Here is a 64029-nt window from a genome sequence, read left to right as displayed (position 1 = left end):
ATCGCATCTTCAGATGCATCGGCTGATAACCCTGTCTCCAAGGACCAGGGTATCTCTACTGTGGTGGCTGCAGAGTGCTCATCTTCAAGAGGGCCGCAGATTCGGCATACAGGACTGGGTCCTGGTAACCACGGATGCCAGCCTTCGAGGCTGGGGGGCAGTCACACAGGGAAGAAATTTCCAAGGACTTTGGTCAAGTCAGGAGTCGTCCCTACACATAAATATTCTGGAACTGAGGGCCATTTACAATGCCCTAAGTCTGGCAAGGCCTCTGCTTCAAACCAGCCGGTACTGATCCAATCAGACAACATCACGGCAGTCGCCCATGTAAACTGACAGGGCGGCACAAGAAGCAGGATGGCGATGGCAGAAGCCACAAGGATTCTCCGATGGGCGGAAAATCACGTCTTAACACTGTCAGCAGTGTTCATTCCGGGAGTGGACAACTGGGAAGCAGACTTCCTCAGCAGACACGACCGACACCCGGGAGAGTGGGGACTTCATCCAGAAGTCTTCCAACTGTTGGTAAACCGTTGGGAAAGGCCACAAGTGGACATGATGGCGTCCCACCTAAACAAAAAACTAGATATTGCGCCAGGTCAAGGGACCATCAGGCAATAGCTGTGGACGCTCTAGTGACACCGTGGGTGTACCAGTCGGTTTATGTATTCCCTCCTCTGCCTCTCATACCAAAGGTACTGAGAATAATAAGAAAACGAGGAGTAAGAACGATACTCGTGGTTCCGGATGGGCCAAGAAGAGCTTGGTACCCAGAACCTCAAGAAATAATATCAGAGGACCCATGGCCTCTACCGCTCAGACAGGATCTGCTACAGCAGGGGCCCTGTCTGTTCCAAGACTTACCGCGGCTGCGTTGGACGGCATGGCGGTTGAATTCCGGATCCTAAAGCAAAAGGGCATTTCGGAGGAAGTCATTCCTACGCTGATAAAAGCCAGGAAAGAAGTAACCGCAAACCATTATCACCGTATTTGGCGAAAATATGTTGCGTGGTGTGAGGCCAGGAAGGCCCCAACAGAGGAATTTCAGCTGGGTCGTTTTCTGCACTTCCTACAGTCAGGAGTGACTATGGGCCTAAATTTGGGTTCCATTAAGGTCCAGATTTCGGCTCTGTCGATTTTCTTCCAGAAAGAACTGGCTTCACTGCCTGGAGTTCAGACATTTGTAAAGGGAGTGCTACATATTCAGCCCCTTTTTTGTGCCTTCTGTGGCACCTTGGGATCTCAACGTGGTGTTGAGTTTCCTAAAATCACATTGGTTTGAGCCACTTAAAACTGTGGATTTGAAATATCTCACGTGGAAAGTGGTTCATGTTGGCCTTGGCTTCGGCCAGGCGTGTGTCAGAATTGGCGGCTTTGTCATGTAAAAGCCCTTATCTGATTTTCCATATGGATAGGGCAGAATTGAGGACTCGTCCCCAGTTTCTCCCTAAGGTGGTATCAGCTTTTCACTTGAACCAACCTATTGTAGTGCCTGCGGCTACTAGGGACTTGGAAGATTCCAAGTTACTGGACGTAGTCAGGGCCTTAAAAATTTATATTTCCAGGACGGCTGGAGTCAGGAAAACTGACTCGTTTTTTATCCTGTAGGCACCCAACAAAATAGGTGCTCCTGCTTCTAAGCAGACTATTGCTCGCTGAATTTGTAGCACAATTCAGCTGGAGCATTCTGCGGCTGGATTGCCGCATCCTAAATCAGTAACAGCCCATTCCACGAGGAAAGTGGGCTCATCTTGGGCGGCTGCCCGAGGGGTCTCGGCTTTACAACTTTGCCGAGCTGCAACTTGGTCAGGGGCAAACACGTTTGCTAAATTCTACAAATTTGATACCCTGGCTGAGGAGGACCTTGAGTTCTCTCATTCGGTGCTGCAGAGTCATCCGCACTCTCCCGCCCGTTTGGGAGCTTTGGTATAATCCCCATGGTCCTTACGGAGTTCCCAGCATCCACTAGGACGTCAGAGAAAATAAGATTTTACTCACCGGTAAATCTATTTCTCGTAGTCCGTAGTGGATGCTGGGCGCCCATCCCAAGTGCGGATTGTCTGCAATACTTGTATATAGTTATTGCCTAACTAAAGGGTTATTGTTGAGCCATCTGTTGAGAGGCTCAGTTATATTTCATACTGTTAACTGGGTATTGTATCACGAGTTATACGGTGTGATTGGTGTGGCTGGTATGAGTCTTACCCGGGATTCAAAATCCTTCCTTATTGTGTCAGCTCTTCCGGGCACAGTATCCTAACTGAGGTCTGGAGGAGGGGCATAGAGGGAGGAGCCAGTGCACACCAGATAGTACCTAATCTTTCTTTTAGAGTGCCCAGTCTCCTGCGGAGCCCGTCTATTCCCCATGGTCCTTACGGCGTTCCCAGCATCCACTACGGACTACGAGAAATAGATTTACCGGTGAGTAAAATCTTATTTTCACTTTGTTATGAAAGTTTTTACGAGTTTTGTATGGCTTGTAATGCTTCATATTCTATAAAGATCTATAGTTAAAAAAAAGATTTTAAACCTACCGGTAAATCTATTTCTCCTAGTCCGTAGAGGATGCTAGGGACTCCGTAAGGACCATGGGGTATAGACGGGCTCTGCAGGAGACATGGGCACCTAAAAGAACTTTTCCTATGGGTGTGCACTGGCTCCTCCCTCTATGCCCCTCCTCCAGACCTCAGTTAGAGAACTGTGCCCAGAGGAGATGGACAATATGAGGGCAGGATTTTATAAATCCAAGGGCAAGATTCCTACCAGCCCACACCAATCATACCATGTAACCCGGAACATACATAACCAGTTAACAGTATGAACAAACAACAGTAGCGGTCCAAGACCGATTCCAACTGTAACATAACCCTTATGTAAACAACAACTATATACAAGTCTTGCAGAGTTTACGCACTGGGACAGGCGCCCAGCATCCTCTACGGACTAGGAGAAATAGATTTACCGGTAGGTTTAAAATCTTATTTTCTCTTACGTCCTAGAGGATGCTGGGGACTCCGTAAGGACCATGGGGTTTATACCAAAGCTTCCAATCGGGTGGGAGAGTGCGTATGACTCTGCAGCACCGACTGAGCAAATGCTAGGTCCTCATCAGCCAGGGTATCAAACTTGTAGAATTTAGCAAAAGTGTTTGACCCCGACCAAGTTGCTGCTCGGCAAAGCTGTAATGCCGAGACGCCCCGGGCAGCCGCCCAAGAAGAGCCAACCTTCCTAGTGGAATGGGCCTTAACCGAATGCGGTAACGGCAATCCAGCCGTAGAATTAGCCTACTGAATCGTGTTACAGATCCAGCGAGCAATAGTCTGCTTCGAAGCAGGCGCGCCAATCTTGTTGGCAGCATACAGGACAAACAGAGCCTCCGTTTTCCTAATTCTAGCCATCCTGGCTACATAAATCCTCAAGGCCCTAACTACATCCAGGGACCTGGAATCCTCCAAGTCACTCGTAGCCACAGGCACCACAATGGGTTGGTTCAAATGGAATGAAGAAACCACCTTAGGCAAAAATTGAGGGCGTGTCCTCAATTCCGCTCTATCAACATGAAAAATCAAGTAGGGGCTCTTGTGAGACAAGGCCGCCAATTCTGACACTCGCCTTGCAGATGCTAAGGCCAACAACATGTCCACCTTCCAGGTAAGAAATTTCAACTCAACCTTGTTAAGTGGTTCAAACCAGTGTGATTTTAGGAACTGCAACACCACGTTCAGGTCCCATGGTGCCACTGGAGACACAAAAGGAGGCTGGATGTGTAGCACTCCCTTTACAAAAGTCTGGACTTCTGGAAGAGAAGCCAATTCCTTCTGAAAGAATATCGAGAGGGCCTAAATCTGTACCTTAACAGAGCCTAATTTCAGGCCCATATCCACTCCTGTCTGTAGGAAGTGGAGAAAACGACCCAAATGAAAATCTTCCTTAGGGACGTTCTTGGTTTCACACCAAGACACATTTTCGCCAGATACGGTGATAATGTTTTACCGTCACCTCCTTTCTAACCTTTATTAGAGTAGGGATGACCTCCTCCGGAATCCCCTTCTCAGCTAGGATCCGGCGTTCAACCGCCATGCCATCAAACGTAACCGGGGTAAGTCTTGGAACACGCAAGGACCCTGCTGCAACAGGTCCTCCCTTAGAGGAAGAGGCCAGGGATCTCCTGTGAGCATCTCCTGAAGATCTGAGTACCAAGCCCTTCGAGGCCAGTCTGGAACAATGAGTATTGTCTGTACTCTTTTTCGCCTTATGATCCTCAACACATTTGTGATGAGAGGAAGAGGAGGAAACACGTAGACCGATTGGAACACCCATGGCGTTACCAGTGCGTCTACTGCTACTGCCTGAGGGTCCCGGGACCTGGCACAATACCTCCGAAGATTCTTGTTGAGGCGTGACACCATCATGTCTATTTGAGGAACTCCCCAAAGACCCGTTATCACTGCAAAGACTTCTTGATAAAGTCCCCACTCTCCTGGATGGAGATCGTGTCTGCTGAGGAAGTCTGCTTCCCAGTTGTCCACTCCCGGAATGAAGACAGCTGACAGAGCGCTTATGTGATTTTCCACCCAGCGAAGAATCCTGGTTGCTTCCGCCATCACGGCTCTGCTTCTTGTCCCGCCTTGGCGGTTCACATGAGCCACTGCTGTGACATTGTCTGATTGAATCAGAACCGGTAGGCTGCGAAGAAGACTCTCCGCTTGTCGAAGGCCGTTGTATATGGCTCTTAGCTCCAACACGTTGATGTGTAGACAGGACTCCTGGTCTGACCACAGTCCCTGAAAATGTCTTCCTTGGGTGACTGCTCCCCATCCTCGGAGGCTCGCGTCCGTGGTTACCAGGATCCAGTCCTGAATTCCGAACCTGCGACCCTCCAGAAGGTGAGCACTTTGCGGCCACCATAGAAGAGACACCCTGGTCCCGGGGCACAGTGTTATTTTCCGATGTAGATGGGACCCGGACCATTTGTCCAGAAGGTCCCATTGAAACGTCCTTTCATGGAACCTGCCGAAGGGGATGGCCTCGTAGGCTGCCACCATTTTCCCCAGAACACGAGTGCATTGATGAACTGACACTCTTTTTGGCTTTAGCAGGTCTCTGACCATGTTCTGGATGTCCTGGGCTTTTTCCAACGGGAGAAAAGCCTTCTTTTGTTCCGTATCCAGTATCATACCTAGGAACGTTAGTCGAGTTGTCGGAATCAACTGTGACTTCGGTAGATTTAGAATCCAACCGTGTTGCTGGAGCACTCTCAAAGAGAGTGTCACGTTGCTCAGCAATTGCTCTCTTGATCACGCCTTTATCAGGAGATCGTCCAAGTATGGGATAATTGTGACTCTATGCTTGCGCAGGACCACCATCATTTCCGCCATTATCTTGGTGAAAATCCTTGGGGCCGTGGAAAGCCCAAACGGCAACATCTGAAATTGGTAATGACAATCCTGTACAGCGAATCTCAGGTACTCCTGATGGGAAGGATATATGGGGACATGAAGGTAAGCATCCTTTATGTCCAGTGACACCATAAACTCCCCCTCCTCCATGCTGGCTATTATCGCCCTGAGCGATTCCATCTTGAATTTGAATCTTTTCATGTACAGGTTTAGGGATTTTAGATTCAAAATAGGTCTGACCGAACCATCCAGTTTCGGGACCAGAAAGAGGGTTGAATAGTACCCTCTTCCCTGTTGGTTCAAGGGAACCCTGATAATTACTTGCTGTTGACACAGCGTTTCAATTGCAGCTAACACTACATCCCTGTCTGGGGTAGAAGCTGGTAAGGCAGACTTGAAAAATCGGCGTGGGGGCACCTCTTCGAATTCCAGTTTGTAGCCTTGGGAAACTATTTCCAACGCCAAAGGATTCAGGTCTGAGCTGACCCAGACCTGGCTGAAGAGTCGAAGACGAGCCCCCACCAGTGCGGACTCCCGCAGGGGAGCCCCAGCGTCATGCAGTGGGTTTTGTAGAAGCCGGGGAGGACTTCTGTTCCTGGGCACCAGCCGAAGCAGGTGTTCTTTTCCCTCTACCCTTACCTCTGGCAAGAAAGGAGGATCCCCGACCTCTTCTGGACTTTTGTGACCGAAAGGACTGCATCTGATATGTTGGAGTTTTCTTCTGCTGTTGGGGAATAAAAGGTAAAAAGTTAGATTTACCTGCGGTAGCTGTGGAAACCAGGTCCGCCAGCCCATCCCCAAACAACACGTCTCCCCTATAGGGTAGAACCTCCATATGCTTTTTCGAATCCGCATCACCCGTCCACTGGCGGGTCCATAAGGATCTTCTCGCTGAAATAGCCATGGCATTGGCTCTGGAAGCCAGTAATCCAATGTCCCTTTGAGCGTCTTTCATATACAAGACTGCGTCTTTGATATGGGCTAGAATTAACAAAACAGTATCTCTATCCATGGTATCAAGGTCAGCCGACAGGTTATCTGTCCAGGCTGAAATTGCGCTACATACCCATGCCGACGCAATTGTCGGTCTTAGCAAAGCTCCAGTATGTGAATAAATAGACTTCAAAGTAGTCTCTTGCCTGCGATCCGCAGGATCCTTGAGGGCCGCTGTGTCTGGAGACGGTAGCGCCACTTTCTTTGACAGGCGCGTTAAAGCCTTGTCCACAGTGGGAGAGGATTCCCAACGTACCCTGTCCTGTGTAGGGAAGGGGTATGCCATATTAATTCTTTTGGGAATCTGCGGTCTCTTATCCGGAGTCTCCCAAGCTTTTTCAATAAACTCATTAAGTTCATGAGATGGGAGAAAGTTTATTATCTGTTTCTTTCCCTTAAACATGTGTACCCTCGTGTCAGGAACAGAGGGTTCATCAGCAATATGCAACACATCTCTTATTGCTATAATCATACACTGAATGCTCTTTGTCACCTTAGGGTGCAATTTAGCTTCATCATAGTCGACACTGGAATCAGAGTCCGTGTCAGTAGTTGTGTCCACAATTTTTGCCAAGGGACGCTTTTGAGACCCCGACGGGCCCTGTGAGTCTGTCCAATCCGAGGATTGACCCCCTGACGCCTCCCCGAATTCAGCCTTATCTAGCCTCTTATGTAAAGATGTCACACTTGCATTCAACATATGCCACATGTCCATCCATTCCTGAGTCGGCACTACCGACGGGGACACACCACTCATCTGCTCTACCTCCTCCTTGGAGAAGCCTTCCGCTTCAGACATGTCGACACGCACCTACCGACCCTCCACACACACAGGAATATACCTATAAGGGGACAAAACCCCAACCAGGCCCTTAGGAGAGACAGAGAGAGAGTTGCCAGCACACGCCCAGCGCCCTAATGACACTGGAAAAACCAGATAGCGCTTTTACATTATATATATATATATATATATATATATATATATATATGTATACATACAGTCCCAGAGATGCGGCACTCTGGTTCACTTAACAAGCAACAGGCGGGTGTGGACTCCCAGTATGTGTCAACGTTTCAATATTTATTTATATTGTCATCAGGATACAAATAGAGAAAAAACAAACATACCTTTATGCAAGCCCATCACCACGTGAATGCCGGCGTCGGGAGCGGGACTGCACACCCGCCCCTTTGCCGCGCTGAAAATGGACGTCATAGACCTGCGTCTAATTAGTCCCAGTGTCGTCACCATAGCAACCAAAACAAGCCTAGAGACATAAAGCGCACTATAAATACAAACGTATTAATACCATTCTAAACAATGTTCATCCCTAATCTCATAAGGGACATATGGACAAACAGAAAATTGAACATTGTTTAGAATGGTATTAATACGTTTGTATTTATAGTTGCTTGTTAAGTGAACCAGAGTGCCGCATCTCCGGGACTGTATCTTTATTTCTATGAGGGCACCGGTGCAGGTGATGTTTTTCGTTGAAGGGAGTGCCAGACTGACATGAGTTTTATATATATATTTCTCTATCGTCCTAGTGGATGCTGGGGTTCCTGAAAGGACCATGGGGAATAGCGGCTCCGCAGGAGACAGGGCACAAAAAGTAAAGCTTTTCCAGATCAGGTGGTGTGCACTGGCTCCTCCCCCTATGACCCTCCTCCAGACTCCAGTTAGATTTTTGTGCCCGGCCGAGAAGGGTGCAATCTAGGTGGCTCTCCTAAAGAGCTGCTTAGAAAAAGTTTAGCTAGGTTTTTTATTTTACAGTGATTCCTGCTGGCAACAGGATCACTGCAGCGAGGGACTGAGGGGAGAAGGAGTCAACTCACCTGCGTGCAGGATGGATTGGCTTCTTGGCTACTGGACATCAAGCTCCAGAGGGACGATCACAGGTACAGCCTGGATGGTCACCGGAGCCGCGCCGCCGGCCCCCTTGCAGATGCTGAAGTCAGAAGAGGTCCAGAATCGGCGGCTGAAGACTCCTGCAGTCTTCTAAAGGTAGCGCACAGCACTGCAGCTGTGCGCCATTTTCCTCTCAGCACACTTCACACGCGGTCACTGAGGGTGCAGGGCGCTGGGGGGGGGGGCGCCCTGGGAGGCAAATGTAACCTATATAAAGGCTAAAAATACCTCACATATAGCCCCTAGAGGCTATATGGAGATATTTAACCCCTGCCTGATTTCTCTAAATAGCGGGAGACGAGCCCGCCAGAAAAGGGGCGGGGCCTATCTCCTCAGCACACGGCGCCATTTCCTCTCACAGCTCCGCTGGTCAGGACGGCTCCCAAGTCTCTCCCCTGCACTGCACTACAGAAACAGGGTAAAACAGAGAGGGGGGGGCAAATTTATGGCGATATTTTGATATAACAAAGCAGCTATAAGGGAGCACTTATTATAAGGCTATCCCTGATATATATATAGCGCTTTTGGTGTGTGCTGGCAAACTCTCCCTCTGTCTCCCCAAAGGGCTAGTGGGTCCTGTCTTCGTTAGGAGCATTCCCTGTGTGTCTGCTGTGTGTCGGTACGTGTGTGTCGACATGTATGAGGACGATATTGGTGTGGAGGCGGAGCAATTGCCAAATATGAGGATGTCACCCCCTAGGGAGTCGACACCAGAATGGATGCCTTTATTTATGGAACTACGGGATAGTGTCAACACGCTAAAGCAGTCGTTTGACGACATGAGGCGGCCGGACAATCAATTAGTGCCTGTCCAGGCGACTCAAACACCGTCAGGGGCTGTGAAACGCCCTTTGCCTCAGTCGGTCGACACAGACCCAGACGCAGGCACTGACTCCAGTGGTGACGGTGACGAATCAACCGTATTTTCCAGTAGGGCCACACGTTATATGATTTTGGCAATGAAGGAGGCGTTACATTTAGCTGATACTACAGGTACCACTAAACAGGGTATTATGTGGGGTGTGAAAAAACTACCTATAGTTTTTCCTGAATCAGAAGAATTAAATGACGTGTGTAATGAAGCGTGGGTTGCCCCTGATAAAAAGCTGATAATTTCAAAGAAATTATTGGCATTATACCCTTTCCCGCCAGAGGTTAGGGAGCGCTGGGAAACACCTCCTAGGGTGGACAAGGCGCTAACACGCTTATCTAAACAAGTGGCGTTACCCTCTCCTGAGACGGCCGCACTTAAAGATCCATCAGATAGGAGGATGGAAAATATCCAAAAAAGTATATACACACATGCAGGTGTTATACTACGACCAGCTGTAGCGACTGCCTGGATGGGCAGTGCTGGGGTAGTTTGGTCAGAGTCCCTGATTGAAAATATTGATACCCTGGACAGGGACAATATTTTACTGTCGTTAGAACAAATAAAGGATGCATTTCTTTATATGCGTGATGCACAGAGGGATATCTGCACACTGGCATCACGGGTAAGTGCTATGTCCATTTCGGCCAGAAGAGCTTTATGGACGCGACAGTGGACAGGCGATGCGGATTCAAAACGGCATATGGAAGTTTTGCCGTATAAAGGGGAGGAGTTATTTGGAGTCGGTCTATCAGATTTGGTGGCCACGGCTACAGCCGGGAAATCCACCTTTCTACCTCAAGTCACTCCCCAACAGAAAAAGGCACCGACTTTTCAACCGCAGCCCTTTCGTTCCTTTAAAAATAAGAGAGCAAAGGGCTATTCATATCTGCCACGAGGCAGAGGTCGAGGGAAGAGACAGCAACACGCAGCTCCTTCCCAGGAACAGAAGCCCTCCCCGGCTTCTACAAAAGCCTCAGCATGACGCTGGGGCTTCTCAAGCGGACTCGGGGACGGTGGGCGGTCGTCTCAAAAATTACAGCGCGCAGTGGGCTCACTCGCAGGTAGATCCCTGGATCCTGCAGATAATATCTCAAGGGTACAGGTTGGAATTAGAGACAGATCCACCTCGCCGTTTCCTGAAGTCTGCTTTACCAACGTCCCCCTCCGAAAGGGAGACGGTTTTGGAAGCCATTCACAAGCTGTACTCTCAGCAGGTGATAGTCAAGGTACCTCTTCTACAACAAGGGAAGGGGTATTATTCCACTCTTTTTGTGGTACCGAAGCCGGATGGCTCGGTAAGGCCTATTCTAAATCTGAAGTCCTTGAACCTGTACATAAAGAAGTTCAAGTTCAAGATGGAGTCACTCAGAGCAGTGATAGCGAACCTGGAAGAGGGGGACTTTATGGTATCCTTGGACATCAAGGATGCGTATCTCCACGTTCCAATTTACCCCTCACACCAGGGGTACCTCAGGTTCGTTGTACAAAACTGTCACTATCAGTTTCAGACGCTGCCGTTCGGATTGTCCACGGCACCTCGGATCTTTACAAAGGTAATGGCCGAGATGATGATTCTTCTTCGAAGAAAAGGCATATTAATTATCCCATACTTGGACGATCTCCTAATAAGGGCAAGGTCCAGAGAACAGCTAGAGATGGGATTAGCACTGTCTCAAGAAGTGCTAAAACAGCACGGGTGGATTCTGAATATTCCAAAATCCCAGTTAATGCCGACAACTCGTCTGCTGTTCCTAGGGATGATTCTGGACACGGTTCAGAAAAAGGTTTTTCTCCCGGAGGAAAAAGCCAAGGAGTTATCCGAGCTTGTCAGGAACCTCCTAAAACCAGGAAAGGTGTCTGTACATCAATGCACAAGAGTCCTGGGAAAAATGGTGGCTTCTTACGAAGCAATTCCATTCGGCAGATTCCACGCAAGAATTTTCCAAAGGGATCTGTTGGACAAATGGTCAGGGTCGCATCTTCAGATGCACCTACGGATAACCCTGTCTCCAAGGACAAGGGTGTCTCTTCTGTGGTGGTTGCAGAGTCCTCATCTATTGGAGGGCCGCAGATTCGGCATACAGGATTGGATCCTGGTGACCACGGACGCCAGCCTGAGAGGCTGGGGAGCAGTCACACAAGGAAGAAACTTCCAGGGAGTATGGACGAGTCTGGAAACGTCTCTTCACATAAACATTCTGGAACTAAGAGCAATATACAATGCTCTAAGCCAGGCAGAACCTCTGCTTCAGGGAAAACCGGTGTTGATCCAGTCGGACAACATCACGGCAGTCGCCCATGTGAACAGACAGGGCGGCACAAGAAGCAGGAGTGCAATGGCAGAAGCTGCAAGGATTCTTCGCTGGGCAGAGAATCATGTGATAGCACTGTCAGCAGTGTTCATCCCGGGAGTGGACAACTGGGAAGCAGACTTCCTCAGCAGACACGATCTTCACCCGGGAGAGTGGGGACTTCATCCAGAAGTCTTCCACATGCTGGTAACCCGTTGGGAAAGACCAATGGTGGACATGATGGCGTCTCGCCTCAACAAAAAACTGGACAGGTATTGCGCCAGGTCAAGAGATCCGCAGGCAATAGCTGTGGACGCGCTGGTAACGCCTTGGGTGTACCGGTCGGTGTATGTGTTTCCTCCTCTGCCTCTCATACCAAAAGTATTGAGAATTATACGGCAAAGAGGCGTAAGAACGATACTAGTGGTTCCGGATTGGCCAAGAAGGACTTGGTACCCGGAACTTCAAGAGATGATCACGGAAGATCCGTGGCCTCTACCTCTAAGGAGGGACTTGCTTCAGCAGGGTCCCTGTCTGTTTCAAGACTTACCGCGGCTGCGTTTGACGGCATGGCGGTTGAACGCCGGATCCTAAAGGAAAAAGGCATGCCGGAAGAAGTCATTCCTACTTTGATTAAAGCAAGGAAGGAAGTAACCGTGCAACACTATCACCGAATTTGGCGAAAATATGTTGCGTGGTGCGAAGATCGGAGTGCTCCGACGGAGGAATTTCAACTGGGTCGATTCCTACATTTCCTGCAATCAGGATTGTCTATGGGTCTCAAATTGGGATCTATTAAGGTTCAAATTTCGGCCCTGTCGATTTTCTTTCAAAAAGAATTGGCTTCAGTCCCTGAAGTCCAGACCTTTGTTAAGGGAGTGCTGCATATACAGCCTCCTGTGGTGCCTCCAGTGGCACCGTGGGATCTCAATGTGGTTTTGGACTTTCTAAAATCTCATTGGTTTGAACCACTAAATAAGGTGGATTTGAAATATCTCACTTGGAAAGTGACCATGCTTCTAGCCCTGGCTTCTGCCAGGAGAGTATCAGAATTGGCAGCTTTATCTTACAAAAGCCCATATCTGATTTTCCATTCGGACAGGGCAGAACTGCGGACTCGTCCGCATTTTCTCCCTAAGGTGGTGTCAGCATTTCATCTGAACCAGCCTATTGTAGTGCCTGCGGCTACAAGTGACTTGGAGGACTCCAAGTTACTGGACGTTGTCAGAGCATTAAAAATATATATTGCAAGGACAGCTGGAGTCAGAAAATCTGACTCGTTGTTTATATTGTATGCACCCAACAAGATGGGTGCTCCTGCGTCTAAGCAGACGATTGCTCGTTGGATCTGTAGCACAATCCAACTTGCACATTCTGTGGCAGGCCTGCCACAGCCTAAATCTGTAAAGGCCCACTCCACAAGGAAGGTGGGCTCATCTTGGGCGGCTGCCCGAGGGGTCTCGGCATTACAACTTTGCCGAGCAGCTACGTGGTCAGGGGAGAACACGTTTGTAAAATTTTACAAATTTGATACTCTGGCTAAGGAGGACCTGGAGTTCTCTCATTCGGTGCTGCAGAGTCATCCGCACTCTCCCGCCCGTTTGGGAGCTTTGGTATAATCCCCATGGTCCTTTCAGGAACCCCAGCATCCACTAGGACGATAGAGAAAATAAGATTTTACTTACCGATAAATCTATTTCTCGGAGTCCGTAGTGGATGCTGGGCGCCCATCCCAAGTGCGGATTATCTGCATAAATTGTACATAGTTATTGTTAACTAATTCGGGTTATTGTTGAAGGAAGCCATCTTTCAGAGGCTCCGCTGTTATCATACTGTTAACTGGGTTTAGATCACAGGTTGTACGGTGTGATTGGTGTGGCTGGTATGAGTCTTACCCGGGATTCAAAATCCTCCCTTATTGTGTACGCTCGTCCGGGCACAGTACCTAACTGGAGTCTGGAGGAGGGTCATAGGGGGAGGAGCCAGTGCACACCACCTGATCTGGAAAAGCTTTACTTTTTGTGCCCTGTCTCCTGCGGAGCCGCTATTCCCCATGGTCCTTTCAGGAACCCCAGCATCCACTACGGACTCCGAGAAATAGATTTATCGGTAAGTAAAATCTTATTATATATATATATATATATATATATATATATATATATATATATATACATACACATATACACACACAATTTCCCACTCACTGCGCGCCAATGTGCCCCCCCTTTCTTTTTTCCAACCTCTGAAGCGTTCAGCAGGGGAGAGTCCGGGGAGTCAGCGTTTCTCATGCAGCTCTGTGGGGAAAATGGCGCTGGTTAGTGCTGAGGGATCCAGCTCCGCCCCCCCATATTTCACAAAAATGGCGGGGGATCATCTATTTGCTGCCTCCGCAGCCTAATAGCACTTTATTGCCCAAAAACAAGGTTTATTGCTGCCCAGGGCGCCCCCCCTGTGCCCTGCACCCATCAGTGCTGTCTGTGTGTTGTGTATGGGAGCAATGGCGCGCAGCCTTACCTCATGAAGATCTGAAGTCTTCTGCCGCCTGAGATGTCTGCTTGTTTCTCATACTCACCCGGCTTCTATCTTCCGGCATCTGTGAGGAGGACGGCGGCGCGGCAGCGGGACGAACCCCAGGGTGAGACCTGTGTTCCGACTCCCTCTGGAGCTAATGGTGTCCAGTAGCCTAAGAAGTAGAGCCTATCAGTTAAGTAGGTCTACTTCTCTCCCCTCAGTCCCATGATGCAGGGAGCCTGTTGCCAGCAGGAATCCCTGAAAATAAAAAACCTAACAAAATTATTTTTCCACAGAAAACTCAGGAGAGCTCTCTGCGGTGTACCCTTCTCCTCTGGGCACAGAATCTAACTGAGGTCTGGAGGAGGAGCATAGAGGGAGGAGCCAGTGCACACCCATAGGAAAAGTTCTTTTAGGTGCCCATGTCTCCTGCGGAGCCCGTCTATACCCCATGGTCCTTACGGAGTCCCCAGCATCCTCTAGGACGTAAGAGAAAAATAAATACAGTAATACTTTTTTTAGACCTGTAGTACAAGTATACTTTTTGTTCAATAACTGGAGAGACTTTTTAATGCCTTTGAAAGTGGAGGCGAAAGACTAATTTTCAAGGAATCATTCACAAAGAAATTGGTTACTAGCGATAAATAAAAATACAAATTCCCTCCAAATATTAAAATGAATTAGAAGCTCAAGGAGGGGCTTCGACAACCCCACCTGCAATATGATGAAAGCCTACCTAAGCCGGATTTATTTTATGATATGGACCATTATCACTGCAGAGGTCAGGGCAGGCAAGTGACACTTCCTTTTCTAATGTATCTCACCTTATTATATCCAAAACTACATTATCACTTTTGGGTTGAATTACTCTATTCTCAGTTATGGGGTCTATTCAATTCAAGTCGGATTTCCCGACTTGTCGGATAAACGGCAGTTTCCGATAATTTAAGGTTGAATCCAGATTCGATTCAATCAAACTGCCATTTATCCGACAAGTCATAAAATCCAACTTGTCAGAAGACACGTCTATCGGCGGATTAGCCGCAGATCCACGCGTTTCGTTGGATTCGCGGCCAAATCCCACAGGTTTTAGTCCCGTTTCCGACAATGTCAATCCAACTTTAAAAAAAGTCGGACTGGCATTGTCGGGAACGGACAAAACCTGTCAGATTTGGCCGCTAATTGAATACTGAAATGTCGGATCCTTTCCGTCGGTAAGGATCCGACATCAATTGAATACACCCCTATGTATGATTAATAATATAAATACACAATATTCATGGCACACTTTTCTGACAATGCCTGAAAAACACTGCACACCTTTTGGAGAAACAAAACATGTATATTACATTTTTTTAACAGCAAATGGAAAAGGAAAACACATTACATTACTGCCATTAATCAATAAATTAATTGAATGTATTTTACTATACAGCAAAAGGTAAATACCTTTATCAAATGCATGCTCAGATTTGCTTAATATTTAATGCTAAGAATATTCTTTATTTTGTTTTAAAACCATATTGTCTCTATATAGGTCTATATTTTTTTTACAGTACTTTACACTGGAAGAACAATTGGTAACCACATCTGATCAGTCCTACACTTATTTAATAAGGCCAACCATGACTTCACTTATATCCCAGAGTTTCCTAGCAACCAAGTCGTCCATAGCTTTCGGCAAGAGGTCTTCCTCTTTGCAGTCACCAAAATATTTTCCAGATACCCCCTCCACTTCTGGAGAGGATGCCAAGTAGACAGAGGTCCGAGCGCCTTCCTCAGGGGTTTTAAAGAAAGCCCAGGACACAACATTAAACAGCGGTTTGATCAAGACAGGGATATTAATATGCCTTCCTAAATTGGTTCGGACTATTCCAGGATGAAGGACATTGACCGTCACCCCGGTGCCTTCCAGGCGCCTCGCCAGCTCTCTAGTGAACAAGACGTTCGCCAATTTGCTGCGGCTGTAACCAAAGCTTCGACTGTAGCTCTTCTCACTGTTTAAATCATCAAAATTGATTTCACCGTATTTATAGAGTTTAGAGGAAACGACCACGATCCTGCTGGGGGCGGAGCTTTTCAGGAGGCCAATGAGGAGGTGAGTGAGGAGGAAGTGACCTAGGTGGTTCACGCCAAACTGCATTTCGAACCCGTCTTCCGTCTTCATGTAGGGGCACTGAAAAACCCCGGCGTTGTTGATGAGCACATCAAGGCGAGTTTCTTCCTGGAAGAGAAATTGTCGGAGATGAAAAAAAAACAAAAAAAACAACCGTTTCCTTCTAGAATTTTCTGAGTAATTATAATATAGCTAAACGATCTGGAGAAGACTTTTTGTTGTGTAATTTGGACCAATATGCAGTGAAGAAGAACCACTGTCGTCTGCCTCTCTGTCCCTAGTGCTCCACTCGTTAAATGTTTACCGGCGCTCTTCCAGTGACCGTAGGAGGAAGCACCGGCAATCACTGATGCATCTGTGACATTTGGACCAAGCAGCAATGCAGCCTATTCTATTTCTGATGTGTGGAACATTCAGAAAAGCATTTGTGTGTATTTTTCCATTTGTCAAAAGAAGTGTTAACTGTACACTAAATGCCACAAATAATTTATGTGCAGTGCCACAGGGCACCCAGAACGGCAGCCTAAGAAGAATGCGGTGTTCCTAAATCACCCCACAACCGTGGACTTAGAAAAAAAGTTATAAATGTTTAAGGAGCTTACACACGGAGCATTTTACTTCATTTCTAAGCAATCTGACTAGATTGCTTAGAAATTAAGCACACATCGCTCCATGTCCCCGTGCGTCGCTATCGCCAGCTTAGGATTTGGCATGCATGCCAAATTTAGTCAGGTCGCTCATTTCACCGCAACTACAGTAGCTGCTTCTTCAGGCAATGGAAAGTGAATAAGACAAGTTCAAAAAGGGAACAGGTTGTATAATGAAGCGCAATATGCCTGTTTTCCTGTGAGTGCTAGGATGTACTATGCTGTCCCCATTTCCCTGGCAGCCCCAGGGTGCGCTGAGCTGTCCCTATTTCCCTGGCAGTCCCAGGGTGCGCTGAGCTGTCCCCATTTCCCTGGCAGTCCCAGGGTGCGCTGAGCTGTCCCCATTTCCCTGGCAGTCCCAGGGTGCGCTGAGCTGTCCCCATTTCCCAGGACGTCTCTGGGTGCGCTGAGCTATCCCTACTTTCCAGTAGTAACCCGGCTCCCTACCTTCACCACCTCCTGGCAGAAGCGCCGGACTGAATGCAGGGAGCTCAGGTCCAGCTCCCTGACACTGATCTCCCCGCTGTCCCCGGCCTCTAGCCTCAGCTCTCGGGCCGCCTCCTCCGCCCGGTCCCGGTCCCTGCACGCCAGGATGACGCGAGCCTGCTGCCTGAGCAGCTCGGCGGCCGTGGCCCGGCCGATCCCGCAGTTGGCCCCGGTGATGATCACCGTCTTGCCCCGCATCAGGGCAGAGGCCGCGGCCCGGACGTTGCTGCTCATCAGTCGGCGAGCCACTAGGATCAGCCCGCCGCCTAGGGCCACGGCCGCCGCCGCCACCATCAGCGCTGAGGAGCCGCCGGCAGCCATATTGGATGTGGGCAGGACCCTGACAGCCAGGCAATCAATAGTATTGTTCCCAGAAGCAAATTGTTATACAGCACAGCAGACGGTGCTCAGGGTGTAACTACAGGAATGTATTCTGTACCTGGTCATTGGGCGTCAGATCTACTCATCCATTACATTGTATTAGTATGCATACTACTACACATGGGTGCCATTGCTCTCTTTCCTACTGTGTATCTTCAGCTTTATATATATATATATATATATATATATATATTTAAATAACAATAAATGTTTTTTTTTTTAAATTCGTATGCACATACGGAACAACACCATATTATGCCCCTTGCACCATCCTAAGTCCCCACAGTAATGCCCTTGACACCAGGGACGTGCAGTAAGGGGAGGCAGTGCCTCCCCTGATTGCACGTCACTGGAACCGCTGTCAATCACTGTGTGGGCGCGGTGGAAGGGGTGGGTGGTGGCGGGACGCGGCAGAGGTGAGAGTATTAGCAGAGTTTGGCAGCGGAGCGGTACCAATTTCAAAAATTGCTCCGCGTAATTTTTTAAATTCAAGAAGGCCGCCGCGAGCCAATCACGGCTTGCTGCGTCATTGCCCCGCCCCCTCTGTCTGACTTATATAACTCAGCGCGAGGCAGCGGCGCGTCAGTCCGACGGCGGAGGAGTAGCAGTGAAGAGCTCCTGAAGATAGAAGAAGCCGGAAGTCCTGGATGGGCGGCGGCTATGTAAAAGAGCTTAATAGCCACCGCCCACCAGGTGAAGACGCTGGAAGCCCTGGGGAAGGCGGCGGCCATGCAAAAGAGCGTAAAGGCTGCCGCCTCCCAGTTGAAGACGCCGGAGGAAGACGCTGGAAGCCCTGAGGAGGCGGCGCCCCCCCCTGGGAAGACGCCGGAAGCCCTGGGGAGGCGGCGGCCATACAAAAGAGCTTAAAGGCCCCCAGATGAAGACCCAGACAAATAAACTAATTTTTTAAAGATAGTGTGGTGTTTTTATTTTAATATTTTCTTTACAGGTGCCAGCGGGCCCATTATGTCCGGGCATGCTGGCACTTGTGGTTCTCCAAGTGCCAGCATGCTGGGGCAGGCTTGCTGGGACCTGTAGGTCACCTGTAAAGAACAATATTACTATTCTTTACAGGTGGACTACTGGTGCCAGTGGGCCCATTATGTCCGGGCATGCTGGCACATGTGGTTCTCCAAGTGCCAGCATGCTGGGGCAGGCTTGCTGGGACCTGTAGGCCACCTGTAAAGAACAATATTAACAATGAACCCCGCACCCACTGCCACCAGGGGTGCGGGGCATAGCACTGGGCTATCAGCCCAGTGCTGGTTATTGCTCGGGAGGGGGGACCCCATTTGTATTTTTTGGGGTCCCCACTTCCGAGGAATTCCAGCCCTGGGCTGACTGGCTTGGGGGGTGATTAATGTTATGGCAGGGGGACCCCACACTGAGTGTCTCCCCTGCTATGGCATTACCCCCCCTGGCTGGTACTGCCTGGTGCTGGTTTTAGCAATGTATGGGGGGGGAGATGGTTAGCTGCCAGTGCCTCCCCAGCCACTGACCTCACCGCACGCCACTGCTTGACACCATATTATCCCCCCCAGTTATGCCCCGTTATTATATCATGCCCCCCCAGAGCCGGCCCTAACCAATATGATGCCCTAGGCAAGATTTTGGTTGGTGCCCCCTAGCACCGCCGCTAGTTCTGCAGGAGATGCCTGGCATGAGTCAGCTGGCAGCTCTGCTAATGTTGGGCGCCTTTTGTTTATGAAAATGCATCTTATTTGCATTAGTGTGTGGCTAGGATGCACAAGCAGCTTCCGCTGACTAAAATGATATGCAGCATGCCTATATTCTGTGTGTGACTGTGGCTGTATCTGCATACGAAATGCTACATTACAGTGATTTCCAGGAATACACTGCAATGTAGCATTTCGTATGCAGATACAGCTGCAGTCACACACAGAATATAGGCATGCCGCATATCATTTTAATCAGCAGAAGCTGCTGGTGCCCCTAAGCATACCAAATGCCCTAGGCATTTGCCTAGTTTGCCTATGCCTAAGGCCGGCTCTGTGCCCCCCCCCAGTAATGCCCCTGACAACTTATTATGCCCCTACATTAATGCCCTTGTCACCATATTATGCCCACACAGTAATACCCCTTTTACACTCGCAGAAAAATATCGGGATATTGCACGTGAACGCGCATCATCCCGGGATTTTTGTGAGTGTGAATGGGTACAGGGACAATTTCCCAGGACGAGCATCCCGGGATTTCAACCCAGGTCTCGACCTGGGTTGAATCCGTAACCGTCCCGGGAAGCTGTGCAGTGTGAACGGGTATACCGGGTCAAGGCGACCCGGCACCCGTTCTCTGCATAGGAGGAGGCGGTGCTTGGAGAAGGTTATCTCCAAGCACCGCCTCCAGTAGCATCAGCGGTGACGTCACCGACCCGGCAATATGCCGGGTCGGGCTGCAAATGTAAAAGGGTCATTCCCGGGAATGTGTCCCGGCAAATATACCGGGACACATTCCCGGGAATGACCCGAAGCTGCGAATGTAAAAGGGGTATAATTATGCTAGTACCTGCTCGCTGTCATGGGTTCTGCTCGTTGTCGGGATTCCCTCAGCGGTCTGCCGTCCCGGCGGGGGGCCACTGTTCATGCCTGCCTGCTTCAAACTATTTCAAAATGTCCCTCCCAAAATGGCCACTGCCTCAGAGGAGACTACTCTAGTATCTTTAATGACTGTCTCCTCTGAGGCAGCGGACATTTTGGGAGGGACATTTTCAATAGAGTGCTGCTGGCAGACGGCAGCATGAGGGGCACGGGCCCTCCCCTCTCTGTCAGAGAGGCCGGCCCGGGACAGCTGTGCTTCAAGTATCCCCCTGATGGTGGCCCTGGTTCAAACAATCGCTGGGCAACACACGGCGGTGGGAGCGAATCAAAGAAGGAGAGCAGGGATTTTTTTAAACTTAATACTATATTAAAATACAATAATAGTATATAATGAGAAACTTTAGAAACTGGCAACACTTGAATAGGGTGTAGTTGGTTTCCCTCATATTGGGGATGCTGTTGTAGTGCACACAGACACCTTTGCAGGGTGGAAGTCGGTAAAGGACGCAGGACAGTAAAAGAATAACATGTTACATTTCCTCCTTATGTCCGCTGTCCATCTTTCTTCCATTCACCTGCCAAGAATGTACGGGGCACAGAATCAAGCACAGGCACTGATTTATATCCGTGGTGCTCAGCTGTTCAATAGCAGACATTCCAAGGTTCTCTGAGGTGTACACTAATAGCACAGCCGCTGCGTCTTTGTGTGAAAGATGCAGGAGGCGTCTTAAGTAAAAGGCCGCCCACTGACTTCTGTGGTCCGCTGCTGCGCCCAAAGAGCTGTGTTGCATTAAACAACAGAGATTTACGTGAATTTTGGACTTGCGTAAATATCTGACTCAGGCCCCATGTGCCAATGCTCCGAGACCTCATGTGCCATGTATTTATTTTACAGAGAAAAAGGATTCTGGCCATGTACTAAGACGCCCCATCGTTACACCATCGGACGCCCACCGAAATTGCATGTCACTTCATGCAATTTCAATTTGCGTATACAGAGCAGACTGTAGACATCGTCCGCTTGCGTCCAGCATCGGCACTGCACCCACCTCTAAATTGTGCGTTGTAAAAAGGGTAATGCTTAATGGAACTGATACATTGTAATTCACTTATGTGCCAAAAAACAAAATCTTGCAGTTATAAGTGAAGGTAACATCGGTGGTGGTATATAGAGAACAGCACGGTATATGTAGGGTTGGCAATCGTGGCTGGCAACAAAACAATATATTTAATGACCGTAAAAGAAAAATGGTGTACAAACCAAAGTAGTGTTCCTTCTGACCCTATAATAATGCACAGAGAAATGAACCCCTCTGACCCGGGAGTCGGGACCCCTGTTTTAGCAGTTATTGCTGTTTCTTTCAGTTCTGGAAACTTTCTGATGCGTAATGTGTCTATAATAAGAGTCACAGTTACAGATCTGGGTGGCTGGATGCAGGCCAGGAACAGTCCCCTCCCTCGGTCCGCCCATCCCCGCCAAGTCCCCTCCCAATTTCCGCCCACTCCCCTCTCTCCCCCCTCCCCGTACACTCCCTGCACCCTGGTGACACTGCAGCTGGTGACTGCTCAGCTGCCGCACAGTCCGGAGGAGAATGCCGTGGACGACCACTGACTGCCGCACCCGCCCCCCTCCCACCTGCGGCACCCACAGCCTTCACAACATCCGGCACCCACACCTGCAGCACTCCCCACCCGCGGCACTCACTCCCCCACCCATGGCACACACATCTGCAGCACCCCGCGGCACTCCCGCCCCTCCCCCATCCGGGGCACTCCCGACCCCTCCCCCACCCGTAGCACCCACACCATCAGCACCACCCGCCGTACTCCTGCACCCTCCCCCATCCGCAGCACCCCCGCCCCTCCCCCACCAGCGGCAGACCCCACCACACCCCGCAGCCACACCTCCCCCACCCCCATAACCACCTCTCCCCCGCACCCTACACCCCACCCGCACCTCCCCCACCCGCGGCACCCACAGCATCTACCACATCCACCCCCCACCCGCGGCACACGCCCCTCCCCCGCACACTGCACTCCTGCCCTCTCCCCCACCCGCAGCACCCCCGCACCTCCCCCACCCCCATACCCACCTCTCCCCCCACAACCTCCACCCCACCCGCGGCACCTACCACATCCATCCCCCACCCACAGCACACGCCCCTCCCCCACCCGTAGCACCCACAACCCGCAGCACCCCCTGCACCTCCCCCACCTGCGGCACTCCCACCCCACCCCCATACCCACCACTCCCCCCCGCTACACCCCCGCACCATAAAACCTGCCCGCCCCTCCCCCACCCGCGGCACCCACAGTATCCGCCACATCCGCCCCCCACCCGCAGCATCCACCACATGCGCCTCGCACCCCCTACCCCACCCGTAGCACCCACACCTGCAGCACCCCCCACTCCTCCCATACCCACGGCACTCCCGCCCCCACCTGCAGCACCCTCCGCCCCTCCTCCACCTACGGCACCCACCACATCCGTCTCCCGCACATGCCCCTCCCCCACCCGCGGCACTCCCGCCCCCTCCCCCACCCGTATCACCCACAACCCTAACCCCCCGCCTCTCCCCCACCCGCAGTACCCCCGCACCTCCCCCACCTCTCCTCCCGCTACACCCCCAACCCACCCCCATACCTCTAGACCCCCTCCCCCATCCGCGCCCCCTCCACACCTCCCCCTCCCCCACCCACTGCACCTCTGCACCCTTTCCGCCATCCGTGCCACTGCAACCACCCCTCCACCACCCGCAACACCTCTGGACCCCCTCCAGCACCCACCCCTCCATCACACGTAGCACCTCGGACACCATCCGCAGCCGCTACAAGTGATTCCCTAAATCGGGGTGATTAGCGGCATGGATAGGCACCTCCACCTCACTGAACCCACCCTCTTTCCAAACCCCCCCCCCCACCACCACACACACTGAACTTCTGTGAGTATAGTTGCTACCGATGGACATTGGATTAATAAAAAAAAAGTAATACTGTGGCCATTATGTGTCTAAGCGACACTGCTACCTGTGGCCATTGTGTATAAGTGGCACAGCTCCCTGTGGCCACTGTGTGTATACGCGGCTCTGGTACCAGTGGCCATTGTGTGTATAAGTGACACTGCTACCTGTGGCCATTGTGTGTATAAGCGCCACTGCTACCTGTGGCCATTGTGTGTATAAGTGGTGCTGCTACCTGTGGCCATTGTGTGTATAAGTGACACTGCTACCAGTGGCCATTGTGTGTATAAGCGGTGCTGCTAAAAGTGGCCATTGTGTGTATAAGTGGTGCTGCTACCTGTGGCCATTGTGTGTATAAGCGGCTCAGCTACCTGTGGCCACTGTGTGTATAAGTGCCTCTGTTACCTATGGGAATTGTGTGTAGAAGTGGCACTGCTACCGGGGTCCATTGTGTGTATAAGCAACACTGCTACCTGTGGTCATTGTGTGTATAAACTGCTTTGCTACCTGTGGGCACGTTGTGTATCAACGTCTCTGCTACCTGTGGGCACTGTATGTATAAGCGGCTCTGCTACCTGTGGGCACTGTGTGTATAAGCGGCTCTGCTACCTGTGGGCACTGTGTGTATAAGCGGCTCTGCTACCTGTGGCCGCTGTGTGTATAAGCGGCTCTGCTATCTGTGGGTATTGTGTGTATAAGCTGCCCTGCTACCTCTGGCCACTGTGTGGATACGTGGCCCTGATACCTGTGGCCACTGTGTGTATAAGCTGTGCTGCTACCTGTGGGCACTGTGTGTATAAGCGGCTCTGCTACCTGTGGGTATTGTGTGTATAAGCGGCTCTGCTACCTGTGGGTATTGTGTGTATAAACTGCCCTGCTACCTCTGGCCACTGTGTGGATACGTAGCTCTGTTACCTGTGGCCATTGTGTGTATAAGCAGCTCAGCTACCTGTGTCCATTGTGTGTATACGCGGCTGATACCTGTGGCCACTGTGTGTATAAGCTGCGCTGCATACACTAGCAGTATATACTACACTATGTTATTCATTGTGCCCTGCGGCCACTCTTTACGCCCTCACAAAGGGCTACGCCCCCTTGACAATCGCACGCCCTTCCCCCTTGCAATATTTACCCAATAGCATAAACTTTTTTGCAGGTAATACTCCATATAATAACAATTATAGCACAGCTGAAGCCCGTGCAGGGGTTAACGGGTCGTAGCCTCTTGCAACGGTATTTTCTGTCTAACACCTTGCCTCTCTTTATCCTCTCCCTACCACCCTGCCTCCCCTATCCTTTACTGATCGCACAGCGTTTCTGTACATTCCCTTTCTCCCCCCACCCCACGCCTCTCTATCTTTTCTCAACCGGACACCATTTCTGTATGCCCTCTATACTGCCCTGTGTTTCTGATTCTGTTATCTACCGGCCTGCGTATGTCCAAAGGTGTGCAGGGGTTATCGGGGCGTAGCCCCAAACGACGGTGTGAAGAGCGATGAATCACCTAGTATTATACAATTGTCCAAAATAAATATATAGAAAGTTGGCAGCACCGTAACTGGGCACCTGCACACCAGCAAAGGGGGCAACAACCGGAAGAGGGCAGCTGCCAGCCCAGCCCGAGTTGTATTAGAACATTGCAGGCCCTCTCCCAGGCACATAGGTGCAGGGAGCCCCCACATTAGCTCCTGGGGTCCATAACTACCCTGTCAGCTGTGTATAGGTGACTGTGCTGTGGATGGGGCACAGAGCTTATTACACACCACTAGTAGTATTAATGGTAGTGTTATGGTTACAGTAATATGTTATTTTACTGTTGAGGAACTAAAGGTTGCAGGCTTGCAGCATGCCCTGCCAGAACAGGTCCGTCCCTGTGATCCCCCATTATAGTGCCTGACGACGAGGCCAGGGGGCTGAGTGACAGGTGAGCGACCCAACTGCAGCAGCAGCTGGTGAGGGGCGGGACTCTACCGTGACGCACCACGTACTGACGTCATCACTGTGCTTCTGCCTTCTGCGGACGGTGACAGAACAGCAAGGTGACCGGAGAGGTGAGCGGCAACAGCGGGGAAGTCGGTGACTGTAGCGGCTGCTAGTGGGCTATAGTACGGGGTATTCCCACTCGCTGTTATCAGTTTTTGAGCCGGGGGAGGGTGACCCTTGTCTTCCCATCATGCCTAGCGCACAATCACTATTCTGCCCTACTAGCCGCCTGCAGCGTTACATACCCCAACACCTCCAGCCTCTGTGCCCACTACCTCCTGCTGCTCCTCTCCAGCCCCTGTGCCCCCTACCTCCTGCTGTTCCTCTCCAGCCCATGCCCTCTACCTCCTGCTGCTCCTCTCTAGCCCCTGTGCCTCCTGCTGCTCCTCTCTAGCCCCTGTGCCTCCTACTGCTCCTCTAGCCCCTGTGCCTCCTACTGCTCCTCTCTAGCCCCTGTGCCTTCTACTGCTCCTCTCTAGCCCCTGTACCTCCTGCTGCTCCTCTCTAGGCCCTGTGCCTCCTACTGCTCCTCTCTAGGCCCTGTGCCTCCTACTGCTCCTCTCTAGCCCCTGTGCCTCCTACTGCTCCTCTCTAGCCCCTGTGCCTCCTACTGCTCCTCTCTAGCCCCTGTGCCTCCTGCTGCTCCTCTCTAGCCCCTGTGCCTCCTGCTGCTCCTCTCTAGCCCCTGTGCCTCCTGCTGCTCCTCTCTAGCCCCTGTGCCTCCTGCTGCTCCTCTCTAGCCCCTGTGCCTCCTACTGCTCCTCTCTAGCCCCTGTGCCTCCTACTGCTCCTCTCAACCCCTGTGGCTCCTACTGCTCCTCTCTAGCCCCATGTACCCCCTACTGCTCCTCTCTAGCCCCATGTACCCCCTACTGCTCCTCTCTAGCCCCATGTACCCCCTACTGCTCCTCTCTAGCCCCATGTACCTCCTACTGCTCCTCTCTAGCCCCATGTACCTCCTACTGCTCCTCTCTAGCCCCATGTACCTCCTACTGCTCCTCTCTAGCCCCATGTACCTCCTACTGCTCCTCTCTAGCCCCATGTACCTCCTACTGCTCCTCTCTAGCCCCATGTACCTCCTACTGCTCCTCTCTAGCCCCATGTACCTCCTACTGCTCCTCTCTAGCCCCATGTACCTCCTACTGCTCCTCTCTAGCCCCATGTACCTCCTACTGCTCCTCTCTAGCCCCATGTACCTCCTACTGCTCCTCTCTAGCCCCATGTACCTCCTACTGTTCCTCTCTAGCCCCTGTGCCCCCTACCTCCTGCTGCTCCTCTCCAGCCCCTGTGCCCCCTACCTCCTGCTGTTCCTCTCCAGCCCCTGTGCCCTTACCTCCTGTTGCTCCTCTCTATCCCCTGTGCCCTTACCTCCTGCTGCTCCTCTCTAGCCCCTGTGCCTCCTACTGCTCCTCTCTAGCCCATGTGCCTCCTACTGCTCCTCTCTAGCCCCTGTGCCTCCTACTGCTCCTCTCCAGCCCCTGTGCCTCCTACTGCTCCTCTCCAGCCCCTGTGCCCCCTACCTCCTGCTTCTCCTCTCTAGCCCCTGTGCCTCTTGCTTCTCCTCTCTAGCCCCTGTGCCTCCTACTGCTCCTCTCTAGCCCCTGTGCCTCCTACTGCTCTTCTCTAGCCCCTGTGCCTCCTACTGCTCCTCTCCAGCCCCTGTGCCTCCTACTGCTCCTCTCCAGCCCCTGTGCCCCCTACCTCCTGCTTCTCCTCTCTAGCCCCTGTGCCTCCTGCTTCTCCTCTCTAGCCCCTGTGCCTCTTGCTTCTCCTCTCTAGCTCCTGTGCCTCCTACTGCTCCTCTCTAGCCCCTGTGCCTCCTACTGCTCCTCTCCAGCCCCTGTGCCTCCTACTGCTCCTCTCCAGCCCCTGTGCCCCCTACCTCCTGCTTCTCCTCTCTAGCCCCTGTGCCTCCTGCTGCTCCTCTCCAGCCTCTGTGCCCCCTACCTCCTGCTGCTCCTCTCCAGCCTCTGTGCCCCCTACCTCCTGCTGCTCCTCTCCAGCCCCTGTGCCCCCTACCTCCTGCTGCTCCTCTCCAGCCCCTGTGCCCCCTACCTCCTGCTGCTCCTCTCCAGCCCCTGTGCCTCCTAGCTCCTGCTGTTCCTATCCAGCCTCTGTGCCCTTACCTCCTGCTGCTCCTCTCCAGCCCCTGTGCCTCCTGCTGCTCCTCTCCAGCCCCTGTGCCTCCTGCTGCTCCTCTCCAGCCCCTGTGCCTCCTGCTGCTCCTCTCCAGCCCCTGTGCCTCCTGCTGCTCCTCTCCAGCCCCTGTGCCTCCTACTGCTCCTCTCCAGCCCCTGTGCCCCCTACCTCCTGCTTCTCCTCTCTAGCCCCTGTGCCTCTTGCTTCTCCTCTCTAGCCCCTGTGCCTCCTACTGCTCCTCTCTAGCCCCTGTGCCTCCTACTGCTCTTCTCTAGCCCCTGTGCCTCCTACTGCTCCTCTCCAGCCCCTGTGCCTCCTACTGCTCCTCTCCAGCCCCTGTGCCCCCTACCTCCTGCTTCTCCTCTCTAGCCCCTGTGCCTCCTGCTTCTCCTCTCTAGCCCCTGTGCCTCTTGCTTCTCCTCTCTAGCTCCTGTGCCTCCTACTGCTCCTCTCCAGCCCCTGTGCCTCCTGCTGCTCCTCTCCAGCCCCTGTGCCTCCTGCTTCTCCTCTCCAGCCCCTGTGCCTCCTGCTTCTCCTCTCCAGCCCCTGTGCCTCCTGCTTCTCCTCTCCAGCCCCTGTGCCTCCTGCTTCTCCTCTCCAGCCCCTGTGCCTCCTGCTTCTCCTCTCCAGCCCCTGTGCCTCCTGCTTCTCCTCTCCAGCCCCTGTGCCTCCTGCTTCTCCTCTCCAGCCCCTGTGCCTCCTGCTTCTCCTCTCCAGCCCCTGTGCCTCCTGCTTCTCCTCTCCAGCCCCTGTGCCTCCTGCTTCTCCTCTCCAGCCCCTGTGCCTCCTGCTTCTCCTCTCCAGCCCCTGTGCCTCCTGCTTCTCCTCTCCAGCCCCTGTGCCTCCTGCTGCTCCTCTTCAGCCCCTGTGCCTCCTGCTGCTCCTCTCCAGCCCCTGTGCCTCCTGCTGCTCCTCTCCAGCCCCTGTGCCTCCTGCTGCTCCTCTCCAGCCCCTGTGCCTCCTGCTGCTCCTCTCCAGCCCCTGTGCCTCCTGCTGCTCCTCTCCAGCCCCTGTGCCTCCTACTGCTCCTCTCCAGCCCCTGTGCCCCCTACCTCCTGCTTCTCCTCTCTAGCCCCTGTGCCTCCTGCTGCTCCTCTCCAGCCTCTGTGCCCCCTACCTCCTGCTGCTCCTCTCCAGCCTCTGTGCCCCCTACCTCCTGCTGCTCCTCTCCAGCCCCTGTGTCCCCTACCTCCTGCTGCTCCTCTCCAGCCCCTGTGCCTCCTGCTTCTCCTCTCCAGCCCCTGTGCCTCCTGCTTCTCCTCTCCAGCCCCTGTGCCTCCTGCTGCTCCTCTCCAGCCCCTGTGCCTCCTGCTGCTCCTCTCCAGCCCCTGTGCCTCCTGCTGCTCCTCTCCAGCCCCTGTGCCTCCTGCTGCTCCTCTCCAGCCCCTGTGCCTCCTACTGCTCCTCTCCAGCCCCTGTGCCCCCTACCTCCTGCTTCTCCTCTCTAGCCCCTGTGCCTCCTGCTGCTCCTCTCCAGCCTCTGTGCCCCCTACCTCCTGCTGCTCCTCTCCAGCCTCTGTGCCCCCTACCTCCTGCTGCTCCTCTCCAGCCTCTGTGCCCCCTACCTCCTGCTGCTCCTCTCCAGCCTCTGTGCCCCCTACCTCCTGCTGCTCCTCTCCAGCCCCTGTGTCCCCTACCTCCTGCTGCTCCTCTCTAGCCCCTGTGCCTCCCGCTGCTCCTCTCCAGCCCCTGTGCCCCCTACCTCCTGCTGCTCCTCTCCAGCCCCTGTGTCCCCTACCTCCTGCTGCTCCTCTCTAGCCCCTGTGCCTCCTGCTGCTCCTCTCCAGCCTCTGTGCCCCCTACCTCCTGCTGCTCCTCTCCAGCCCCTGTGTCCCCTACCTCCTGCTTCTCCTCTCTAGCCCCTGTGCCTCCCGCTGCTCCTCTCCAGCCCCTGTGCCTCCCGCTGCTCCTCTCCAGCCCCTGTGCCTCCCGCTGCTCCTCTCCAGCCCCTGTGCCTCCCGCTGCTCCTCTCCAGCCCCTGTGCCTCCTGCTGCTCCTCTCCAGCCCCTGTGCCTCCTGCTGCTCCTCTCCAGCCCCTGTGCCTCCTGCTGCTCCTCTCCAGCCCCTGTGCCTCCTGCTGCTCCTCTCCAGCCCCTGTGCCTCCTGCTGCTCCTCTCCAGCCCCTGTGCCTCCTGCTGCTCCTCTCCAGCCCCTGTGCCTCCTGCTGCTCCTCTCCAGCCCCTGTGCCTCCTGCTGCTCCTCTCCAGCCCCTGTGCCTCCTGCTGCTCCTCTCCAGCCCCTGTGCCTCCTGCTGCTCCTCTCCAGCCCCTGTGCCCCCTACCTCCTGCTTCTCCTCTCTAGCCCCTGTGCCTCCTGCTTCTACTCCCTAGCCCCTGTGCCTCCTACTGCTCCTCTCCAGCCCCTGTGCCTCCTACTGCTCCTCTCCAGCCCCTGTGCCTCCTACTGCTCCTCTCCAGCCCCTGTGCCTCCTACTGCTCCTCTCCAGCCCCTGTGCCTCCTACTGCTCCTCTCCAGCCTCTGTGCCCCCTACCTCCTGCTTCTCCTCTCTAGCCCCTGTGCCTCCTGCTTCTCCTCTCTAGCCCCTGTGCCTCCTACTGCTCCTCTCTAGCCCCTGTGCCTCCTACTGCTCCTCTCTAGCCCCTGTGCCTCCTACTGCTCCTCTCCAGCCCCTGTGCCCCCTACCTCCTGCTGCTCCTCCCCAGTCCCTGTGCCCCCTTCCTCCTGCTGCTCCTCCCCAGCCCCTGTGCCCCCTACCTCCTGCTGCTCCACCCCAGCCCCTCTGCCCACTACCTCCTCCTCCGCAGCCCCTGTGCCCCCTACTTTCTGCTGCTGCTCCTCTCTAGCCCCTGTGCCCCCTACCTCCTCCTCCGCAGCCCCTGTGCCCCCTACCTCCTGCTGCTCCACTGCAGCCCCTGTGCCCCCTACCTCCTGCTGCACATCTCCAGCCCCTGTGCCCCCTACCTCCTGCTGCACATCTCCAGCCCCTGTGCCCCCTACCTCCTGCTGCACATCTCCAGCCCCTGAGCCCCCTACCTACTGCTGCTCCTCTGCAGCCTCTTTGCCTCCTCTGCATGTACCTCCTACCTACCAATACTTTTCTCCAGCCTCTGCCTCCTCCGTCTGAATCCGCTACCTATTACTACTTCTCTCCCATGTGTTAGGGAATATTTGAATGTAAGCTCCTCTGGGACAGGGACTGATGTTAATTAATAAATATTATCTGTAAAGCAGTGTAGTATATGTGTGCACTATATCAATATTTGTTAATATTATCAAGGTTCCACATTAATGTTATGCTTTTACAAATCCAGTATAAAACATCTTCAGCTTTTGAAGTCCGCTGCCTTTACCCATTCATGTGTTCAGCTGCTTTTACAAATGATAGTTTTACCTGTGGCTGTTCCTTACATACTGATCTAGAATTTATTGTAGCAGTGAAGTGTATGCATCTCCTACACCCTATGGAGGCAGTGGTTAGTGGACTGATCCAGTAAACCGGGCATTCCCAACCACGGTCCTCAAGGCACACTAACAGTGCAGGTTTCTCTATCGTCCTAGTGGATGCTGGGGTTCCTGAAAGGACCATGGGGAATAGCGGCTCCGCAGGAGACAGGGCACAAAAGTAAAGCTTTCCGATCAGGTGGTGTGCACTGGCTCCTCCCCCTATGACCCTCCTCCAAGCCAGTTAGATTTTTGTGCCCGGCCGAGAAGGGTGCAATCTAGGTGGCTCTCCTAAAGAGCTGCTTAGAGAAAGTTTAGCTTAGGTTTTTTATTTTACAGTGAGTCCTGCTGGCAACAGGATCACTGCAACGAGGGACTTAGGGGAGAAGAAGTGAACTCACCTGCGTGCAGGATGGATTGGCTTCTTGGCTACTGGACATCAGCTCCAGAGGGACGATCACAGGTACAGCCTGGATGGTCACCGGAGCCTCGCCGCCGGCCCCCTTGCAGATGCTGAAACATGAAGAGGTCCAGAATCGGCGGCAGAAGACTCCTCAGTCTTCTAAAGGTAGCGCACAGCACTGCAGCTGTGCGCCATTTTCCTCTCCGCACACTTCACACGGCAGTCACTGAGGGTGCAGGGCGCTGGGAGGGGAGCGCCCTGGGAGGCAAATGAAAACCTATTTGGCTAAAAAATACCTCACATATAGCCTCCGGGGCTATATGGAGATATTTAACCCCTGCCAGAATACACTAAAGAGCGGGAGACGAGCCCGCCGGAAAAGGGGCGGGGCCTATCTCCTCAGCACACAGCGCCATTTTCCTTACACAGCTCCGCTGGTCAGGACGGCTCCCAGGTCTCTCCCCTGCACTGCACTACAGAAACAGGGTAAAACAAGAGAGGGGGGGCAAAATAGTGGCAAAAATTATATTATAAAAGCAGCTATACAGGGAGCACTTATTATAAGGCTATCCCTGTCATATATAGCGCTTTTGGTGTGTGCTGGCAAACTCTCCCTCTGTCTCCCCAAAGGGCTAGTGGGGTCCTGTCTTCGTTAAGAGCATTCCCTGTGTGTCTGCTGTGTGTCGGTACGTGTGTGTCGACCTGTATGAGGACGATATTGGTGTGGAGGCGGAGCAATTGCCAAATATGGGGATGTCACCTCCTAGGGGGTCGACACCAGAATGGATGCCTTTATTTATGGAATTACGGGATAGTGTCAACACGCTAAAGCAGTCGTTTGTCGACATGAGACGGCCGGACAATCAGTTAGTGCCTGTCCAGGCGCCTCAAACACCGTCAGGGGCTGTAAAACGCCCTTTGCCTCAGTCGGTCGACACAGACCCAGACACAGGCACTGATTCCAGTGGCGACGGTGACGAATCAACCGTATTTTCCAGTATGGCCACACGTTATATGATTTTGGCAATGAAGGAGGCGTTACATTTAGCTGATACTACTGGTACCACTAAACAGGGTATTATGTGGGGTGTGAAAAAACTACCTATAGTTTTTCCTGAATCAGAAGAACTAAATGATGTATGTGATGAAGCGTGGGTTGCCCCCGATAAAAAGATGCTAATTTCAAAGAAGTTATTAGCTTTATACCCTTTCCCGTCAGAGGTTAGGGCGCGCTGGGAAACACCTCCTAGGGTGGATAAGGCGCTCACACGCTTATCTAAACAAGTGGCGTTACCCTCTCCTGAGACGGCCGCACTTAAAGATCCAACAGATAGGAGGATGGAAAATATCCAAAAAAGTATATACACACATACAGGTGTTATACTACGACCAGCTATAGCGTCAGCCTGGATGTGCAGTGCTGGAGTAGTTTGGTCAGAGTCCCTGATTGAAAATATTGATACCCTGGATAGGGACAATGTTTTACTGTCTTTAGAGCAAATAAAGGATGCATTTCTTTATATGCGTGATGCACAGAGGGATATCTGCACACTGGCATCACGGGTAAGTGCTATGTCCATTTCGGCCAGAAGAAGTTTATGGACGCGACAGTGGTCAGGCGATGCGGACTCAAAACGGCATATGGAAGTTTTGCCGTATAAAGGGGAGGAGTTATTTGGAGTCGGTCTATCAGATTTGGTGGCCACGGCTACAGCCGGGAAATCCACCTTTTTACCTCAAGCTACTCCCCAACAGAAAAAGACACCGACTTTTCAACCGCAGTCCTTTCGTTCCTTTAAAAACAAGAGAGCAAAGGGATATTCATATCTGCCACGAGGCAGAGGAAGGGGGAAGAGACACCAACAGGCAGCTCCTTCCCAGGAACAGAAGCCCTCCCCCGCTTCTACAAAAGCCTCAGCATGACGCTGGGGCTTCTCAAGCGGACTCGGGGGCGGTGGGCGGTCGTCTCAAGCATTTCAGCGCGCAGTGGGCTCACTCGCAGGTAGATCCCTGGATCCTGCAGATAATATCTCAGGGGTACAGGTTGGAACTAGAGACAGATCCGCCTCGCCGTTTCCTGAAGTCTGCTTTACCAACGTCCCCCTCCGAAAGGGAGACGGTTTTGGAAGCCATTCACAAGCTGTACTCTCAGCAGGTGATAGTCAAGGTACCTCTTCTACAACAGGGAAAGGGGTATTATTCCACTCTATTTGTGGTACCGAAGCCGGACGGCTCGGTAAGACCTATTCTAAATCTGAAGTCCTTGAACCTGTACATAAAGAAGTTCAAGTTCAAAATGGAGTCACTCAGAGCAGTGATAGCGAACCTGGAAGAAGGGGACTTTATGGTGTCCTTGGACATCAAGGATGCGTACCTCCACGTTCCAATTTACCCCTCACACCAGGGGTACCTCAGGTTCGTTGTACAAAACTGTCACTATCAGTTTCAGACGCTGCCGTTCGGATTGTCCACGGCACCTCGGGTCTTTACAAAGGTAATGGCCGAGATGATGATTCTTCTTCGAAGAAAAGGCATATTAATTATCCCATACTTGGACGATCTCCTAATAAGGGCAAGGTCCAGAGAACAGCTAGAGAGGGGATTAGCACTGTCTCAAGAAGTGCTAAAACAGCACGGCTGGATTCTGAATATTCCAAAATCCCAGTTAATGCCGACAACTCGTCTGCTGTTCCTAGGGATGATTCTGGACACGGTTCAGAAAAAGGTTTTTCTCCCGGAGGAAAAAGCCAAGGAGTTGTCCGAGCTTGTCAGGAACCTCCTAAAACCAGGAAAGGTGTCTGTACATCAATGCACAAGAGTCCTGGGAAAAATGGTGGCTTCTTACGAAGCAATTCCATTCGGCAGATTCCATGCACGAATTTTCCAGAGGGATCTGTTAGACAAATGGTCAGGGTCGCATCTTCAGATGCACCAGCGGATAACCCTGTCTCCAAGGACAAGGGTATCTCTTCTGTGGTGGTTGCAGAGTGCTCATCTATTGGAGGGCCGCAGATTCGGCATACAGGATTGGATCCTGGTGACCACGGACGCCAGCCTGAGAGGCTGGGGAGCAGTCACACAAGGAAGAAACTTCCAGGGAGTGTGGACGAGCCTGGAAACGTCTCTTCACATAAACATTCTGGAACTAAGAGCAATCTACAATGCTCTAAGCCAGGCAGAACCTCTGCTTCAAGGAAAACCGGTGTTGATCCAGTCGGACAACATCACGGCAGTCGCCCATGTGAACAGACAGGGCGGCACAAGAAGCAGGAGTGCAATGGCAGAAGCTGCAAGGATTCTTCGCTGGGCAGAGAATCATGTGATAGCACTGTCAGCAGTGTTCATCCCGGGAGTGGACAACTGGGAAGCAGACTTCCTCAGCAGACACGACCTTCACCCGGGAGAGTGGGGACTTCATCCGGAAGTCTTCCACATGCTGGTAACCCGTTGGGAAAGACCAATGGTGGACATGATGGCATCTCGCCTCAACAAAAAACTGGACAGGTATTGCGCCAGGTCAAGAGATCCGCAGGCAATAGCTGTGGACGCGCTGGTAACGCCTTGGGTGTACCAGTCGGTGTATGTGTTTCCTCCTCTGCCTCTCATACCAAAAGTATTGAGAATTATACGGCAAAGAGGCGTAAGAACGATACTAGTGGTTCCGGATTGGCCAAGAAGGACTTGGTACCCGGAACTTCAAGAGATGATCACGGAAGATCCGTGGCCTCTACCTCTAAGGAGGGACTTGCTTCAGCAGGGTCCCTGTCTGTTTCAAGACTTACCGCGGCTGCGTTTGACGGCATGGCGGTTGAACGCCGGATCCTAAAGGAAAAAGGCATGCCGGAAGAAGTCATTCCTACTTTGATTAAAGCAAGGAAGGAAGTAACCGTGCAACACTATCACCGCATTTGGCGAAGATATGTTGCGTGGTGCGAGGATCGGAGTGCTCCGACGGAGGAATTTCAACTGGGTCGATTCCTACATTTCCTGCAATCAGGATTGTCTATGGGTCTCAAATTGGGATCTATTAAGGTTCAAATTTCGGCCCTGTCGATTTTCTTTCAAAAAGAATTGGCTTCAGTTCCTGAAGTCCAGACTTTTGTTAAGGGAGTGCTGCATATACAGCCTCCTGTGGTGCCTCCAGTGGCACCGTGGGATCTCAATGTGGTTTTGGAATTTCTAAAATCTCATTGGTTTGAACCACTAAAAAAGGTGGATTTAAAATATCTCACATGGAAAGTGACCATGTTACTAGCCCTGGCTTCGGCCAGGAGAGTGTCAGAACTGGCAGCTTTATCTTACAAAAGCCCATATCTGATTTTCCATTCGGACAGGGCAGAACTGCGGACTCGTCCGCATTTTCTCCCTAAGGTGGTGTCAGCATTTCATCTGAACCAGCCTATTGTAGTGCCTGCGGCTACAAGTGACTTGGAGGACTCCAAGTTACTGGACGTTGTCAGAGCATTAAAAATATATATTGCAAGGAGCTCTGACTCGTTGTTTATATTGTATGCACCGAACAAGATGGGTGCTCCTGCGTCTAAGCAGACGATTGCTCGTTGGATCTGTAGCACAATCCAACTTGCACATTCTGTGGCAGGCCTGCCACAGCCTAAATCTGTAAAGGCCCACTCCACAAGGAAGGTGGGCTCATCTTGGGCGGCTGCCCGAGGGGTCTCGGCATTACGACTTTGCCGAGCAGCTACGTGGTCAGGGGAGAACACGTTTGTAAAATTTTACAAATTTGATACTCTGGCTAAGGAGGACCTGGAGTTCTCTCATTCGGTGCTGCAGAGTCATCCGCACTCTCCCGCCCGTTTGGGAGCTTTGGTATAATCCCCATGGTCCTTTCAGGAACCCCAGCATCCACTAGGACGATAGAGAAAATAAGAATTTACTTACCGATAATTCTATTTCTCGGAGTCCGTAGTGGATGCTGGGCGCCCATCCCAAGTGCGGATTATCTGCAATAATTGTACATAGTTATTGTTAACTAATTCGGGTTATTGTTAGGAAGCCATCTTTCAGAGGCTCCTCTGTTATCATACTGTTAACTGGTTTTGATCACAAGTTGTACGGTGTGATTGGTGTGGCTGGTATGAGTCTTACCCGGGATTCAAAATTCCTCCCTTATTGTGTACGCTCGTCCGGGCACAGTACCTAACTGGCTTGGAGGAGGGTCATAGGGGGAGGAGCCAGTGCACACCACCTGATCGGAAAGCTTTACTTTTGTGCCCTGTCTCCTGCGGAGCCGCTATTCCCCATGGTCCTTTCAGGAACCCCAGCATCCACTACGGACTCCGAGAAATAGAATTATCGGTAAGTAAATTCTTATTTTTCGTGATATCCAGGCTGCAGCACAGATGGTTAAATCAAAATAACTGAGCTACTAATTAAGTCACCTGTGCTGACGCCTGGATATCACTAAAACCTGCTCCGTTAGTGTGCCTTGAGGACCGTGGTTGGGAATGCCTGCAGTATACAGAAGAATGCGTGCATCAGTTTGGTGGGGTATCTGTGATATCACGGAGGCGCTTCATGACAAAATAATGTTTCCTAATAAATTCCATTCTTGTGAGTATTGGGTCAGGGTTTATTATTTTACTTGTACCCTTTCTGCATTTTATTTCTAGGCGAGGTACAGATAAAACCATGGTTCTCCAGCATCTCTTCCGCTTCTCCTCCGTCTTCCGGTCTGCAGTCTCTGTTCATTTGAGGAGAAACATTGGGTTGACGGCCATAGCTTTCAACAAGACCAAGGACTTAGACCCCGTCCAGAAACTGTTTGTGGATAAGATCAAGGAGTACAGAGCTAAGAGTCTGTAAGTAAATGTCAGCAGATTGACTGGCAGCATTACCCAGTGTATGTTTGGAGCTATGTAAGAAAAGTTTATTATTCTTTTCCTATAAGTATAGTCCTACTTCATTACCCACTCAGGTCAAATCCACAGATCATTCATACTTCTGAACAGTAGCTCCCAATAACATGATTCTGGTGCTGGAAATATGACAAAGCATAAAATAAGGGGGGGGGGGGGGATGTAAAAAGTGAAGTTGCTCATAGCAACCAATCAGCATTGAAGTAACATAATTTGCATACTGTAAAATTATACAGACACATGATTGGTTGCCATGGGCAACTTCTCCACTGGCTCATTTTCCCACTTGTCACTGCTTAGTACATCTCCCCCATGCTGAGGCGCGCAGTGTTGATTCGCTTATGTGTTTTGTTTTTTGTTTATTCATTTATGATCTCATAAAATGGATTTATTGGGTCTATAATTAAGATCAGTCTTTTTGGATAAAATAGTTAAAATATCCTTTGTTTGTAAATAAGCATGGAAAGTATTTCAGAAATACACGCATACTCCAATCACATCCTTTGGATGTAATATGTAACTTACATCCCTTTTCCACCAAAATTTAGGTCTGACCTGGGATTTGAAACACCGTACCAATCCAGGACAGACCTCATTCCCATTGCGGCTCTGACCTGGGTTATTCCTGGGTTGGTACCATTCACACTGGACACTGATGCATTCTCTCCTGCCGGTGCTTTGAGGTGATGAAATGTGGGTCTCCCCTTGCTGTAAACAGGACCCAGGTTACCTATTTACACTGAGCCTTAACCCTTAACCTTAACCCCGGTGTTAGTAGCAGAGGAAAAGGGGTATAAATCACCAGAATAAGGTTCCAATTGCCTGGTAATTTATTCTTCAGTCACTTAGCTGAGGGAAGAATATACAGTACATTTCCCTTAGCAAGGACTGATTTAAAGCAATATCTTTAAATGCACCAGCAGGTGACTTTACTCCCCCTCCAACTACTTTGCTTTCCACTTCATGCACACAATTGCATTTTAACCGTTTCACGTGTTTCCACAGCTCACATAACCGTTCCTCCTCTTGTACAAAACTAATAAACCATCTCCCCAAAAACACCCATATGGACCCCGGGCTCCTACTGAGCATCGCCACAGAACTCCATCTAAAGCAAGAGTAGCCAAATGCGGCACTCAAGGACCCCTAAAAGTCATTGTTTTCTATATCTCATAGCTGGTGCACAGGCGCATTCATTCCTAACTGACACAGTAGAAAGATCCACAGGCAGTCTAGAAAACGTGAACTGGTAGGGACCTTGTGGTCTGAATTTGGCCACTCCTGGCCTAAAGGACCACATGCCAGATGCCAGCCACTGAATATCTCAACCACCTGCGAGCAGTGCTCAACAGCTATAGAGTGGTGGTGGGGGGGGGGGGGGGGGGGGCTATAATGAGTCAGCTCCTAATTATTGCATCAGTGTACTTAATAGATGTATGCAGCATTAACTTCAGGACAGGTGGAAGAGTCGTTGTAGTAAGAAGCTACCGATAGGGGCGCTGAGCTAGCCGATCACTGGACAGTCTGTGGACTGGCTCAGATGTTGGGAATGTTACTGTAAATCTAGTTATATAGCTTGTGCTGCTGTTTGTCTCACCATGTGCCCTATTACATAACATTCATGCTTTGGTGCTGCAGGCAAACTGGCGGCACAGTCGATGCCACTCCGGCTTCCCAGAAAGAGCTCAGTGAAGACATCGGCAAGCTGCAGAGGTTATTTGGAAGCGGAAACATGAACCAGTTCCCAGAGTTCAAGTTTGAAGGTTTGTAGTTTCTAGGTGTCGAGTGGTGAATGTATTTACCTTATCCTTTTACCATCATTTGCCCTCTATCACTATTGCTTCAGTCCCACCAAACACCCCTCCCAGTGAGACTTTCTCTCTAGCTGTGCGTCTAATCCGCATACATAGCTGAGAACCACAAAACTACTTTGCTAGATTACACTGATCAATTTGATGTGCGACCTTTGTACATCTGTGTGCAGCTGAGTCTGCATACAAAGTGCTACGATGCTGCGGCTTCTCACGCCATGTTATGCTCAGTGTCTGTGGTACACTGCGAGTGGTGTTTCACTACGTATCTGATGCGAATAAGGCAAAACGTAGAGAAAAAGACTGGACGCTGCACCTCTCGGAGCGGCTTAGTCGCGCTTGGCGTATTGCTAAGTGTATGAGGGCGCATCTGTATATGTACAAATATTCTAGCTAATAAACCTATACAAACTAGGTGTGCACCTGGTACCTTCCAAGAACAGTTTGTTTCCTCTATAACCCTCCATAGTGTGCCTGACATCTAGTTCAGAGATTGCACACAGAGGATTCTACCCTATGAAGGGTATGTTAATAAGTGCTGAAAGGAATGCACTGGGGTCAGTCCATAGATGGATGCACGTTGGTTGTAGTTGCTCCTGCGCTACATGCGTGAGTCTAAATGCGGATATTCTGCCGTATTTGCACTTTATCAACCCGATCTCTCATGCAAAAGATCCATTAGAAAACAGATGTAATTATGCAAACTCGCAATACCGCCGACACGCTCTTGCTGAATTTAGTCCACATTACACTTTGTTACATCACGTCAGCCACAAGGGGAGATGCCCCAGGGTTGGGTGCAGTACAGCACTTCATTACACATTGTTATGTGTCTCAGCTCTGGAGCATGCGCAGTACGAAATTAGGGAAGATACGTCCGCAGCATCTGCTTGCATTCATTTGTGTTGGGTACCGTAGTGTACAGTGTTATCACCATGTGGAGATTTTGGAATTGCAGGGACCTCCTGCGGCTGGGGGCACAGCCAAGACAGGACCTTCAAGAGAAAGAAATATAGGAGGAATGGAGGACAAGGTCTTGTGTACCGTTTCCTTGTATAAGGCCCATATAATAATAAATATAAGCTTTTGCTTGGATAGAGTAAAAAGTCTTCTGGCTTTCAGTGGGCTCTTGGAGATGATGTCATCTTCAAGTGCTCCTGTCCCCCCGTCAGTGAATTTCTTTAATGCATGACTTGGGTCATACCTTTCACACATAAGCCAGGGCACTGACCCGGGTTGCAAGTCCTGGGAATAACCCTGGTTGACTGCAGGGTCGGAGACACGGGACTGTCAACCCGGACCAGACCTCTCAGACAGAAGGCGGACCCTGGGACAATGCTCGTGCATGGCAAAAAAAAACAGGGTTTTGGCTTATGTCGCAAAGACGTATGACTTGCTCCGGCATTATATGTAATCCACCCCTGTTTATAATGTGTGTGTTATTCATTGCCAAGAACATAGTGCACATTATAAAACTGACTACAAATGTAACGTGCTCCTTCTCTGCAATAATATTTACAGTAGTATTAAAATCTGAAAATAAAAGTTGATACTTTTTATAATTCAATCTCGTTTCCATGATTGGTAACAGCCGCTGTAACCAGCTGCCGTCTGCGACACTTTTGCACCCTGTTATTGAATAAGCCCCACAGAGTTCACTGTGTCACAACATCAGGGACAGCATGAACAAGCCTGAGCCACACTTGGGATCATAATGTTCTCTGAATATGATTGTGATTTGAGGCGCTACAGAGGTAGTGTGGGTGCAGTATTATTATTATAATATTATTCCTTGCAACACCTACAAGCTTTTCTGACCATGCAACAGTTTGTATACATAATACATGAGAAGCAGAGAGCCTCGCTTTTAAGAGCTGAATATCTATATATTTAGTGTTCACTCTAGGAGTGAAAAGGGGCAGGGCGCCGGAAACTGTGGAGCGGCCACGCAAATTAGGGGGCGTGGCCACGCCTACAGCATTTTTAGGGGGCGGGGCGACCCACAGACGCTACTATAGAGAGCGTCTGTGGCCGGCACCTCCGTCGGTGCTGGGCTTCCCCCAGCCCTCTCCCAATGCGTGAATGGATGCCGCGCGCATGCGCACGGCATCTATACACGCCGGGAGGGCAGGAAGCGGGCGGCTGTACTAGCAGGGTGCCGCAAAAGGGGCAGGGTGGGTTTTGCCTGCTAAAAAACGGCCTAGAGTGAACACTAATATTGTCTTTTTTTTTTTTTTTCTTCTTATACTTTCAGAACCTAACCTGGAGGATGTTCAGAAATAACCTTTATCTTGGACCTATGTACTGATGCCGTCTGTCTTGGCTATGTTACTAGTAAATTAATAAACCGAAGGAGATTTTCAGAGTGTGGTTTCTTCTTTTGTTGTTAAGACCTGTGTTAGCACAGTGACATTTCACAGAGGAAAATCAGCAGGGACACCTAAGCAGCCGGTCAGGAATTTGCTTTTTATGCCAGCCTTTTAGTTAGATATAAGCTACGTGCTGATAGGTTGCTGATTTGCACCTCTGAGCAGTGTAGGCAGATAATGCTCATAGACTTCATGAAGCGCATCCTCTTATGGTGGGTTGAGTACGACTATGTCAACATTCATCATGTAGACTGTGATGAGATGTCGACTAGTTAAAATGTCAACATTTTGGTGGCCCAATGGTGACTTGCCTCCTCCTGGCGGCTGTAGTGAAATCTCTGGGTCCCGGTGGTCATGTGACTGTCACTTCCTGGTCAGGCCTTCGATCCTCCAGCGTTCCAGTAACTATTTGACCACTAGCCCTAATCCTTAACCCTATTTATCCTGGTCTCTAACTCTAATGTCGATATGTTACATGTTAAAATATCAACAATGTTGATATCATATCGTTATTATCAACCTTTTGATTGCAACCCCTTATGGCAGCAGGCACGGGAGAAACCTCATCAGTCATCTCCTTGCCCGTGTTCTCAGGTTATGATGGGATTCTAGGTTATGGCACTTAGCCAGTGTTGGCTTAGAATCGGGATTGTGCGATATCTGAGAATTGGCGTTACAGCTGCAAGAAGGCGATTATAAAATACTGACGTGGAGCTGTTTTAGGACGGGTTTCAAAACCAAGTCTTGATGGTGCGTAATATGGCATAATACCAGTAGTTGTGTTCTACACCAGTGGAGGAGAATGCACAGTGTCCCATAGACGATACGTTGTTTCCTCACCGTAACTGTAATTATTACAGGTAGCGGCATCGCCTGTGTTACCTGTGCGCCACCTGTCCTGTTCCTTCTGTGGCTATCAGTGCTGAGTATCGCAATGTACTGCTGTCTCTGTATAAAGCTGTGCTACACGCCATTTAGGAAGTAACGCAATCTATACCCATACATGCTTCCAGTCTATCCATTGTCTAATATAAATGGTATGTGTATCGGGGTGATGGGTTCATATAAAAGCACAAGGCTGTAGGCTAAATGCTATTAAAGAGGAGTACACCTGGAGAGATTTTTGCTTACTTTCTAAGCAATCCAACTAAGAAATTAAGCACACATTGCTCCGTGTGTGTATACCCCATAGCGATGCACGCCGCTATCGCCGGCTCTAGATTGTCAAAATCTAGTCAGATTGTTAGCACAAAACTTGAAGTCGCTCGTGTGTACAGAAAAGAGTGATAGCGATTGACATCACCCACCCGTGCCTCTGCCTGATCCCTCTTCCAGTTTCACACTGCGCCAGGCTGAGCTGCATGGGGAATCAAGGAGCCAGTCCAGAGATAGTGTTTAAGTATAAACACTTGGGTTAACAGGAGGGTGGATAGGTAAGCAGGGAGGGGGAGCGGGACAGTGCTCTGGCATTGTGTTGGGGCACTATAAACTACAACTCTGGCAATATAACAGATCGCTCAGCACACATTGCTACGTGTGTATGAGCGATCTACACACCGGGTTGTACAAGGGACATTACCTATGCTAAATCGCTCAGCACACATCTCTTGCAGAAATCTCTCCGTGTGTACCCCCTTTACACACAGTAATGTACAGTAGTTTTCATACATGTGTTATTAAACCAATTAAGCTGTGCCTTTAGAACGCCACCATTTACACAGGTAATGTACAGGTTATAAATACATGAAGGTGTATTTATGCAGTGACTACACCCAATTCCATGTGATTTGTGATGTCTGGGCTCACTGGTAACAAACTTCAGCTCTGGTAACCAGCACTACCTGCCCCCTAGTACAACAGATAAGACTAGCCTACAGCCTTAACACTATTCTTAAATGATGTATGTGTTTCTGCACAGACATTCTCTCAGATTAAATGAATACACTTTCACATATATAGGATGTTCTCTTGGACATAATAAGGATAGATGTCACTCCTCCTCCTCAAAGGTAACTAGAAGAGGTCTCCCTCTCATTTAATAATGGGACCAGAGAAAACAGACCAGTACTGCATTAAAAGGCAATTTGATAAAAATACACTCGCATATTAAAAACATAATAAATCATATCAAATAGTCAGCCCACTCTCCTCTGTGGCATAGATACTCCTACCAGGTTCCAAGATGTTTCATAGCACAGGCCAGCAAAGACACGGACACCAAGCCTACCCGCCGGTAGGGTCGCTAGACTGAATGTCCACAGTCAGGATCAGCTGGTGTGCACAGGCAGCCCCCATTTAACGCGGTTTGGACAGTTACCTTTTTTTCAAACCCAGATATCGCTGTGAGTCCCACCACTTGCAATTTGTCTTCCATTTAAAACCAAGAGTGGATTTTTTGTTATGTGACTATTCATGTATATCCAAGAGAATACCAGTACAGAAATACATATATCATGACAAAGACTGTTCTAAGAAAGTAAGGTGAGGCTTCCATTGTTTTTCTGATGACTAACTCCCTGCGCATGTAATTACACCCATTTATGTTTATAGCCTTTACATCTTCACCACTCTGAAAGCCCATCTCTCTATAATGCTACCCATTGTAATGTACCCTCCCAATTAGAGTCACCAATGTCGGGATCGCCGGGATCTCAGCCTAAAATTGGCTGGAATTCAATCCCGGGATTGGAGCTTCCATTCACAGGGATTTCGAGATTTGCTACCACCTTAGTTTTTTCTATGCCGGGCAGCGTTGAGCGTCCTCAGGAGGCTCAGATGCTGCTCGGCTCCTCCTCGCCCCGGCTGTGCGCAGTGTGAAGTCAGAGGTCACGCTGCACAGCCAGCCACCCGCCGGACCTCACCGCCGCCCTGCAGTGCCTCGTACCTCACAGCAAGTGGTCCACCTTCCCTCGTGTCCAGATTAGGGTGAGTTATCTAGGCTGGGCAGGGCATGGAAATAGGACACATTGAAAATAAGCAAATCCCGATTCCAGAGATTGAAAAAATGGTCCGGGATTGGCCACCCTACTGCCAATCTCCTAGCCACACTTGCTTCTTCTGTTTCAGCTGTGTTGTCTTCCAATTAGGGCCCTCTCTAATGCAGGACCCTCCCTGCGCTTTTCATGCCTAACAAGCAAACATCCTACCAGTGTGTTTATGGGCTCTGGAAAGAAAACCGGTGCATCCAGGGCACATAAATGGAGAACATTCAAACGCCACACATGTGATGCCCTCATTGGGATTAAACCCACTGCCCCAGTGCTGTGAGGTTGTCTTTCCCACTGTCATGGGAACAATTTTGAGTTTCAGTAAGAACTGTACTTTTAGGATTGCTGCTGCAATGCCAGTTCTGTCCAGCAGGTGGCATTAGAAAACCAGTCCATATTGGTTGGCTTCTGGGTTTTCATTTTGTCTCTTGAGTTTTATATTTACAGATAACATTGAAGATATTCTAGAGATTAATTTGTTTTTCTTGTGTCCCAAAGCATTTTCTTCTCCTCCATTTGCTCCCTCTAGTTCCCTTATTGTGGTCTGTGATTTATATCAGTAATTTGCTAGACCATGACTAATTAAATTGTCAGGCAAAGAGACGCTTAAATGTAGATTTATTAGACGGTACAATATTAAAGATCTTTCATGTGACTCCGTTATTTATGTTTTGAATTAAAGTATTTTACAAGAAAGCGTCATTTGTGCTTTCCCATCTGTACACTGATCATCTTTATCTATTTGCTTAGCTTGTACTGAGTTGTGAGTAATCCTTGTTTCGAAAAGTTTGTGACATATAGCCCAAAGGTATGGGAAGGGGACTGGAATGCACACCGTAAACATAAGAGGTGCTACCATACTGAGACTTGTAGTGCCACACAGAAAAAAAGAGAAAATGCAGGTGCACACACTAAAAACTAAGAATCCTGGTAATCAGAACAATTCAGGTCAGCAGCTTGAACCTGACACTCAGAGACTCAGGAGTGAAGGCAATTCAAATGGGTATAATGTCTAACCAATTTAGAACACGTGGTAGACCCTCCAGTGGTGCAGTGCTGACAGCCAAGTCTCTGTATCTCTTACAGAGACTTGGCTGTCAGCACTGCACCACTGGAGGGTCTACCACGTGTTCTAAATTGGTTAGACATTATACCCATTTGAATTGCCTTCACTCCTGAGTCTCTGAGTGTCAGGTTCAAGCTGCTGACCGACGAGGTTCCTTATGCTTGCGAACCAGTTAGATTCTATACACATATGAATCTTCCCTATATTCGAATATCTGAATGTCAGACTCAAGCTGATGATATATGAGGTATGGTCCTCGCTGTATCAATCAAGTCCCATTGAAATATTGAAACGTTGTTCATACATCTTTGAATGACCTTTTATGTGCTGACAATATGTTCTGAAATGAAGAGATTTTACCCCTGATGAAGTCTTGGAACAAGACGAAACGCGTTGGGTTATTTATCTATCTATTATCTGATGTTACCTCCGAATCTACAATAAGGAGAAGGAGGAAATCGTAGTGATATATCTACACTTTTTCCTCATCACTACAAACTGATTGTTCAAATTGTGCGACAAATGTAAATGTATCAACTCTGTATACTTATGAACATTTGTGTCGGGTTTATATGTTGTTTTAATAAATTTTTATGTTAGTATTTGTTATCTGACGTAATTTATCCGGAGAGTACTGTAAGGGTCCGTTTTTAGGTAGGGCGTTGATATAACTCCCTTGGCGCCATCTCCTCTATTTCGTTTCATATTTTCACACATTTAGTTCCTCCTAACAGGGAACTTAGAGGATACAGGCAGCCATATAATTAATTAATTTTAGTATTTTATTTGAAATAGCGCAGTGGGAGAGTAATTCTTGTCATATATATGGATATATGTATATCTTGAGGATGGAAATAGATAATCATATCATGTGTGGGATCATATTGTTCAGAGTCACGTAAACATTAATCTGGTGGGAATAAGAATATTGTCACATATTACAACAATGTTATTAATAATACCAGATTTATGTATGATTAATGTGGGGGGGGTTTAACTGGTCATGGGGCGGGAACTCAGATGCAAACAGAAATCCCATCTCAAGTCTTAGCCATCGCCCACCTTTTGAGCTGACCAATGATCCCCGGTGCACAGGATATGCCCCACCCCCGAACCAATGAAAGAAGAGCACACAGTGTCTATTGTATTATGATTTGATCAACTGTATAAAAAGCCAGCTGCCTAGCCGGTCGGTAATCTCTCTTTCTGAAGGGTCATCTTGCCTGATAGACCTGAGCACCGGGACCGTGTGGCGCAGGCGAAACCAAACGTATGTACCATTGTATTGTAGCCTCTTTTCTGTTATTGTAATTGTATCTTTGTTGTAACCCCTTTTATCAATTATATGTTGGCGGGTCGGATCCCAACTTCCTAAATACAATTGGTGTCGTGTCTCCTTTCCCTGCTGGATTTGTAAGTGTATTCCAGACACACGTGAAGCTGCATAGTGCTCATGGTGTGTCATTGTGTGTGTATGCACCGCGTGTACTCTGTACGTCCGTCGCGGCGTTAGTACGCAAAGTGCGTACACGGTACGGGACTTTGTACGCAAACTGAGTAATAAGTACATAGGTTAAGGATTGCATACAGTGGCTGCAGCGGCTCTATTTTAAAGTGTATTGAATGTATTTTTAAAGTGTTGTTTTTTAGTCCTGTAAGTAAATCAACATTTACAATTGGGGGCTCGTCCGGGATTTTGACATACTCAAAGGCTATCAGGTCATAGCAGACTTTTATCTATCAGCAAAGGGTGGACATATATCTACGTTTAACCTTTTCCTGGTTTGTGGATGTTCTAAAAACCCTCTTTCTCTAACGTCCTAAGTGGATGCTGGGGACTCCGTAAGGACCATGGGGATTAGCGGCTCCGCAGGAGACTGGGCACAACTATAAAGAAAACTTTTAGACTACTGGTGTGCACTGGCTCCTCCCACTAAGACCCTCCTCCAGACCTCAGTTAGATTCTTGTGCCCGGCTGAGCTGGATGCACACCAGGGGCTCTCCTGAGCACCTAGAAAGAAAGTATATTTAGGTTTTTTATTTTCAGTGAGATCTGCTGGCAACAGACTCACTGCAGCGAGGGACTAAGGGGAGAAGAAGCGAACCTACCTAACAGGTGGTAGTTTGGGCTTCTTAGGCTACTGGACACCATTAGCTCCAGAGGGATCGACCGCAGGACCCGACCTTGGTGTTCGTTCCCGGAGCCGCGCCGCCGTCCCCCTTACAGAGCCAGAAGCACGAAGCAGGTCCGGAAAATCGGCGGCAGAAGACTTCGGTCTTCACCAAGGTAGCGCACAGCACTGCAGCTGTGCGCCATTGCTCCTCATGTACACCTCACACTTCGGTCACTGATGGGTGCAGGGCGCTGGGGGGGGGCGCCCTGAGGGCAATCAATAACACCTTGGCTGGCAATATATACATCATATATAGTCCTAGAGGCTATATAGATGTAAACTTACCCCTGCCAGTATTACAGAAAAAGCGGGAGAAAGTCAGCCAAAAAGGGGGCGGGGCTTCTCCCTCAGCACACTGGCGCCATTTTTTCCTCACAGTTCCGCTGGAAGGAAGCTCCCTGGCTCTCCCCTGCAGTCTGATTACTACAGAAGGGTAAAAAAGAGAGGGGGGCACTAATTTATGCGCTATACAGATATTATAAGCAGCTATAGGGAAAACACTCATTGATAGTGGGATCCCAGTGTTATATAGCGCTCTGGTGTGTGCTGGCATACTCTCTCTCTGTCTCTCCAAAGGGCTTTGTGGGGTCCTGTCCTCTGTCAGAGCATTCCCTGTGTGTTTGCGGTGTGTCGGTCCGGCTGTGTCGACATGTTTGATGAGGAGGCTTATGTGGAGGCGGAGCAGATGCCTGCAAATGTGATGTCACCCCCTGCGGGGTCGACACCTGAGTGGATGGTGCTGTGGAAGGAAGTACGTGATAGTGTCGACTCCTTACATAAAAGGTTCGACGACATACCAAATGTGGGACAGCCAGCTTCTCAGCCTGTGCCTGCCCAAGCGTCTCAAAAACCATCAGGGGCTCTGAAACGCCCGCTACCTCAGATGGTTGACACAGATGTCGACATGGATACTGACTCCAGTGTCGACGACGATGAGACTAATGTAACTTCCAGTAGGGCCACACGTTACATGATTGAGGCAATGAAAAATGTGTTGCACATTTCTGATGTTACCCCCGGTACCACAAAAAAGGGTATAATGTTTGGAGAGAAAAAACTACCAGTAGCTTTTCCTCCATCTGAAGAATTAAATGAAGTGTGTGAAGAAGCGTGGGCTTCCCCTGATAAAAAGCTGGTAATTTCTAAGAGGTTACTAATGGCGTACCCTTTCCCGCCAGAGGATAGGTCACGCTGGGAAATATCCCCTAGGGTGGATAAAGCGCTCACACGCTTGTCAAAAAAGGTGGCACTACCGTCTCCGGATACGGCCGCCCTAAAGGAATCTGCTGATAGAAAACAGGAGGCTATCCTGAAATCTATATATACACACACAGGTGTTATACTGAGACCGGCTATAGCCTCAGCCTGGATGTGCAGTGCTGCTGCTGCGTGGTCAGATTCCCTGTCAGAAAATATAGATACCCTAGACAGGGACACTATTTTGCTTAACGTAGAGCATATAAAAGACGCACTTTTATACATGAGGGATGCACAGAGGGATATTTGCCGGCTGGCATCCAAAATTAGTGCAATGTCCATTTCTGCCAGGAGAGGGTTATGGACTCGGCAGTGGACAGGTGATGCAGATTCCAAACAACACATGGAAGTTCTGCCTTATAAGGGTGAGGAATTGTTCGGGGATGGTCTCTCGGACCTCGTTTCCACAGCAACAGCTGGGAAGTCTACATTTTTACCCCATGTTCCCTCACAACCAAAGAAAGCACCGTATTATCAGGTACAGTCCTTTCGGCCCAATAGGGGCAAGCGGGTTAAAGGCGCGTCCTTTCTGTCCAGAGGCAGAGGTAGAGGGAAAAAGCTGCAGCATACAGCCAGTTCCCAGGAACAAAAGTCCTCCCCCGCTTCCTCTAAGTCCACAGCATGACGCTGGGGATCCACAGGCGGAGCCAGGTGCGGTGGGGGCCCGTCTCAAACATTTCAGCAATCAGTGGGCTCGCTCACGGGTGGATCCCTGGATCCTTCAAGTAGTATCTCAGGGGTACAAACTGGAATTCGAGACGTCTCCCCCCCGCCGTTTCCTCAAATCTGCCTTGCCAACCACTCCCTCAGGCAGGGAGGCAGTGTTACAGGCAATTCAAAAGCTGTATTCACAACAAGTGATAGTAAAGGTGCCCCTACTTCAACAAGGAAGGGGTTACTATTCCACAATGTTTGTGGTACCGAAACCGGACGGTTCGGTGAGACCCATTTTAAATTTGAAATCCTTGAACACATATATAAAAAAATTCAAGTTCAAGATGGAATCGCTCAGGGCGGTTATTGCAAGCCTGGACGAGGGAGATTACATGGTATCGCTGGACATCAAGGATGCTTACCTGCATGTCCCCATTTACCATCCTCACCAGGAGTACCTCAGGTTTGTGGTACAAGATTGTCATTACCAATTCCAGACGTTGCCGTTCGGTCTCTCCACGGCTCCGAGGGTCTTTACCAAGGTAATGGCGGAAATGATGATACTCCTTCGAAGGAAGGGAGTTTTAATTATCCCGTACTTGGACGATCTCCTGATAAAGGCGAGGTCCAGAGAGCAGTTGTTGGTAGGGGTAGCACTATCTCGGGAAGTGCTACAACAGCACGGCTGGATTCTAAACATTCCAAAGTCACAGCTGGTCCCTACGACACGCCTGCAGTTCCTAGGGATGGTTCTGGACACAGAACAGAGAAAAGTGTTTCTCCCAGAGGAAAAGGCCAAGGAGCTGTCATCTCTAGTCAGAGGCCTCCTAAAACCAAAACAGGTGTCGGTGCATCATTGCACGCGGATCCTGGGAAAAATGGTAGCTTCCTACGAAGCGATTCCATTCGGCAGGTTTCATGCAAGAACCTTTCAGTGGGACCTGTTGGACAAGTGGTCCGGATCGCATCTTCAGATTCATCGTCTGATAACCCTGTCTCCAAGGACAAGGGTGTCTCTACTGTGGTGGCTGCAGAGTGCTCATCTTCAGGAGGGCCGCAGATTCGGCATACAGGACTGGGTCCTGGTGACCACGGATGCCAGCCTTCGAGGCTGGGGAGCAGTCACACAGGGAAGAAACTTCCAAGGACTATGGTCAAGTCAGGAGACTTCCCTGCACATAAATATTCTGGAACTAAGGGCCATTTACAATGCCCTAAGTCAGGCAAAACCCCTGCTTCAAAACCACCCGGTACTGATCCAGTCAGACAACATCACGGCGGTCACCCATGTAAATCGACAGGGCGGCACGAGAAGCAGGACGGTGATGGCAGAAGCCACAAGGATTCTCCGATGGGCGGAAAATCACGTGTTAGCACTGTCAGCAGTGTTCATTCCGGGAGTGGACAACTGGGAAGCAGACTTCCTCAGCAGGCACGACCTCCACCCGGGAGAGTGGGGACTTCATCCAGAAGTCTTTCAAATGATTGTAAACCAGTAGGAAAAACCACAGGTGGACATGATGGCGTCCCGCCTAAACAAAAAGCTAGAAAAATATTGCGCCAGGTTGAGAGACCTGCAGGCGATAGCTGTGGATGCTCTGGTAACACCGTGGGTGTACCGATCGGTTTATGTGTTCCCTCCTCTTCCTCTCATACCAAAGGTACTGAGGATAATAAGGAGAAGAGGAGTAAGAACTATACTCATTGTTCCGGATTGGCCAAGAAGAGCGTGGTATCCGGAACTTCAAGAAATGATGTCAGAGGACCCATGGCCTCTACCGCTCAGACAGGACCTGCTGCAGCAGGGGCCCTGTCTGTTCCAAGACTTACCGCGGCTGCGTTTGACGGCATGGCGGTTGAACACCGGATCCTGAAGGAAAAGGGGATTCCGGAGGAAGTCATTCCTACGCTGATAAAAGCTAGGAAAGAAGTAACCGCAAACCATTATCACCGCATATGGCGAAAATATGTTGCGTGGTGTGAGGCCAGGAAGGCTCCAACGGAAGAATTTCAGCTGGGCCGATTCCTGCACTTCCTACAGTCAGGGGTGACTATGGGCCTTAAATTGGGTTCCATTAAGGTCCAGATTTCGGCTCTATCGATTTTTTTCCAGAGAGAATTGGCTTCGCTACCTGAAGTTCAGACTTTTGTTAAGGGAGTGCTGCATATTCAGCCCCCTTTTGTGCCTCCAGTGGCACCTTGGGATCTCAACGTGGTGTTGGATTTCCTAAAGTCACATTGGTTTGAGCCACTGAAAACCGTGGATTTGAAATATCTCACGTGGAAGGTGGTCATGTTATTGGCCTTGGCTTCGGCCAGGCGTGTTTCAGAATTGGCGGCTTTGTCATGTAAAAGCCCTTATCTGATTTTCCATATGGATAGGGCAGAATTGAGGACTCGTCCCCAGTTTCTCCCCAAAGTGGTATCAGCTTTTCATCTAAACCAACCTATAGTGGTGCCTGCGGCTACAAATGACTTGGAGGCTTCCAAGTTGTTGGATGTAGTCAGGGCCCTGAAAATCTATGTTTCCAGGACAGCTGGAGTCAGGAAGACTGACTCGCTCTTTATCCTGTATGCGCCCAACAAGTTGGGTGCACCTGCTTCTAAGCAGACTATTGCTCGCTGGATCTGTAGTACGATTCAGCTTGCACATTCTGCGGCTGGACTGCCGCATCCTAAATCAGTGAAAGCCCATTCCACAAGGAAAGTGGGCTCTTCTTGGGCGGCTGCCCGAGGGGTCTCGGCTCTTCAACTTTGCCGAGCTGCTACTTGGTCAGGGGCAAACACGTTTGCAAAATTCTACAAATTTGATACCCTGGCTGAGGAGGACCTTGAGTTCTCTCATTCGGTGCTGCAGAGTCATCCGCACTCTCCCGCCCATTTGGGAGCTTTGGTATAATCCCCATGGTCCTTACGGAGTCCCCAGCATCCACTTAGGACGTTAGAGAAAGTAAGAATTTACTCACCGGTAATTCTATTTCTCATAGTCCGTAGTGGATGCTGGGCGCCCATCCCAAGTGCGGATTGTCTGCAATACTTGTATATAGTTTTTGCTTAACTAAAGGGTTATTGTTAAACTATCTGTTGAGAGGCTCAGTTGTTATCATGCTGTTAACTGGGTATTGTATCACGAGTTATACGGTGTGATTGGTGTGGCTGGTATGAGTCTTACCCGGGATTCAAAATCCTTCCTAATTGTGTCAGCTCTTCCGGGCACAGTATCCTAACTGAGGTCTGGAGGAGGGTCTTAGTGGGAGGAGCCAGTGCACACCAGTAGTCTAAAAGCTTTCTTTATAGTTGTGCCCAGTCTCCTGCGGAGCCGCTAATCCCCATGGTCCTTACGGAGTCCCCAGCATCCACTACGGACTATGAGAAATAGAATTACCGGTAAGTAAATTCTTATTTTGTGTGCTGATTAGATTGCGTCTGCTCTGTCTGGTCTATAGAGGTGCTGATAGAGCCCAGAGGTAAACAGGAAAAAAGCTATTTATAAGTCTGTATAATTTTGGAGCCAAGAGCGTACACAAAGCATACCAATAGTTTGCAGACTCTCCCATACATTGTTGCCATAGGGTAGTAATCATTCTTTAACCTGTGTGAAATCGGATACATTTGTTTGCTATATAGATAAATTTGAAATAAATGTATTTATTCTGGCCCAGTCGTAAAGGGTTATACGGAACAAGTGTGGGGTGTATTAAGTGAGTAATTATAGTTTGTATTGCTCACATTTATAGAGATGTGATTTGTTTTATTGCGGACGCACGTTTGTACACGTGGTCCGGACAAAGTACAGGAGAGTGCTCGTAGTGTAAAAGGCACGCTGGTCGCGTGTTTACGCAAGGTTGCGTAGGAATATGGACGCTAAGTACAAAGCACGCGATATTTGTTCAATTAAAGGCGGGATAGTATATATTTAATACAATAGCACATAACTATCCGATTTCAAAAGCAGGTTACTAAAATTTAGTTTAAAAACAGTGAGCACCTCTGGAATAAAGCTGCTGACCTAAAGGGAGTAAAAATTTGATGTACAGAAAACAAAAACAAGGTGTATTTGAGTGAGTGAAAGCGGAGTGAGTGGAGCTGAACCCGGGAATTCAGGATCCCGTCGGTGAACACTGGGTTAGTAGAGGCCCGGTGGCGTAGGGTTTGCTACCTTACATAATCAAAACTAGGTGGGATGAAGTGGTCTAGGTGGTCTAGGTGTCCCATACAACTAGGAGGTCTAGAGTGGTCTAGGTGTTCTAGGTGGTCTACAGCAATCGTAGGGCATATAGATAACTAGTATCTATAGGCTGTGCGATTGAATCACACGTCTGTGTGTTCTACACAGCACAACGTGATACCATTGTGTCATATGCGCTGTGGAAAGGCATACGCAGATGTGATTGTATAGACAAAAATGGTTTTTCTTTGATAACGTCGGGAAATCTTCCTGGTGGGCTTCCACTGGAAAGGGTGAACAATAGCTATCTAATTTCTCTGTTGTTCACCCTACAAAAAAATTTCAGTGGAAATATACCGAAAAGGAATTTTTCGCTGCCTCTCTCAGGAAAATATTCCAACAGAACCTCCACCGAAAGAAGTTACGGTGCTGTAAGGTCTTATAGGAGCCCTAAGTTGGGTACATTGCGATCCACTATCAACAGTGTATCGTAGTACTGGCCAACGTGGGCGAGAGCGTGTGAAAGGCGCTCGAGTAACTTTCACCATCTGCTTGTATTGAGTATTTTGGTGTTTGTGGGAATTTTTAGTTATTAAAAAGACCCACAAATATGGGAGCCAGTTGCTCAAGTGAGAGACGTTTATGCAGGGTTCAGGCTGAAGAATTGAGGCCAAAAGGGTCAGCAAGGTTTATCATGTGTGAAAAATATGGTTCACACACGGAGGCTTTTTGCAATGAGTGGGTACGTATGACTGCGGAAGATAGGGCCCCATTCCCAAAGGTTGGTAGCTTTGAATCAGAGGTGTTAGAGAACATAAGGATTAAAATATGTCTGATTAAATCCAGAAAACAAAGGGTCAGACATACAAATTGTTTAAACCTGTGGCAGCAAGAGGGGGAGATGCAAAAGGAACTGGCTTGCACAGCAAGTTCCAAATCTAGCTGGAAAGCAATGGCGAGCGCACCACCACCACCACCATATATTGATGGGGGAAAATTGGCTACAAGCAATGGTACATCGGTAAAAGATAGGAAAATGATTGATAAATGTGTTAACCCTAACCTTAACCCTTGCCAGTTGTATCCCGTTCTAAATTTTCCTCAGGACTGTGAGCAGGAAGATGAGCCCAGCACGATATCGGCACTCTCTCTAGCAGCCACCATACAGGACACCCAGGTGGGCACGGCCCAACCACCAAGAGTTGTAGCAAGGCCCCCTAGCGGAGGGATAAGTGAGGTCGTGTCCACAGGTAAGTACGGCACCATACACTATGCAGGGACAATATCTCCCCACATTATAGAGTCAAGCCAGAATGATGTAGTTGAATCAAATCCTGTCAGGGTGATTGCAGTTCCCAACAGGAAAACTGACACTCAGGGGGTGACTCCCATCAGGAACATTGCTATGCATTGTCCCTGTCCCGGGCGGAGTTAAGGTCAATTATGTCAGAATTTCCCGATCCCAGAAAAGATCTAGTCGGATGCCAGAGGTTCATTAAAGAGTTAGGTAACGCCCACGAGCCCACAAATAAAGATTGGCGAACAGTGCTGCGAGTGTGTTTACCCTCAAATTTTGACATACCGAAATTCATAACGGATTGTAAGTTAGATGCAGAGGTACCTCTCACTGATGAATACAATCAGGAGAATGTACGGCAAATCAACCTGCAATTAGGAGTGTATTTCCCCACTATTGTTAAATGGAATAACATTTTCTCCATAAGACAAAAAGAAGGTGAAATGGCATCTGAATATTTCCATCGAGCACTGCAGGAAATAGCTAGATACACTGGGATCGAGGATATTAAGGATAATGCACACCACAGGGAGGTAGCTGTTTCTGTATTAATGGACGGGTTAAAGGAGGCCCTGAGAACAAGGGTGCAAACCTCTCTACCTAATTGGAGAGGTATCTCTGTGGCTGCGTTGAGAGAGTCCACTGTCGAGCACGATCGGAACATCAGTAAGCACAGGGAGTCGCAAGGGGATAAGCTGATGACGGTAAGTATACAGGCTCTTACAGCAAAACCCCATCAGCCAAAATACCAGACCCCTGCTGTTTGGAAAAGACAGAGAATATGTTACATTTGTAAAAAGGAAGGACATTTTGCCCATGATTGTAGGAGCAGTAGGACACATAATGTATACAGACCCCCTAGACCTGAATACAAACCACACTACAATTCACATAATTGGGATCAGGGACCACATAGGAGAAATTACGAGCCACATACAGAGAAAACAAGGAGGTACCCACCAAGGAGAGACTGGCAGGCCTCCGAAAACTCACAGCTACCCCCTCACATATTGTAGCTGCCAATGCGCTATGGGAGGGTCCCACTACACAATAGGGGTTGGGCCACACCTGTAGTCTGCAGCCAGTGAAGTTGATTGCTAGCCTTGGTAGTGAACATGAGGTCATGGTTGATGTAGCTGGTGTACCATTACCTTTCTTTGTAGATACAGGGGCGGCCAGGTCAGTGTTGAATTCCATATCAGGTGTAAAAAACACGAGTAAAACAATTTCGGCAATGGGAGTAACAGGAACGGTGCAACAATACCCTTTGAGTAGACCTGCAGAGATTACGATAGGGCCCTTGCAAACCAAACATTCTTTTCTGTTGGCTGCATCGGCTCCGACTAATCTACTTGGCAGAGACTTATTGTGTAAAATGCGGTGTGTCATATACTGTACTCCTGAGGGAGTCTTCTTGGATATACCTGAGAACCATGCTCAAGAAGTGCAAGATATACTAGACACCCCTCAAAGGCTAATGTCGCATTCTACTGTTATAGACACGTGTCCATCAAAGGTAGAGGAAATTATCTTGCAAATACCGGGTTCCCTTTGGACCAAAGATAAACAGGACACTAGATTGATGGCGAATGTAGCTCCAGTAGCAGTACAAGTAAAAGATGGTAGGATAGCTCCAAAAATCCCTCAGTATCCTCTGAAGCCAGAGGTAGAATTAGGAGTGTACCCCGTCATAGAGCGGCTGCTACAGCAGGGCATCCTAGTCAGGACGTCCAGCACCGCCAATAGTCCCATCTTCCCTGTGAAAAAGAGTGGGGGGAGGGGTTACAGGCTAGTGCAGGATCTAAAGGGGATAAACAAAATAGTTGAAAGCCAATTCCCCGTAGTGCCCAATCCAGCTGTCATCCTCATGCAAATTCCCTCTACTGCAAAATTCTTCACTGTCATTGACCTCTGTTCTGCTTTCTTTTCTGTCCCTCTTCACCCTGACAGCCAATACCTCTTTTACGTACAGGGGAGTACAGTACACCTGGACTCGGCTTCCCCAAGGTTTCATTGACAGCCCGAGTATATTCTCCCAGGTCTTGCATGACTGTTTACAATCCTTTCAACCTGAGAGTGGATCAGTGCTAATACAGTATGTCAATGACTTGTTGTTGCGTTCTGACTCACTCGAATCGTCCTTGAAAGATACGAAACAGCTTCTGTTTCATCTTTCCCATACTGGACACAAGGTTTCAAAGGATAAGTTGCAGTTGTGCCGGACCAGGGTCAAATATTTGGGACACTGCTTGACACAAGGACTTAGACACCTCACCGCTGATAGAATACAGGCGATTCGCGACATGACTCTGCCACAAACTCAGCAACAGATCCACACTTTCCTTGGAATGTGTGGGTACTGTCGAAACTGGATTCCAGGGTTCTCTATACTGGCTTTACCTTTGCAAGAAATGGTCTCTTCGAACAAACCGTAACGGATCTCTCACACAGATGAGTCCGAACTGGCGTTTGAGAGACTCAGACAGTGTCTATCACAAGCACCTGCACTAGGTATGCCAGATTATGAGAAGCGCTTCGAATTGTACGGTACTGAAAGTGCTGGGTGCGCGGCAGGAGTCTCAACACAGAGACATGGAGATGCCAGCAGACTGGTAGCTTACTACAGTGCACAGTTGGACACTGTAGCGCGGTCTCTCCCCACTTGCTTGCGAAGTGTTGCAGCGATAGCTTTGCTGGTAAGTAAAAGCGAGGACGTAGTGTTAGGACACGACCTGACCATCTATACACCTCATACAGTATCAGCCTTACTAAACTTCACCCAAACCAGACATGTCTCATCTGCTCGGTTTACAAAATGGGAATTATCACTGATGGCCCCTGTAAACATCACCATTAAGAGATGCAGCTCACTAAATCCTGCAACCTACTTGCCAAGTGTGCCTGGACAGGCACAAAGGGTGGAGGATGAGAATGATGGTGAAGGAGGATTTAGTGCAGATACTAATACGCATGATTGTATGGAATACCTGAACCAAACTTTCACTGCGAGACCAGACATCAGTGACAACCCACTGGAAGGAGTAGACTTTACCTTCTACACTGATGGTAGTTGCCACAGACAGACGGAATCGGGAGATTTGTGCACCGGATATGCAGTTGTAGATGACGAAGGTATCATAGAAGCTGAACCCCTTGGCCCACCGCACTCAGCACAAGTTGCTGAGCTGGTCGTCCTAACCAGAGCATGTGAATTGGCCAAGGGTAAGTCAGCTAATATATACACAGACTCTAGATACGCCTTTGGAGTGGTGCATGATTTTGGGGCCCTATGGCGCCTCAGAAATTTCATGACGGCAGCTGGCACACCTGTAGCGCATGCGTCCAACATCAAAAGGCTTTTGACAGCAATACAGGAACCAGACAGAGTGGCTGTTATCAAGTGCAAAGCACACACTTACAACCAAGACCCAATTTCACTTGGTAACAGCCGGGCAGACGAAGCTGCTAAATCAGCAGCAAGCACCCTCATACAGACGAACATCACATCTGTCATGGCTGAGGTTTTGTGAACCCGGTGTTAGTGAAGTCTGTGCGGGCGACTGGAGGATTATACGAATACTACCACTGACCTGGTTTGGGAGTGTTGTGGACTCGGGACCTCCCCCGGCGACTGGGAAGAGGAACCGCAGCAGAGATGGCCGAATCTAGGTTCTCCTCATGCAGGATTAGGTCGGCAGACAGGAGGCACATGTGGATGCTGAAGGTCTCCTGAAAGACAGAACTGGAAAGGCACTGATGAATCAGTGAAGAATACCAGGTACAACTGTGCTAAAGGGCACGGGGTGCTTGGAGACACTGAGATGCTTGGGGACACTGAGGTGCTTGGAGACACTGAGGTGCTTGGAGACACGTGCTTGGAGACACTGAGGTGCTTGGAGGCACTGAGGTGCGTAGAGGCACTGAAGTGCGTAGAGGCACTGGGGTGCGTAGAGGCACTGGGGTGCGTAGAGGCACTGGGGTGCTGAGGCACGGAGGTGCTGGAAGCACGGACATGCTGAGGCACGGAGGTGCTGAGGCACGGAGGTGCTGGAAGCACGGAGGTACTGAGGCACGGAGGTGCTGGAAGCACGGAGGTGCTGAGGCACGGGGGTGCTGAGGCACGGAGGTGCAGGAAGCACTGAGGCACGGAGGTGCTGGAAGCACGGAGGTGCTGAGGCACGGAGGTGCTGAGGCACGGAGGTACTGAGGCACGGAGGTACCGGAAGCACGAAGGTACTGAGGCACGGAGGCACCGAGGCACGGAGGTGCTGGAAGCACGGAAGTACTGGAAGCACAGAGGTACTGAGGCACGGAGGTACCGAGGCACGGAGGTGCCGAGGCACGGAGGTACTGGAAGCACGGAGGTACTGAGGCACGGAGGTACTGAGGCACGGAGGTGCTGGAAGCACGGAGGTACTGGAAGCACGGAGGTGCTGAGGCACAGAGGTGCTGGAAGCACGGAAGTACTGGAAGCACGGAAGTACTGAGGCACGGAGGTACCGAGGCACGGAGGTGCCGAGGCACGGAGGTACTAGAAGCACGGAGGTACTGAGGCACGGAGGTGCTGGAAGCACGGAGGCACGGGGATACGGGAGCTCTGGAGATCACAACTTTAGGGAGCTCAGCTTGAATGCTCATACATAGCTGTGTGTGACACAAGGAACTGGCCCAGTTTCTAACTCAGCCTCCTGATTTATACTTCCTGGTCCTTGGTGATTGGTGAGCAGGATTAGGTGATGCAGAGAGTCTCAGGCTGGCAGAGGATTGAACAACTCTGGGTCAGGTGAACAGTCACTGTCATGTGACTACTCTAGCCAAGGCTGTGATGTAGAATGAGGCCTAGCAGGCCGAGAGAACACTGAAGCCTGAACTTCTGCAAAACACAGGATGCTTGCTTTTAGACCTAAAGTTCAGATTACTGAATTCAGCCTCACACAGGAGATCACCACAGGTGGAGCTAATTAACTATTACCTCTCAGGCAGAGAACTCAGGAAAACTCATAGTGCTGACAAGCTGTTTAACTCCGTGAGTGAAAAGACACAGGATCCAGGACAGATGGCAGGGGTAAGTCACCAAATATAAAACCTACAGTCAGGATTGTGACAGTATCCCCCTCTTCAAGGGTGGACTCCGGACACCCATCTTCAATCTTAGAGGAACTTGATGAATAACTTGTACACAAAGCTTCTAAAAAGTGGAAACCAGAGGGTCCAGAAACAAAACTTAAGCTGGATTCTTTAGAAGTCTTCCTGATCTTCATCTTCAGAACAGGTAGACCATCCATCATAGACAAGACTGGAATTTCCTTCATCAGAAAGGACTGAGGAATAAACTGTAGAAGGTTCCTCTCCTCGTTTTGTAGTGCGAGAAGATTGTGCTTTCGAAGCTAGCACTCCACTGAGGCTTAAATTAAATCTTGTTCTATAACGAGGACTTTTCATACAGAGACCTGTAGAGCTTTTTGGTGATTCTGGAACCTCTTCATGCGTGAAAGCATAACAGGAAGGAACAGCACCTCCCAGGAAAGGAGTAGCATCATAAACTGGATCAAATTCAGAGTCTGAGTCCAAGTCTAACGGAAAATACGAATCTCCTTTAGATACACAGTTTAAAAATGACCTAGAAGTGCACTGTAACTTTAAATTCTTTGGCGGAGAACTTAGTATTGAGCTAGGAGAGACTCCTACATGACCAACCTGAATGGTCGGATTCTTACGGAAGGAGATACTTGGATTATCTTTGGCAGGACTGCACAAACTTACTTTTGTATCAGACTGTTGTAGTTTGAATGAAGACGAACTGAGATTCTTTTTGGAGCATGATCTTTTAACCGAGTCAGATTCCGAGGACTTTGGAGTAAATTCTTTAAAGACTGCATTACTAAAAGTCTGTAAATCATGGAACACAGGATCATTTCTCTCAAAAAGCATGTTGGCCCACTCCAAAGCTCTTCCTCTGAATGCCAGGAACAGATATCGAGTAACGTTGGAAGGAGTTACTGCACCTGAAGGATCAGACTCCATCAGAGAGAGAAATTGTTCAACCAGAGCGGCATATTGCAATAAATCTCCATCAAAGTAAATAGGTGGTAAACCATCAGACGAAAACTTAGAGGCTGGAACTGGAGAAATCTTTGGCTGGACGAGTAGTACTGGATTGGATCCGAGGATACTTGAATTGGCTGGAGCCAAAGGAGACTGACCAGGCTGGTCCTGGAGTATTGCTGGACCGGATGGAACCGGGACGGACTGACCAGGCAGGACCCGGGGTATCGCTGTACCGGCTGGAACCGGTACGGACTGACCAGGTGGAGCCTGGACTATTGCTGGACCGGCAGGAGCCTCCTCTTCATGGGGCTGGGCTGAGGCAGGAGCCCCCTCTTCACGGGGCTGGGCTGAGGCAAGAGCCCCCTCTTCACGGGGCTGGGCTGAGGCAAGAGCCCCCTCTTCACGGGGCTGGGCTGAGGCAAGAGCCCCCTCTTCACGGGGCTGGGCTGAGGCAAGAGCCCCCTCTTCACGGGGCTGGGCTGAGGCAAGAGCCCCCTCTTCACAGGGCTGGGCTGAGGCAAGAGCCCCCTCTTCGCAGGGCTGGGCTGAGGCAAGAGCCCCCTCTTCGCAGGGCTGAGGCAAGAGCCCCCACTTCACGGAGCTGGGCTGAGGCAAGAGCCCCCTCTTCACGGGGCTGGGCTGAGGCAAGAGCCCCCTCTTCACGGGGCTGGGCTGCACTCTGTAGACTCTCTGACTGGGCAGCACTCTGTAGACTCTCTGGCTGGGCAGCACTCTGTAGACTCTCTGGCTGGGCAGCACTCTGTAGACTCTCTGGCTGGGCAGCACTCTGTAGACTCTCTGGCTGGGCAGCACTCTGTAGACTCTCTGGCTGGACAGCACTCTGTAGACTCTCTGGCTGGGCAGCACTCTGTAGACTCTCTGGCTGGGCAGCACTCTGTAGACTCTCTGGCTGGGCAGCACTCTGTAGACTCTCTGGCTGGGCAGCGCTCTGTAGTCTCTCTGGCTGGGCAGCGCTCTGTAGTCTCTCTGGCTGGGCAGCGCTCTGTAGTCTCTCTGGCTGGGCAGCGCTCTGAAGACTCTCTGAACCCCTCACTGGGGCTGAAGACACGGACGCCCCTCCTTGGGCTGAAGACATGGACGCCCCTCCTTGGGCTGAAGACACGGACGCCCCTCCTTGGGCTGAAGTCACGGACGCCCCCTTTTGGTCTGAAGACACGGACGCCCCTCTTTGGGCTGAAGACACGGACGCCCCTCTTTGGGCTGAAGACACGGACGCCCCTCTTTGGGCTGAAGACACGGACGCCCCTCTTTGGTCTGAAGACACGGACGCCCCTCTTTGGTCTGAAGACACGGACGCCCCTCCTTGGGCTGAAGACACGGACGCCCCTCCTTGGGCTAAAGACACGGACGCCCCTCCTTGGGCTGAAGACACGGACGCGGACGCCCCTCCTTGGGCTGAAGACACGAACGCCCCTCCTTGGGCTGAAGACACGGACGCCCCTCCTGGGGCTAAAGACACGGACGCCCCTCCTGGGGCTAAAGACACGGACTCCTCTGTGACTCTAAATGGCTTGAATATTCTTCTCTGGACACCCAACTTGGGATAAGGTCTTTTAATCACCGGACCCCAGTCATAAATTTGAGTCTCTTTTAGAGTAGCCATCTTGATACCCCTGTCAGCAGTAGCAGGATCGGCTACTGTGGATGACTTGTAGACATGAGCACTGTGATACTGAGATTTGTCACCATTCCCTGGCTTACGAAGAATGCAGTCTTTAACAAAATGACCGGAATTTCCACAGTAAAGACAGAGGTGTAGCTCCCTACGCCGCTGACGTTCAGCTTCAGAGAGCTTGGGCCGTGGATAGCTCTGATGAACAACTTTTCCTTGCACAGAGGAAGAGACTCTATTAACTGGTTGGGACAAAACAGGATCAACAACGTTGGTAGTATTCCTGAAGAGTTCAGGCATCACAGAAAGAATACTAGACAAAAGTTCTTGTAACTGTAATAACATCTGGTAGAAAATCTGCAGTTGGTCAGGAGTCCTAGTGCAGAAGGTCAGAGAATCTCTGGAGAAAGAACTCCGCTGCAGACACTGTGCCAATTGATGCTGAGTCGACTCCAGACCTTCCAAGCGTCCTGCGATATTGCTTAGGAGGTCCTGCGTCAGACAAACACTTTCGGCCGGGTCCATGTGGCCAGTTCCTACTGTCATGGCTGAGGTTTTGTGAACCCGGTGTTAGTGAAGTCTGTGCGGGCGACTGGAGGATTATACGAATACTACCACTGACCTGGTTTGGGAGTGTTGTGGACTCGGGACCTCCCCCGGCGACTGGGAAGAGGAACCGCAGCAGAGATGGCCGAATCTAGGTTCTCCTCATGCAGGATTAGGTCGGCAGACAGGAGGCACGTGTGGATGCTGAAGGTCTCCTGAAAGACAGAACTGGAAAGGCACTGATGAATCAGTGAAGAATACCAGGTACAACTGTGCTAAAGGGCACGGGGTGCTTGGAGACACTGAGATGCTTGGGGACACTGAGGTGCTTGGAGACACTGAGGTGCTTGGAGACACTGAGGTGCTTGGAGACACTGAGATGCTTGGGGACACTGAGATGCTTGGGGACACTGAGATGCTTGGAGACACTGAGGTGCGTAGAGGCACTGAGATGCGTAGAGGCACTGAAGTGCGTAGAGGCACTGGGGTGCGTAGAGGCACTGGGGTGCGTAGAGACACTGGGGTGCTGAGGCACGGAGGTGCTGGAAGCACGGAGATGCTGAGGCACGGAGGTGCTGAGGCACGGAGGTGCTGGAAGCACGGAGGTACTGAGGCACGGAGGTGCTTGAGGCACGGGGGTGCTGAGGCACGGAGGTGCTGGAAGCACGGAGGTACTGAGGCACGGAGGTGCTGGAAGCACGGAGGTGCTGAGGCACGGAGATGCTGAGGCACGGAGGTGCTGGAAGCACGGAGGTGCCGGAAGCACGGAGGTACTGAGGCACGGAGGCACCGAGGCACGGAGGTGCTGGAAGCACGGAGGTACTGAGGCACGGAGGTACCGAGGCACGGAGGTGCCGAGGCACGGAGGTACTGGAAGCATGGAGGTACGGAGGCACGGAGTTACTGAGGCACGGAGGTGCTGGAAGCACGGAGGTGCTGAGGCACGGAGGTACTGAGGCACGGAGGTGCTGGAAGCACGGAAGTACTGAGGCACAGAGGTACCGAGGCACGGAGGTGCCGAGGCACGGAGGTACTAGAAGCACGGAGGTACTGAGGCACGGAGGTACTGAGGCACGGAGGTGCTG

At 50.2% G+C, this 64029-nt stretch overlaps 2 protein-coding genes across 3 annotated transcripts; one reads left to right on the top strand and one right to left on the bottom strand.

Moving 5' to 3' along the window:
• Positions 1-15451: 15451 nt before the first annotated feature.
• On the bottom strand, positions 15452-17594 carry RDH14 (retinol dehydrogenase 14). Its single transcript, XM_063956377.1, has 2 exons — positions 17191-17594; positions 15452-16204 (listed from the first exon to the last, which is right to left on the bottom strand). Exons 1-2 carry the CDS (start codon positions 17548-17550, stop codon positions 15587-15589), a joined length of 978 nt encoding a protein of 325 aa, XP_063812447.1. The 5' UTR covers positions 17551-17594; the 3' UTR covers positions 15452-15586.
• Positions 17595-25070: 7476 nt separating this feature from the next.
• On the top strand, positions 25071-41108 carry ATP5PF (ATP synthase peripheral stalk subunit F6). 2 transcript variants are annotated; one of them, XM_063956375.1, is made up of 4 exons: positions 25071-25179; positions 36689-36877; positions 38573-38697; positions 41000-41108. In XM_063956375.1, exons 2-4 carry the CDS (start codon positions 36708-36710, stop codon positions 41026-41028), a joined length of 324 nt encoding a protein of 107 aa, XP_063812445.1. In that variant the 5' UTR covers positions 25071-25179; positions 36689-36707; the 3' UTR covers positions 41029-41108. The 2 variants fall into 2 exon arrangements, with proteins under 2 accessions (XP_063812445.1, XP_063812446.1); XM_063956376.1 differs by lacking the exon at positions 25071-25179 and adding an exon at positions 25216-25240.
• The last annotated feature ends 22921 nt before the right edge of the window (positions 41109-64029 follow it).

The sequence above is a fragment of the Pseudophryne corroboree genome, chromosome 2 (genome assembly GCF_028390025.1).
Source record: "Pseudophryne corroboree isolate aPseCor3 chromosome 2, aPseCor3.hap2, whole genome shotgun sequence".
In the NCBI taxonomy this organism is placed as follows: Eukaryota; Metazoa; Chordata; class Amphibia; order Anura; family Myobatrachidae; genus Pseudophryne; species Pseudophryne corroboree.
The sequence above is the reverse complement of the archived record's forward strand: the minus strand, read 5'-3'. Positions and strand labels throughout refer to the sequence as shown.

Excerpts from the sequence above, each read along its gene's own strand:
- RDH14 (XM_063956377.1), bottom strand. The coding sequence starts at position 17,550 with ATGGCTGCCGGCGGCTCCTCAGCGCTGATGGTGGCGGCGGCGGCCGTG. Across the intron at positions 16,205-17,190 it reads TCTGCCAGGAGGTGGTGAAG|GAAGAAACTCGCCTTGATGT; the intron begins GTAGGGAGCCGG and ends TTTCTCTTCCAG.
- ATP5PF (XM_063956375.1), top strand. The coding sequence starts at position 36,708 with ATGGTTCTCCAGCATCTCTTCCGCTTCTCCTCCGTCTTCCGGTCTGCA. Across the intron at positions 36,878-38,572 it reads GAGTACAGAGCTAAGAGTCT|GCAAACTGGCGGCACAGTCG; the intron begins GTAAGTAAATGT and ends TTGGTGCTGCAG. Across the intron at positions 38,698-40,999 it reads CCCAGAGTTCAAGTTTGAAG|AACCTAACCTGGAGGATGTT; the intron begins GTTTGTAGTTTC and ends TTATACTTTCAG.